At 37.1% G+C, this 52,725-nt stretch overlaps 7 protein-coding genes, 1 long non-coding RNA gene and 1 pseudogene across 11 annotated transcripts; 4 read left to right on the forward strand and 5 right to left on the reverse strand.

The window, feature by feature from the left end:
• Positions 1-1,527: 1,527 nt before the first annotated feature.
• LOC126702791 (tRNase Z TRZ1-like) lies at positions 1,528-11,861 on the reverse strand. 3 transcript variants are annotated; one of them, XM_050401647.1, is made up of 8 exons: positions 11,163-11,861; positions 10,117-10,279; positions 9,935-10,005; positions 9,723-9,818; positions 8,493-8,597; positions 7,747-7,815; positions 7,549-7,623; positions 1,528-2,063 (listed from the first exon to the last, which is right to left on the reverse strand). In XM_050401647.1, exons 1-8 carry the CDS (start codon positions 11,544-11,546, stop codon positions 1,989-1,991), a joined length of 1,038 nt encoding a protein of 345 aa, XP_050257604.1. In that variant the 5' UTR covers positions 11,547-11,861; the 3' UTR covers positions 1,528-1,988. The 3 variants fall into 3 exon arrangements, with proteins under 3 accessions (XP_050257604.1, XP_050257603.1, XP_050257605.1); XM_050401646.1 differs by having other exon boundaries at positions 8,484-8,597; XM_050401648.1 differs by lacking the exon at positions 9,723-9,818 and having other exon boundaries at positions 8,484-8,597.
• Positions 11,862-12,618: 757 nt separating this feature from the next.
• On the forward strand, positions 12,619-15,348 carry LOC126704317 (uncharacterized). Its single transcript, XM_050403314.1, has 3 exons — positions 12,619-12,826; positions 13,740-14,994; positions 15,094-15,348. The coding sequence occupies exons 2-3, from the start codon at positions 13,747-13,749 to the stop codon at positions 15,346-15,348; spliced, it is 1,503 nt and encodes a 500-aa protein (XP_050259271.1). The 5' UTR covers positions 12,619-12,826; positions 13,740-13,746.
• Positions 15,349-15,356: 8 nt separating this feature from the next.
• LOC126703374 (uncharacterized) lies at positions 15,357-17,081 on the forward strand. Its single transcript, XM_050402335.1, has 3 exons — positions 15,357-15,591; positions 15,631-16,536; positions 16,646-17,081. Exon 2 carries the CDS (start codon positions 15,721-15,723, stop codon positions 16,534-16,536), a length of 816 nt encoding a protein of 271 aa, XP_050258292.1. The 5' UTR covers positions 15,357-15,591; positions 15,631-15,720; the 3' UTR covers positions 16,646-17,081.
• A 1,064-nt stretch (positions 17,082-18,145) lies between these two features.
• On the reverse strand, positions 18,146-20,232 carry LOC126704318 (GPN-loop GTPase QQT2-like; annotated as a pseudogene).
• A 1,803-nt stretch (positions 20,233-22,035) lies between these two features.
• LOC126704319 (serine/threonine-protein phosphatase 7 long form homolog) lies at positions 22,036-24,323 on the reverse strand. The gene is made up of 4 exons (XM_050403315.1): positions 23,767-24,323; positions 23,580-23,670; positions 23,010-23,408; positions 22,036-22,761 (listed from the first exon to the last, which is right to left on the reverse strand). Exons 1-4 carry the CDS (start codon positions 24,321-24,323, stop codon positions 22,036-22,038), a joined length of 1,773 nt encoding a protein of 590 aa, XP_050259272.1.
• An 81-nt stretch (positions 24,324-24,404) lies between these two features.
• Positions 24,405-24,801, reverse strand: LOC126702759 (uncharacterized). Its single transcript, XR_007647838.1, has 2 exons — positions 24,654-24,801; positions 24,405-24,530 (listed from the first exon to the last, which is right to left on the reverse strand). It is a non-coding gene; the product is annotated as an uncharacterized LOC126702759 (long non-coding RNA).
• A 3,018-nt stretch (positions 24,802-27,819) lies between these two features.
• LOC126701756 (uncharacterized) lies at positions 27,820-36,670 on the forward strand. Of its 2 annotated transcripts, XM_050400104.1 has the most exons (13): positions 27,820-28,128; positions 28,658-28,686; positions 28,800-28,902; positions 29,618-29,789; positions 30,544-30,720; positions 30,954-31,114; positions 31,753-32,029; positions 33,043-33,257; positions 33,471-33,569; positions 33,659-34,185; positions 34,531-35,300; positions 35,571-35,769; positions 36,331-36,670. In XM_050400104.1, the coding sequence occupies exons 1-13, from the start codon at positions 27,963-27,965 to the stop codon at positions 36,487-36,489; spliced, it is 3,054 nt and encodes a 1,017-aa protein (XP_050256061.1). In that variant the 5' UTR covers positions 27,820-27,962; the 3' UTR covers positions 36,490-36,670. The 2 variants fall into 2 exon arrangements, with proteins under 2 accessions (XP_050256061.1, XP_050256062.1); XM_050400105.1 differs by lacking the exon at positions 27,820-28,128 and having other exon boundaries at positions 28,656-28,686; positions 29,601-29,789.
• A 343-nt stretch (positions 36,671-37,013) lies between these two features.
• On the forward strand, positions 37,014-39,850 carry LOC126703136 (30S ribosomal protein S21, chloroplastic-like). The gene is made up of 2 exons (XM_050402057.1): positions 37,014-37,701; positions 39,626-39,850. Exons 1-2 carry the CDS (start codon positions 37,280-37,282, stop codon positions 39,735-39,737), a joined length of 534 nt encoding a protein of 177 aa, XP_050258014.1. The 5' UTR covers positions 37,014-37,279; the 3' UTR covers positions 39,738-39,850.
• A 1,142-nt stretch (positions 39,851-40,992) lies between these two features.
• Positions 40,993-44,148, reverse strand: LOC126703094 (probable ubiquitin-like-specific protease 2A). The gene is made up of 7 exons (XM_050402007.1): positions 43,882-44,148; positions 42,249-42,438; positions 41,992-42,159; positions 41,728-41,859; positions 41,562-41,643; positions 41,342-41,452; positions 40,993-41,245 (listed from the first exon to the last, which is right to left on the reverse strand). Exons 1-7 carry the CDS (start codon positions 43,970-43,972, stop codon positions 41,150-41,152), a joined length of 870 nt encoding a protein of 289 aa, XP_050257964.1. The 5' UTR covers positions 43,973-44,148; the 3' UTR covers positions 40,993-41,149.
• Between the last annotated feature and the right edge of the window lie 8,577 nt (positions 44,149-52,725).

A 52,725-nucleotide genomic window follows, 5' to 3' on the forward strand; every position in this document is an offset into this window, starting at 1 on the left:
CTTTATTTTGGCATGAAAACGGAATGATTGTCAAAAGGGTGTTCCTCCTTAAACAGCTTGACAGCTTTCCAAATGCTGGCTGGAGTTTGGAGGTTGAATCTCTTCCAAAAATCTTTAATCCTATTGTCCCAAATCCCAATACATGATATGTTAACACCTGATGGGAAGATTTCGAAGTACAATAAATCTAGTGACATGCTCTTATTATACACTAATTGATGTAATGATTTACTATGACTGATATATAATAAAAGCAGTGTCAATGATTGTACCAAATGTTGTCCATTAGCAAATAATTGACCAATTTTCCAATGACACGCGTCCAAGATAAATTGAAATGCTAAAACAAGATCAAAGAATGAAGAAGAAAACCAAAGGGTTTTTTGAACTAGCCGAGTTAACTCATATATATAACTCATTGAGTTAAAGACGAGTTTGAACATTTGGTGAGACCCTCCAATGGCTTATATATGATCAATTTAGTTTTTTTTTTTTTTTTTTTTGGGGAGCAAAATATATGATCAATTTAGTTTGTTATACATATATAGCATTTTGCATGGATAAAAACTCTAGTAATACACCCAATACCACCAAATGCTTAAGCTGAAAGCTTAAACATTGACTTATGATTAGTGCATGATAATCCCAGTTTTCACCAACATCTAGCGGTGATCCCATGTGTAAATGATTTAATTCAATCACAACACCCAAGCATTTTGAAATTGGGTATGCATTGGGTTACGAAGGCATATAACCATTAACCTTTAGATACGAAAATGACATGAAACCACTAGTTATTAATTATTGGTTATTGGGAATAATGGATTATGGGTGAAAAATAATGCAAATAATGCCAACTATAAGTAGGAGCTAGGAACCACTACAATTACAATAACATATTACATGCACAAACATGAGTGCATAAGGCACCATATGCATGATTAATAGTTTTTGTTAAAACTCAACTTTGTCATTCTCCAATGAAAAAACAACACATGCCTATCTCCACCACTATAAAAAGATGATGAAGGACCTAAGAAAAGATACTAAATCCCTTACTACGATGGAATATAATGTTCTTCTCGCCTTCTTTCTCTTTTACTTCTCCATTGTAAACACACATCTCTAGTAGAAAATAATAAATTATTCAACTAACTTGAGCCCAAGTATTTCTCCCTCTCCAAATATAGAGTTTCCATACTATAAATCTATGTTTTCATTTTCCTTTACGTTTTTATTTTCATTAGCTTTACCTTCCTAATGGGAACTTCCCATTAAAAATCTATGTTTTCATTTTCATTAGCTTTACCTTTCCAATGGTATGTAAATGTCAAAGTAGTAATTTAATGCTTTACCGTCATGTACAATGATTAACCTAAGTGAAAGTGGTGTTATTTTAATTACAACAGACCATATAAACAATTATGAAAAATATTGCCTCCCCATCATTCCTCTTATCTGTATTATGAGTTACATCCCCAAGTCATTTTAATTGACAAAAAGCATTCAAATCGACCACTCAACTGATTCGTCAAAATGAGCTTTCTCAGCTTTATGAATCATTTTTTTTGAGATCTTAAGTCAGTTGTCACACACAAAATGTGCTCTTACTACATTGTATCAAAAGGTAATTGCGTTGAGCCAGAATGAAAACAATCAAAATCAGTATATTGAGACAAATGAGAGGACCAATGTTTAGCCAATTTAATCCCCCCTACCTCTACACACCCACGCAGCCACCCGGGGAAAAAGAAGAAATGGATATGGCATCTCAAGAAAACCAACAAGCTTTAAAGAACATTCCCGACTAAGCATCCTGCTGGAATTCTTCTTGAAAATTGGGGGGCCTACATAAACCCACAAGCTTCAAAATCACAATGTCACCAACTCAGTTTTCTGAGCTAGTAGTGGGGGTTGCATGAATCTACTAACTCCAAAGTGGCAACAGCATTCAGGTGCTCAAAACAGAAACACTACTCCAGTTCCCATCAGAAACCTTCTGTGAGCACAAAAACTCGACCTGCTAAAGGTGAAGGCAAAGCAGATACAACTTGTTGAATTTCCTGACAAATCAAAGTACCAAATTAACAATATAATCAATATCAATATTATATATAAAAACAAAGACCTCATGTTAGAAAGTATGAGGCTGTGCCATGTGAAGCATTCCTAGAAGTTCTCTTTATTTAGTTAGAATTCTAAATCAACAAAGTTTGTGTGGGGCCTAATAATTTGTGGCCCAAGCCCACTCCTCGTTTGGGCCCAAGGCCTAAGCCGAGGAGAGCTGTCTCCAAAGACGCCTAATGAAAGCCCAAGAAGGGCACGAGGACATGGCCGAGGACGATCTTATGCTCAGCACCTCCCAAAACACCTGGATAAAAGAAGCAAACTCGGTACAGGGGCAGGGCAAGGGAAAAAGCCGCCAACACAGTAATACAGAATCCTGCATCTGACAAGCCTATACTCAAACTCATGCCCTTGTGCTTTTCCAGCAACCCCCAACCACTCTAGGTATGGATTGACTGGACAGACCTGCACCCCAAAAAGTAAAACTAACACGTGGACACAAAAAGGGGAATGAAACACTAGTATAAAAGGAGAAGAAAACAAAGCTAAAAGGGGGGGGGGGGGGGGGCAGTGAAGCCTAAGTCTTACAACCCTTGCTAATGAAGGGTTTAGCTAGTTAAGCCAAGCCCGTCCATACAAAAATTCCCGTAGGAACTACGACTAAACCGCTCACCTGTGCCCAAGATCATGCCTTTCAGGTCCACTCTCTACAAATCATATTGTTGGAGTCTTTTACATGCGAGCCCAACGTCGTCTATGGGTCGTTAAAAATCGAGTCCCTACAATTGGCGCCGTCTGTGGGAAGGGCTTGTGTCTTGGCATAGGCGATAGTTCGAGACAGTTCCCTTGTCATTTCTGCCAGCCGGTTATGGTGTTCTAGCGTAAAGTTACGTTAGGGGCTACGATCCTTGACTAGGGGCTACGTTTTATAGCGTCAGCCGCGCAGATGGTTATAGGGGCACGGCCAAGGAGCTAACTCCCCTAAAGCCAAGGTCCCATAGAAGAAAAACCACAAGTTTTGGACAGAACCAAGGCCTTGTATGGTCCTCGGACTCAAGCCTCTGAGGAAACCAACTACTTAGAAGAAAAACCACAAGTTTTGGACAGAACCAAGGCCTTGTATGGTCATCAGACTCAAGCCTCTGGGAAAACCAACTACTTAGAAGAAAAATCACAAGTTTTGGACAGAACCAAGGCCTTGTATGGTCCTCGGACTCAAGCCTCTGGGGAAACCAACTACTTAGACGAAAAACCACAAGTTTTGGACAGAACCAAGGCCTTGTATGGTCCTCGGACTCAAGCCTCTGGGAAAACCAACTACTTAGAAGAAAAACGACAAGTTTTGGACAGAACTAAGGCCTTGTATGGTTCTCGGACTCAAGCCTCTGGGGAAACCAACTACTTAGACGAAAAACCACAAGTTTTGGACAGAACCAAGGCCTTGTATGGTCCTCGGACTCAAGCCTCTGGGGAAACCAACTACTTAGACGAAAAACCACAAGTTTTGGACAGAACCAAGGCCTTGTATGGTCCTCGGACTCAAGCCTCTAGAGAAACCAACTACTTAGAAGAAAAACCACAAGTTTTGGACAGAATCAAAGCCTTGTATGGTCCTCGGACTCAAGCCTCTGGGGAAGCCAACTACTTAGAAGAAAAACCACAAGTTTTGGACAGAACCAAGGCCTTGTATGGTCCTCGGACTCAAGCCTCTGGGGAAACCAACTACTTAGAAGAAAAACCACAAGTTTTTGACAGAACCAAGGCCTTGTATGGTCCTCGGACTCAAGCTTCTGGAGAAACCAACTACTTAGAAGAAAAACCACAAGTTTTGGACAGAACCAAGGCCTTGTATGGTCCTCGGACTCAAGCCTCTGGGGAAGCCAACTACTTAGAAGAAAAACCACAAGTTTTGGACAGAACCAAGGCCTTGTATGGTCCTCGGACTCAAGCCTCTGGGGAAGCCAACTACTTAGAAGAAAAACCACAAGTTTTGGACAGAACCAAGGCCTTGTATGGTCCTCGGACTTAAGCCTCTGGAGAAACCAACTACTTAGAAGAAAAACCACAAGTTTTGGACAGAACCAAGGCCTTGTATGGTCTTCGGACTCAAGCCTCTGGGGAAGCCAACTACTTAGAAGAAAAACCACAAGTTTTGGACAGAACCAAGGCCTTGTATGGTCCTCGGACTCAAGCCTCTGGGGAAACCAACTACTTAGAAGAAAAACCACAAGTTTTGGACAGAACCAAGGCCTTGTATGGTCCTCGGACTCAAGCCTCTGGGGAAACCAACTACTTAAGAGGAAAAGTGCAGGGTTTGGACACAGCCGGGACGTTATATGGCCCTAAGAGTCTACCCCAGATGAGAGTTACCCATTGATAGTTGGGTTAATTCCTAGACCGACTGAAATCCGCATCCTACCTTCAGATCCTCGATACCAAGGGAATGGGTGCAATTGTTATAGGGTTAGGTGTTATCAAAACACGGCCAAAGCCCCTCACTGCTCGGCAACCCCCTCGGAGGGAATATTTAGTATTTATCGTTCTCGGATGGTCGCCGCGCATGCATTACGGGGCATTAAGCCATTATCTCATTTGGTAAGGTTCTGTTTCAAGGTTTCCTGCTTTAAGCATCACTAAAGGAAGATACATACATAGCGCATCCGTTCACAAAGTAATTGCTGCCGAAAGGAAAAGTATTTACAAAGAAATAAATTCATCTTTTATTAAGACAAAGAAATAGTATAGCGTACAATGAAAAGCTGGAATAAGTTTATACTAAAGCTAACTACATAAGCGAAAAGAAAGATACAAGAGAATAAAGAGAAAGCCGAGGAAGAAGTGCAGAGAAGAGGTTGGCTGCTGTTCCAAGACGTTGTCCAAGAAAACCATTCCTCAACACTTTTACATGCCTATAACTCAGGCAGCCAAAGAGCCCAACTTGGGGCCTGCACCGTTGAAGAAAAGGTGCAGGGAACCTGACTTCAGGCTAGCACCGTTGAAGAAAAGGTGCCGGGAGCTGGAAGTTGAGGAGCCTCCGTATAACCGCGCCCGCGATAGAGCAGACGGCGCTGATGGCAGAAAACCTTACTTCTGACGTGTCAAGGATCTGACGCGACCAGTACCTGCTTCGGATTTTGGCTAAAAGAGGTAGAGATACCATCCCCACCTTACCAAGATGGAAGATCATCTTGAGTTTGTGTCTACCCTGTCCAGACCACCTCACCTTGAGTTTCGGAGGGACCCGGTGCCTCTGTGGCGGGTGTAGTTCCTTCACCCCTACACGTGCCTTAGGCATATTGCACTAAGGGTGGGAAGCACTAGATATGGAGACTCTAATTATGGTTGAAGGATTACGATTGTGAAGAAAACCGAAGGGTTTGTATGTAAGAGGAGTAACCTCCTATCCTGCTTATTTAAAGGGAAAGGAGGAGATATTTGATTTATGCAGAGTTCCAAGGAACGCTACGGACAAGGAGGACTTGGCTCAGTCTCCAACGCCATCTGCAACCATAAAATTAAAAGATCCTCGTGAAGGCACGTCTCGAGCATTGTAATATCAAAGAACGCCGCGTGACTAAAAGTTAAAGGGGCGCCTCTTATAATTTGGTGCATCTTCTATGCAAATGGAAAGGCACAGACATCGATGAAGTACAGAATCTGAGCGAGTCATGATGAGAACTCAACATAATCAAAACCCTCCTCCCCAACTAAAGTCGGGCAGCAGGATTTTGAGGGGCTATTGTGGGGCCTGATAATTTGTGGCCCAAGCCCACTCCTCGTTTGGGCCCAAGGCCTAAGCCAAGGAGAGCTGTCTCCGAGGACGCCTAATGAAAGCCCAAGAAGGGCACGAGGATATGGCCGAGGACGATCTTATGCTCAGCACCTCCCAAAACACCTGGATAAAAGAAGCAAACTCGGTACAGGGGCAGGGTAAGGGAAAAGGCCACCAACACAGTAATACAGAATCCTGCATCTGACAAGCCCATACTCAAACTCATGCCCTTGTGCTTTTCCAGCAACCCCCAACCACTCTAGGTATGGGTTGACTGGACAGACCTGCACCCCAAAAAGTAAAACTAACACGTGGACACAATAAGGGGAATGAAACACTAGTATAAAAGAAGAAGAAAACAAAGCTAGAGGGGGGGGGGGGGGGGGCGGTGAAGCCTAAGTCTTACAACCCTTGCTAATGAAGGGTTTAGCTAGTCAAGCCAAGCCTGTCCATACAAAAATTCCCGTAGAAACTACGACTAAACCGCTCACCTGTGCCCAAGATCATGCCTTTCAGGCCCACTCTCTACAAATCATATTGTTGGGGCCTTTTACATACGAGCCCAACGTCGTCTATGGGTCGTTAAAAATCGAGTCCCTACAGTTTGCATTTATATCAAAGTATTAGTTCATTAAATTAGCCAATAGAGTAAATGCTTATATTAATTATCTATAGTTGTGCATTAATTATTTATATCAAATAAATTTATATGATTATTTTTATAAATCTATATAAGAGATAGTTTTTAGTTGGAATAATAATAATAATAAATTTAGATTATAACATTCTTACTCATGATTAGTTGCTTTGACAACAATTGACACGAGCAATAAAAAAAATTTAAATGTTTGTGAATTCACTAAAATAAATCTTAGTTTTTTAAATTTCCTAACTCCTTTCAGTTACATGTAATATATATATATATATATATATGTGTGTGTGTGTGTGTGTGTGTGTGTTTAATATAATTTTTCTACATTTATATGAGAAACAATAATTGAAGGATATATGCATTTTTTTAGTAGGCATGAAACATGCTTATCTATATTAACCACCATATCATGCAATTTTCAATTTGTGAACACACACACATAGTATGATTTCTATTTTGTCTATAAAATAACTAAAGATTACAATTTTTTACAAGTAAAATTATTCAAAAAAAATTTTATACATCAATAGTTTGGGGATATGAATCATGAATATCTCTATTGGAAATTGAGGTGCCAACCAATTAACTTACAAGATTCTTGGCAAACTTATTGAAATATTGGAGAAAATTAATAATAAATTACACCGCACATTGTGCGGGAATTTAACTAGTTACCATTAAGGAGACAAAAGGAAGACCTTATAAGATACAACTGGACCATCCCATACAATACACCCACAATGATTTACTAAGTTTATCACACACACTATTGCTCTGTCAATTTTTTAAATGTATGAAGGCTTAATAGCAGATGACGACTCTTTTTAGTCAATATTACCACCCATGCCCATGCTTCTGTGCTATATGGCAACCAATGAGTTAGTTCACTTCTTGGTAGTGGGGGGTTGATCAAATAGAAGAGATAATATCTTGCTGATAGAACTGATTTGCTGCTAGAAGAGTATCAAGAACTCATTATGTGGGTTGTAACCCTGTGACTGATCCACTGAGGAGACTTTAAGAATAAATTAGGCAAAAGAATTGCTTTATATAGTACCTCAGCTGTATGACGAGCTGAAAAGTGTATTAGAAGAATTGCTTTGTTCTCAAATCTTTCTGCATGACCTATTATCTGGTAAAATCTCATAACAAAAACACAATAAGAAACCCAGGAAGGTGCATCAGACAAGACACAGGCCAATAAGGAAGTGCATGCAGCATGATAGTTTCCAAAAGAAGAGTTTAACAACTAAACCTCAGATATATGTGTGTGTCCGTAATCTCTTGCACCCTCCACTTGAACAGAGTTATCAACAAAGGTGCACTGCATGAAAAGATTATGTAAACAATTAATAAGGGCCTCACCCACAATGCAAACCATGACAGATGCTCCCAACAATTTTGAGCAGTACAACCTATGTAGATGGTAAATATGAGTGACTTTGTGCATGTGTCTGTTAATACATGCTTTTGTATTCTATTTACACACAGAAGTGTTAATGAGATACTCTTGTTGACCTGGTATCTGCATGAGCCAAATTGCATGAGTGATCAATATTTAATACCACAAAATGGGGAAAAAAGGGGAAATTTTCAGTTGACACTTCCTCTCATTTGGTCTACATGATCTAAAGCAAGTGTGTGTTATTGAGTTTTGAGAATAGCAATCTATCACAAATCCACCTCTCATTAATTACAGTGCAATATGTTCAATTGCAAGCCACCAGAAGACACCGACTAAAGATTATATTATAAAGAAAAGACGCCACATTTATATCACTCTAGACTACAAAAACAAACAGCAAGTTAGCGACCAGAGTTACTCCATTCTTTTCTTATCCTTATTTTCTGATAAGTTTGATCACAGTTACCTTTGACTGTAAAACTACAACTGGTGCAAGAAGTTAAAAATGGTCTGATAAAATTAAACCTTGATATACCAAAATGTCAAAGTATATGTAAAGTAACACAGCATAATCAAAGTAAATGCACCTCCATAACTAGAATTCTTGATCTCAAGGCATCAATGTTATTTTGGTCAACTATGAAGTCGGACATGGTATCTCCAGTGAAAGCAATTTCAGGTACTGTCACAGTGTATGTAATCTGCAAATAAACAGTCCCAGCCTTGTTTAATATATTATAATAAAGAAAAAATAAATAAATAAAATAAAGAGCAAGGTTGGTAGAGACAGGGACATAAATTTCAAAAACAATAAGGCCATATTAACAAAAAAAAAAAAATGTCAAAACCTTCTGAGCATTAAAAATAAAAGAGGAAAATAGAAGCCCAGCTAGATATTAGGTAAAATGGTAGAACTTTCCAAAGCAAACATCTATTAAAACATGTTCTGAGGTTTCAATATAATTGCTGAACCTTTTACATAAAACATGTTCTGAGGTTTCAATATAATTCCTTGATGTAGCAAAAGCCAAAAATGTATGTCTTGAAACTCAAACAACGCCCCATAAAACTCTAAGCTTATTTTCCATATTCCAAACATATTTCAACCAAAAAAAAAAATTGCATACAATGAAATAACACATGATAACAGAAAAGAAAACCCAATATTCAAAACAGTACAGCATATCTTCCAACTGCGGATGCTATACATGGATTTTTAAACTTTGGAATGAAAGCAGGCGAAAATGATAAATTTTGGGATACTGTCTACTGCTTTTACTCATGGTCATGGCTATTTTCTCACATCCCACTTCTAGTTCTCTCCATATCAAATTAACAGGGGAAAGGAAGAATATTGCAGTTTGTTAAATTACCGATTGTCCCAAAAGCTTAAGCTATTAAGAAATGATGAGTTTAATCACTTAACCATAATTCTAACACTTCCCCTCACTTGGGGCCTAAACTTCCCCTCACTTGGGGCCTAAACTTCCCCTTAGTAAGTGGGAGCCCAACAAGTGGGAATTTAACATTTTAAATGGGAGATAGAGTGAAGACAGGGATCAAACTCAGAATCTCCTGCTTTGATACCATGTTAAATTACCGATTGTCCCAAAAGCTTAAGCTATTAGAAAATGGTGAGTTTAATCACTTAAACATAATTCTAACACAGTCAATAAGTGGTAGCACAGTTGCATAAAAAAGTGCAATTTATTTATAAATAATCTATAAAAAATTGCAATATAAAGGTCCCCCAGAATGTAAAGGAAGCAAATTTCCAATCACATAGTATCAGTAAGAAGTTTATGAAGGCAACTATCAAGACAGACCTCCACACCTGATAACTTCAAATTCTTAATCTCGTTCCCAGGAAGGCCAATGTACTCCTGCTTAAGTTTCTGTTTTACAGAGTAAACTACATAACCCTGTCATGAATCATTCACAGTCAATAAATACTAAAAATGGCTCAAAGTATATACTAATTCATCAGCATCTGAATGGAAAGCCATAAGAGAAAAAAAATTACAACTAATAAAGATACCTGGCTTGGAATGACATGGTACGTCTTAAAAGCTCTTACTTTAAGGTCTTTTCTCAAATAAAACTCTTCTCCTGAAAATAAAAGTTCTATAAGCTTACTTAAAACTACATTATGCGAAAGGAGAGCAGAAGAGACCAACATTTTCAGTTGATGAAAGAATTCAATTCAAGATCAGCCATTACCAACATCCAAGCCAATTAGATTATGCTTCAGCTCTGATTGGTCCATTCTTCTGTGCACCTCAAAGAGTTGTTCTACATCTGCTTTTATACATGTTGGTACAATGATTGTTGGGGGCTTCATTCTGTATAAGCCACGAGTTGCAACATACATGGGGAGTCCTCCCTTTCAAGATATTAAGTTATAAGTAGAACTCAAGAAAAAGAGTCCATGTGTAATCTATACTAATTAATCTCTTTAGTGAGACTTAAAAGACATAATTTAGAAGTTTAAAATCAGCTAAAACTTGTGAAAGTATCAAAATCCAGATTAAATGAATTTCATGGAAATTTTGATAAATAATGCCATGAAAATAGGAGAAAACCCCTTTTTTCATGATTTTTCTTTCTGGAAGAATGGGAGCAGGGAGGTTGGAACTGTTTGATATGTTTAAATTCTATATTCAGACTATGTGAGAAATTCAAAAATTGTTTGCATTGATAGACATAGAAAAATATGCCATAACATTAGATAATAGTCAAAAGATCCATTACAATGCACACAATTAAAAAACAGAAACCTATCTTTTACATCTATCCAATGACGTGATGCATCAAATGAATCTATCTAGGCACTAAAGTAGAGTTCTTCAGCTCTTAGTCATCTTGTAGTACAACACTAAACAGTGAATATATCTTCAACTACTTTTAGTTCCAAACTCATTCAAAACCCAGTACCAAAACAACAATAAAAGCTCCACAATGTTCCACACAACACTACAAATCATCACACTACTAGCACATATATCCCAAACCCAATAAAAGAAAACAAAAAAACAAAAATTACACAAGCAGTTACCTAGTATTTACCATCTAACCACACTAAATTGTCAAAAACTCGAACTGGCCCAATACAGAACAGTGCATACAAAACTAAATTCAACAAAAACCCAGAACACAAAAGGCACAAAGAATGAAAAAAAAAAAGTCAAAATTTTGAAAAGTCAAAATTTTGCAATACAAAGAGAAAGAAAAAAAAAAATGGTAAGCAAAGCACAGAACACACTCACAATGTGGTCCATGTGGGCATGGGAGATACAGAGAAAGTCTTGTTGTATAGCTTGGTGGGGACAGCGACCAATATCAAAGGCTATATTGAGAGAAGGGAAAATTATGCAGGTTTCATGGCCTGCGATTGACAAACCCTTTACTGGGTACCCTTGTATATTCATAACACACTTGGTTTTGTTCGAGCTCTCTTTGTCTTCGGCCTGCCCAGAATCTTTGGTTCCAGTTTCCATGGCTTCAACAAACTTACTCACGGTCTTGGTCCACAAGGCGAGGAGCTGGTCTGGGTTGCAGAGTCGAGGAGGTGGTATTTCTCTCTCAACCAAACCCATCTTCCTTGACAAACCCACCATCCCATGGCAGACCCAGAGTGACCACAAACCCATCTTCCTTTTCTTTGATTTAACTCATTCTTTAGATTTTTTTTTTCTCGACAACACACAGAACACCACAAACCCACAATCACAACCCTCAAAAACACCAATTACAACCCACAAATACACAACTCACTCACGGATAGTTGCGGCAGAAATTTTGTTTTCAATTCTTCCTCTCCACCGCCCAAATGCTTCTTCCTGGATCGTTCTCACAGAAAATGGGTCTCGCGAAGAGGCAAATGAAGATTTAAAGAAAGAAAGAAACAGAAAAGAAATAAAGAAGAAGAAGAAGAAGAGGGAAGAACTGCGCCTGAAGGAAGAAAAAAAATGGAGGTTTTGAGCGAAATAACCTCCTTCAGCCTTTCTATTTTGTAAGTTAGACAACGTTTGAAACAATTTTGGAAAATAGCATCTCGAGTTTCAAAAAATCGAGATCCACTTAAAAAACTCGACCTTCAAATACTCGCTTTCCGTTATTTTATTCCGACTGACGTGGACAATGTTGCCACCTAGATCTCGAGTCTTTGAGACTCGAGATCCTTGAATTTTATTCCGACTTTTATTTAACCAAATTTTATTTAATTTATTTTGTGTACGAAATAAATTAAATAAAAATACAAGGATATCGAGTCTTAAAGACTCGAGATCCTTGAATTTTTAAACAAATTTTATTTAACCAAATTTTATTTAATTTATTTTGTGAACGTAAATTAAATAAAAATACAAGGATATCGAGTCTTAAAGACTCGAGATTCTTGAATTTTTAAACAAATTTTATTTAACCAAATTTTATTTAATTTATTTATTAAATAAAAATACAAGGATCTCGAGTCTTGAAGACTCGAGATCCTTGAGTTTTTAAACAAATTTTATTTAACCAAATTTATTTAATTTATTTTGTGTACTTAAATAAATTAAATAAAAATACAAGGATCTCGAGTCTTAAAGACTCGAGATCCTAAAAATTAAATTACCCACTACAGCTACAGCACTTTACGTTCGTGGGGGTAAAAATGCAAGTAACTCGAGTCTTATAGACTCGAGTTCTACTGGGGAAAATTATTAAAACAGAGCACTCTGAACACTCAGCCCGTATAACACACTTTCTAACATTCTACACAGCCTTCTCACCCAAAAACAGAGTATCCTCACTGAGTCTCTCAGCCTCACTAACTCTTACCCTCACTAACTCTCACTCACCCATAACTCCTACACCACATTGCCTCTCACTCTCACTCATCACACTGCCTCTCTCACTGCTCTTCCCTCTCAACAAATTGATATCTCAGGTAAGGGTTTGCATAATTTGATTGTCATTGTAGTTGGGTATTAGTTGTCTATGGGTGTGGGTTAAAGAGTTTGACTAATTATTTTGTACATAGTTGACATAACTTAGTTAATTTACTTATATTGTGTGTTATAGAAGTTTGTTTTGTTAGTGTTAATTTTTTGAGTATTTATTTGCCCATTTTGTGTGTTACAATTATTTTTGACTTTATTCATCATTATTTTGGGTATGAAATGTGTAGTGATTGAATGGAATGAATGGGTATCATAATATCTTAAAATGTGGTTACCTACAATACATGACTGTATAAGGAATTGGTCATTTTGGAAACGATTTGGTATTTGGAAATGACATTTGAGAATTATTTGATCTTTTTATGTTGATCAGGTTAGTGGAAAACTAAGGCTTGTTTGAAAGCTAAGAAATATAAGTTTTATTTAGAATTGTACGGACTATGGTAAAGGAATTAGGTGATATCATTAGTTTTCTGCCTTTGATGAAAATCTTAACATTGGAATTGTTATCATGACTGAGCCTTATGACTAATCATAAACAGTTTAGAGTAATGCTCATACCATGTTTTTAACTTGTATTATGGTATATTACTTGCCAAGCGATGGTCTAAGGTTTTGAGTGTGGTAACTTATATTTCTGTTCTAAAGTCTGGATCAGAACCATATGTTTACATAAGATCTACCTTAATTAGTTTGTTGAGTATCAATAGGCGACTCCAATGTTTTGCAACTAAGGTTGGGTGGTTATTGCTGTTGTCTGGACCTGTGGGCATGTACTGGTGAAATAACTGGATGGTTCGTTAGTTTTAATTGTCTGTGTGTGTTAGTTGATTAAATTGTGTTCTTGTTAAATTGTGTTCTTGTTATCAACTAACTAACATAGTAACTTGACTTGAACAGGTTCACAATGCCTGAAATTGATATAATCCTATACCACGGTGGTCCGCTTAAGAATGTCAATGCTAACAAGGGATTGCCATTTGAAGGGCCGGGTATAAAGACCTATTATACCCAAATTGATCGTAGGTTGAAGACCCTTGACGAATTGAAGAAGATTATCATGGAAGAGTTGTGTGAGAATCCTGCTATACACAACATACAAATTACTTATCGTATGCCAAACGAAATCTTGAAGCATCGGATTAATTACAAGTATATGGTGATAGAAACAGACAAACATGTAAAGATCATGTTTGACAAGTTGGAAAGAATAGGTGAAGTAACTAACATTGAGTTGTACATACAATTGGAGCCACGTGCAGTTTGGGAAGAGGATATCCAACAAACGACTACAAGCTTACAGGTTATGGTTCCAGATGCTCAATATGAGTATTCTACACATGTAGAGGATGATTATGTTCATGCCGATGGTGATGTTCATGTTGATGGTGATGATGATGATGATGATGATGATGATGATGATGATGACTATGTTGATGAGACTACTGCCATTAACAATGATGATGACGATGATGATGACGACTATGTTGATGAGAATATTGCCATTAATGGTGAAGATTTTGTAGATAGAGATGAGTATGAAGACACGATTGGCAGAGACCTTGGGGACTTTGAGAGGGACATTGATGACGATCAGACATTGGATGGTAGTGAACCTTATGTAGACAATGTCATTAGTGTCCAAAACATTACGAATACAATCCCTGCCTACGCACCTCCTGCATTGTCATTCTCTGCAAATACTTGGGAACATATGGTTGATCCTTCACATATTGATATGCCATTTGTGTCTACTTGGAAAGAGGGGATGAATTTGTGCAAAGGGTTGACTTTTGCCAATAAAGAGGAGGTGAAGCACGTATTAACAATTTGTGCCCTCAAGGAAAACAAACATTTTACGATCATTAGGTCGACGACGAAAAAACTTTGTGCAAAATGCGTGCATGAGTCATGCAAGTGGTATGTCTGCGCAGTTATGAAGCCCGATCTCCACAAACTATGGATGGTCACCGTGTATGTGGGTCCTCACACGTGTATAGTGACTGGGGTGCGAAATGATGGTAGAATGATGAGTTGTAATTTTATTGCATCAGACATCCATAAGAAGTTATGTGAGGATCACACTACCCCAGTTAAGCATCTCAGATCCATGATAGAGACGAAATATAGTGGGCAGAAGCCTTCTTACTACAAGGTATGGGATGCGAAACAAAAGGCGATTGCGATGATGTTTGGGAATTGGGAAGAGTCTTACCAAAGATTGCAAAAATTGCTAATGGCATATATTGATTAGGACCCGACTACCCAAGTGTTCTATCGTATCACATCCACCGATGAAGATGACGCCGTATTGTTGCATTATGTGTTTTGGTCTTTCGGTCCATGCATATCAGGATTCAAATACTGCAAGCCGGTTATCAGTATTGATGGGACCCATCTGTATGGTAAATATCAGGGAAAGTTGTTGGTCGCAATGGCAACTGACGCTAACAACAAGGTATTCCCTCTCGCGTTTGCTGTTGTGGATTGTGAGTCAGGGTCCAGTTAGAGGTGGTTTTTACAGTGCCTCCGAGATACGATTGGCCACGTGATACCTAAGGAAGGCATTTGCATAATTTCTGACCGACATCTCGGTATCAAAAACGCCATTGCAAACTGGCCTAGAAGGGAAGATGGAAGTACACCAGTATTTCATAGATATTGCCTTCGACATGTTGTTAGCAACTTCAACACCCATTTTCAGAACTCAACTCTAAAGTCAACGGCGTTGAAAGCGGGATATGCTACTCAGGTGGTGAAATTTGATGCCATAATGGAGTCCATTAAGCAGGTGGAAATTGAGGCCATTAGGAATAAGAAGAAGGTGACGGGGAAGGATGGCAAGGAAAAGAATCAAGATTATCTTCCATACACATACCTAATGGGCGAGTCTGTGGATATGTGGAGCCAGTCACATGATGGTGGGAGACGTTTTGGGGCAATGACAACCAATATATCAGAGTGTTTCAATGGTGTACTAAAAGGTGCACGAGGTCTTCCTATTGCCGCATTAGTTGAGTTCACTTGGAACAAACTTGTTCAATATTTCCATGACCGGCGTAAAGAATACCATTTTGAGTTCTCAGAGGGTAAGAAATGGAGTGAATATGCCAATCGTACGTGGGATGCAAATAAGTGTAAATCCGAGAAACATTATCTCAAGCCATTTAGCAATGAAGAGCTGATATTTCAAGTAGTTACCCAACTCAACACATGTAGCGCAGGAGGGGGAAACCACAGTTATGAAGTTCGGTTACAGGAAAAAAAATGCAGTTGTGGGAAATGGCAAAACATAGGGATCCCCTGTTCACATGCAATTAGAGTATGTGACTATTTACATATTGATTCGACCGCATATATTCACCCATGTTATGGCTTGAACAATGCCCTTAACACTTATGAGCATGCATTTGTGATTCCAAAGTCGCAGTCGTTGTGGCGGGATCCCATAGGGCCAAAGTGGTTGCCTAATCCAGCATTGTTGCGGGCTAAAGGTCGACCAGTGAAGTCGAGAATAAGGAATGAGATGGATGGGGTAAGGAATAAGAATCGAGAACCGGGATGGCGGAGGGAGGATGCAGATTTCATAGAGAGTCAACCCAAGCAGACATGTGGACTGTGTCATGTTTCCGGGCATAACCGCAGAAAATGTCCGCAGTCCCGTGGCGCTTCCACCAGCGGTCATGTTCCAGACTAGGTAGGTAGATGGCAAAAAGTTATGCATCGGTTAAATAATTGTTATTCATTCCATGTTTACTTATTGTTTAGTATATTGTCTCCTAACGTGATTACTCTATGTTTTTCAGGCATGCTTCCATGGATGACGTTTTTGTCATGTGGACCGACGATCTTAGGAAAAGTGACTACGTTGTATTGGCTATGTGAACTTTTTGGCTTTTGTTGAATGTACTTGTAATTCTTAATCCAATGTACCTTTATGAAGATTGTGATTTGAGTAGTATGGTTAGAACTGCAAATTAAGCGTGGTTGGGCATGTTTAGAATTCACAGAATTAAGAATGTCTTTCTGCTGCGATGTAGGTGCATTTCCATTGTAAAACCCTGTTTATGCAGAGACTGTAAAATTTTCTATAGTTTGGTCCCTATTGAGAGCACGTTTCGATGTAATTTAAGTGCATTTACATTCTCGGCTTCTCTGCCTCTCAATGACTGTTTATAGATCACATTCTCAGCAATTTTCCCGTTTCTGCTTTACCTATCAGCAGTATTGTATGTACAGAGGAGTGAAAAAAAAAATTTCCACAATGAAACTCGAGTCTCAAAAACTCAAGTTCCATTGGTGAAATTTTTTCCCCAAATACTCTGTTTAGGCCGAGAGCCTACAAAAACAGGGGATTTGGGGAAAAAAAAATTTCCCAGTGGAACTCGAGTCTTTGAGACTCGAGTTCCAGCTGGGGAATTTTTTTCCCCCCCATCCCCTGTTTAGGCCGAGAGCCTTCAAAAACAGGGGATTGGGGGAAAAAAAATTTCCCCAGTGGAACTCGAGTCTTTAAGACTCGAGTTCCAGCTGGGGAATTTTTTTCCCCCAAATCCCCTGTTTAGGCCGAGAGCCTTCAAAAACAGGGGATTTGGGGAAAAAAAAATTTCCTAGTGGAACTCGAGTCTTTGAGACTCGAGTTCCAGCTGGGGAATTTTTTTCCCCCCCATCCCCTGTTTAGGCCAAGAGCCTTCAAAGTTCCACTGGGGAAATTTTTTTTCCCCAAATCCCCTGTTTAGGCCGAGAGCCTACAAAAACAGGGGATTTGGGGGAAAAAATTTCCCCAGTGGAACTCGAGTCTTTAAGACTCGAGTCTTTAAGACTCGAGTTCCAGCTGGGGAATTTTTTCCCCCTAAATCCCCTGTTTAGGCCGAGAGCCTTCAAAAACAGGGGATTGGGGGAAAAAAAATTTCCCCAGTGGAACTCGAGTCTTTAAGACTCGAGTTCCAGCTGGGGAATTTTTTTTCCCCAAATCCCCTGTTTAGGCCGAGAGCCTACAAAAACAGGGGATTTGGGGGAAAAAATTTCCCCAGTGGAACTCGAGTCTTGAAGACTCGAGTTCTAGCTGGGGAAATTTTTTTTCCCCAAATCCCCTGTTTAGGCCGAGAGCCTACAAAAACAGGGGATTTGGGGAAAAAAATTTCCATTTATATACAAGAAAGATGATCCACAGAGCATGACACATTTTGGTGCAAAATTCCTAAAACAATCTTGCAATGCAAAGCACAATATTTTGTTAAGAAAACTAAAAAAAACCATCTATGAAGAAGGAAAAAAAATATATATATATAAAAATGTAAGAGAACATATGACTATCAACATTGACATAATTTTGATTAGCAACAATGAAATGTTCACTCTCTCAACCACCATTTTTGCAAATGTCTAAAATCTTAGCCTTTGGATTACATTTGGAAATTACTAGAGGCAAAGTCTCTACACATTATTAAAACACTAATTTAAGTCTAAAATCACACGTTATGCAAAACTATATGCCGTTAAATCAGTGGTTTAGTACATTAGTCACTAGTGAAAATTCTATACAAAGTTTTGCTTCAAGAAAATTTTGTTAGCATTGTAGCTGTACTAAAAGGAGAATTTGGAAACTTCTTCATCTTCATCCTCATCCTCATCTATAGCATCTTCATCATCATAGGGATCTCATAATCATCATCATCATCATCTTCTATTTCTTCATCTTCCTCATCCATCATGGTTTTACTCCTATCTCCTTTGTCCTTCAGACCAGTGCTCAAGACAACAGTTTCTCCCCTAGATTTCTCCATATCCTTCCTCAATTTATCGAAGTTCTCCTTCCTGCGATCTTCCTCCAAACGTTGCTTCTCTGCCCATCTCTTGTCAAGATCAGCCTCGGCACTTGCTTCAATGGCCTTGACCGTAAATTCCAGCACCAGAAACAGCAGACACACCAACTGACCGTAAATTCTTGTAGAACTCATCCAGCACAAGGGCAAGGCTCTGAGTTAGAGTTGATGTGTATGAGCTGTCTGAACTTACTGCTGCGTGAAAGGCCTCAAAGTCATCCATCCACTGCATGCACATCAGCATTCAAGACAAGGATATAAATACAAAACAAAATCTGCTTGTATATATATGCAAGTTAACTAGACGATAAAGGGAATGGAGAAAAAATTAGTGTCCCAAGCAAAGGGTGAGAAAACAGCTGCAGAATCAGATTTAGACCATCATACCAAATACTTGGTTTAAAAGAGGCAAAATGAAGAGTCAAATTTAAATTTTCAGAAAATATGAGAAGTGGAGAGAATTAAGGATATTTACTTTTTCTTTCTTTTTTCATCATTTGGCTTTGAAAAGAAAGGAGCAAAAATATTTAGAATAATTTTTAAAAATAAATAAAAAAGACTAACCAGCTGAGGTAGAATTCCAAAATAACCTTGGCAATCAAACATGATAGAAATGAACATTATATTTTTCTGTTAGAACCACTAACAAAATTTGGCATGATAGAAAACGCACAGCTTTGTGTAATACAAATTCAACTAGGCTAAAAAGATCCCAAACACTAATGAGTTTACCCTAATTTAGCTTCTCAATGCACCAAACAGACTGGGTACCTGAATAAGTCTTTTTTTTTTTTAATATACGGTAATCAAAGTTTTATTGAATAAAAAATATATACAATGAACACTCTACTTAAAACAATTACAAGTAAAAGAAAACTGACACATTGTAGAAAATCAGAAATGGAAATATGTTGTGTGAAACCCCAAATTCTAGACCACTGAAACGAAGTCCCAATTAGTATATAGACTTCAAAAGATCTAAACATATTGATATTAATATTACTTGCTTGACTAATGAAATTGTTAGTTTTCACTTTGGGGTTTAGTTCCAAAGGTTCACCAACATAAGAAATATTCAAAATTTATCAGCAAACAGAAGCATCAGTACTTTTTTTTTTTTGGGGTAACTAGAAAGCTAGAAGCACAGGGGTTTAAATAATGTAACTTCAACGTAAATTATGTACTTGAAGGGTCAAGTAAAAACAAACCTCCAAGGCAAATTGATGTTGAGCCACATCAGTCTTGTTGAATGCCAGCACAAGAGGCAACATCCAACATAAGAAAATCCGTATAACATCTTTCAGTCTTTATCTCCAAACAGTAAACATACCACAAAGTTCCCAAAAATCCAAACCCATATAAATCAACGAAAAGACAACCAATAATACTTTTAAACAAAACCGATTAGGGTTAATTTAATCACCTGCCATCCCTACAACAATGATGATAACTGGTTTTCTCTTGAAGTTGGTTGACGAAGTCCCAGCCTGGCCAGATGATGATCCCTCAATATTTAGCTTATCCATTGTCTCAGCAAGCTCCTCTTTTTCTTTACCCTTTGCCTTTGACATAGATTCAATCAATGAAAAATCAGTACTGTGCATCATCCAACTAACAAAATTAAGCTAAATCTATTCATCCAAAAATAAATTAAGCTAAATCTTACATTAATCAGGGACTACAAGTGTTACAGAAAACCAAAAAACAAAAATTCAGATACTGAATCTGCGAATCATGGGTTTATATATATTTATAAAAATTGGGACCTAGCTAGCAAAACCTAGATTCATATATACCTAGGGTGCAACTACTGGCATTCTTTCAAAGATCTTTTCCACAGTAAAACTAAAATATCAAAGCAGTCAAAAAGCACGCTTCCCTTTATTTTCTAAACAACTAACAGAGAAAAACACAAAAAAAATGAACTAATTTAAAGTAAAGAAATAAAACACTCAAAATGTAAAATTCTACACTTTTCTTTGTCTGTATGTTCCTATTACTTTCCTTTGTTTTCTCAACCACCAAACATAGATAAAACACATGAAAGATGAACTAATATATATATATATATATATATAAACGCGCTCAAAATGTAAAATCATACACTTTCCTTCATTTCCTAAGTTTACTCAACTAACCTCCAAGAAATCAAGATTTTCAAGAACGTGCCGAATATATTTAATGATCCGAGTTCTTGTCTCAAAAATTTGTCGAACCTCCATATTCAACATCAAATCTAAATAGCGTTGTTGATACAATAAGGAGCAGCTATATATATATATATATATATATATATATATATATAAAATTCAAAAGGTGTTAGTAACTACCCAATTGTAGTAACATCACAAACGTGGAAACCCTTTGACACCAACAATATCACCATGCTTCACAGTTGAATGGAACCTAGAAAATTCTTCCTCATTCAAATCTGACTTGCTGCATCATGGAAATGAAGAATCTCTCAATCATTAAATTTGGTATCCGTGCAGCAAAACTTAAAGGTGGTGCAATTTAGGGGGGACACCCAGCCTGGGGGTGGGGTGGGGGGGGTGATTGTCCATGAAACTAATTCATATCTGAACCGAAATTTCCCAAACAGTACCAAGTGGAAAGTCTCATTCATACATATGCATCATCTTGTTTATATAGGTCCTTTATAATATTTTTTTTTAAGCACAGTTGAGAAAACCAGGCAATGGTACAAAAAGATGCGATAAGTAAAATGACCTACATCATTCTTTTTTCCAATCTGCCTAAGCCTTCAACATACAACTAATCATGCCTCACAAACACGAAATTAGCAATAATTTCAATAAAAAAAACAAAGTTTCTATTACAAGGATCTTTGGCAAAACATTGACATTTAACTAATTGATGAATCACTACATTAGAAATATTAACTTTTTAAGATAAGAAATTTGACATGAATCACTCTTTCAAATTCTGCTCCAACACAACACAACCCAAGCTCTCTACTCTCTAGTGATAAATTGATAATAAACAATTCTGAGGCAAAAAATTAAGAAACTATGAGAAGAATAATAGAAGAAGAAGAAGAAAAATGCTAAAATATTATGACTTTAGCACTTACTCAAGGCTCACCAATTTTGCGTTTTTTAACCCTTGTGTAATGTTTGGGCGGGGGAGGAGGCTGCGGGGCATCATCCTTAGGCTCATCATCATGCTGCAAATTCCATTAGAAGTTCCGCAATCAAGATTCTAATTAATGTTATCATTAGAAGAAAGTGAACTACAAAATATATGCATTTGAATTCTAATTAATGTTATCATACCATAGAGCTACCTCGGCGTCCTATTTTGTGTCCACCTGTCCCACAAGTGGGTGCTCTTCTAGTGCGATGTGGTCTACCTCATGGAGGTGAGGGCTGATGAGGGGGATGCTCGTTTGGTACATCAGTATGTGGCTGTACAGTGTCAATCCCAACCGGAGGTCCTAGAGGGTCAGATGAGGATGCGGTAGGTGGGTAATGATGCTCTAAGTAGAGGCCAGGAGTGGGTGCAGTAGAGCTGGTAGGTGGGTAAGAGGGTGTCTCGGGGAGTATAGGAGGGGTCACATTGTAATCAATACCGAGATCAAAATTGGGCTGCGAAGGTGGGCTGTGTGAACGGACCTCGGGCTGAAGAGATGCATCTGGGATGTGTGGAGGGACCTCAGGCTGAGGAGATGAGTGCGGGATGGGTGCAGGCATCTCAGGACTAGTTACAACCCGAGGGGTTGTTGCACGCCGACCACGGCCCCTAGCTGCACTTGTGCTTGGGCTTGCTGTAGCAGGCATACCACGGCCCCTGGTTGCACTTGTACTTGGGCTTGCTGTAACAGGCCGACCACGGCCCCTAGCTGCGCTTGTGCTTGGGCTTGCAATAGCACGCTGAGCACGGGTCCGTGTACTTATGGGTGCTGCGCTTGTGCTTGGGATTTCAGTAGCTGTTGGTTCAGTCTCATGGCCATTGTCTGCCTCCTCATTTGCTACAGGATCACGACCAAGGCCAACCACATTATTTAGGACACGCCGAACATGGTTGTGAGCTTCGCTGCCTTCAGGAAGCATCGCCAACAGCGCTAAATGGCTTTGAATCTGAAACGGAGAAAGAACCAGTACAATCATATTTGAGACAGTTATGTATAAATTAATGAATGGATAATATAGTACTTACTAATCTACTCAAATACTCAACTAGAAACTAACAGTTTTATTAGAGTACTATATGTAACAGAAACTCTTTAATCAGATATGTTTTTATAATTCATAGAAACTGATTCTACGTTCATACATGTACTCAAGTAAAACGAAATAGGCAATAAAATCTAATTAGAACACATTACCATTATATCTAATTTAGCACTGTTGCGGTCGACATACTTTCGAGTGGCCGGACGGTACCAGACGTAATAGGCATGATCGCGGGGCATCTCACCAATCTGAGGAGGTGCATGACAAAGTTGTTGTCGTCTCATTTCCCATGAAATGATATACGGTCCATGCTCCTCCCTCCAATTCTTTTCCACCTTCCCACGTAAGTCAATTTTATGCAGTCTATCTTCGTAGAAAACATCGTCAGGCTGCTGCTGCGCCAACCCAAACTGTCGAAGGACACGGTCCGGGTAGTGTCTCTCTACTATGCAAAAACACAGAAGCGGCACCCTGGCTGTCCACGTATCCCTCCCTGCAACGCAGAACTCAGGAAGGTGGCCGAAGTCTGCCTCATATGGCTGCCACACAATCTACAATAGAAACAAAAAACAATTATCATAGCATCTTAAAAGGTGAAACAAGGGAGAATACATAGATAAAAGGAAAAACCACAATTTTAACAAAAGATATGTTAAAGGATGAAGCAATCATATTCTTAAGGGAAATTATTATAACCAAACCGAATTTTTGAATGTTATTACCTGGTCTGGCTGCATTGTCACTAATTGCTCGCGATAGCGGATCAAGGCCGTGCCACCTGGCCTACTCTTCGAGCTTCGCACCCGCACCCACCTACAATTATGAGCAAATAACATAAGAACGATAATACAATTTAGTTATTAAGAAGAGTACATTGCATAACAAACTAAATATTAGGAAAACACTTACTTAAATGCAAGTGGAGCATATGGCCATGGGCCATAATCACATCCAGGTGGGGGCTCTATCCTCGGGCACAAGAATGGCAACCTTGCCCATGCCCAATACTGGACCAAGGTGCACGCCCCACCAATCTGCGATGCGCCTTTCTCACTTGCTCGACACAACTCCCTGTACAACCAGGCCAAGCAACCACTACCCCAACTATACTGTCGCGGATCACGAAGGTTGCGCATAAACTCCAAGAACATCAGATGCACCCTATCTCCTGACTTGTCCATGAAAAGTTTATCCCCTACTAGCGCTAAAATATAGCACCGGGCATACCGATGTATCTGAATCTCTGTTGCGTCCTCAGGCAGTGGTGCTGCAATGGCCTCAACAAGTCGGCTGATGAGAATTCTTTGGCCCACCAAAGTTTTATTGTCATTCGGCGGAGTAAATCCAAGCAACTCCCCGCACACATCCCTCCAAGTCCCATCCTCCACAGCAGTCGGTCCAACTAAGACCTCACCGTCTATAGGAAGTCCGAAAATTACCTCCACATCTTGTAAGGTGATTGTCATCTCACCATGTGGAAAATGAAACGTATGAGTCTCCGGCCGCCATCGCTCAACTAGGGCCGATATTAGGCAATTATCGATCTCTTTGGAAGGGGCTCTAAACAATCCTTCCAACCTTAGCAATTTGATAATGTCAATCACCCGATTATCTTCCATCTGAACGTTTGCCATCTCCTTAGTGCGACCACGGCACACAAGTGGGCCCGGGTCCTACAAATTCAATAAAAATTTTTGCGGTTGTTAGAACTAGAAATACAACTTTGAAAGAACTTGCTAACTAAAAGTCAAAGTCAACGTAAAAATTAAAGCGGTTGTTAGAACTAGAAATTTCACCTCGCCATTCCAAATGGCCTCTGATCGGTGATATGGTTGTCGCGTCAACACTGAATCCTGTAGCGGACCGGGGTGCAAGCACTGTAGCTCCTCATCGATCTGAGGCTCCATACTGCAAAGACAATTAAAAAGGTTATGAAAACCCCAATTTCTCTGTGCCAATGTTTGATAAGAGTTCATATATTTTCATTCCATCACCTTCAAAATTATATATATATATATATATAGAAGATTCAAATGACAGTTAAACATTACAAGTGCATACAAACTAGATAAGAACAGAATTTTTTTTCTAAATAACAATAAATATTAAAAAATTTAGTTAGTTGTCACGTTTCAAAACAATGTTGAAAACTAGCATCTCGAGTGTTCCTCCACTCGAGTTCCAATATAAAAGTCGAGTTTTTAAGTCTCGATTTATAAGAGGATGGGTTTAAAGTGAGAAAAAATTGACGTAAAAATCGAGTTTTAAAGACTCGATTTCCATAAATTACAGAAAAACGCTGCTATAGGGCTTTAAAACGTCACTATAGGACTTAAAAACGCCACTATAGGGCTCCCTAAACCTGATACTTATAAAAAAAAAATTGCAGGAAAACACCACTATAGGGCTTTAAAATGTCACTGTAAGGCTTAAACAGAGGGTATGTGAACCACTTACAATTCGCCCCAACAGAGGGTAACCTCATGTAATTTCCCGAGAATTTGAGTTTGTGAACTTACTTTTACTTTTGGTTAGTTTATTATGTTCTAATATGTTCAACAGTTTGGCCGAGAGAAAAGAACCCAGAAACCCAAAACCTAAACTTAGACAATAGCTATAGCAAATCATGCAAAACCACTAAATCATCAACTTGTAGAACAAACCAACAAATTCAAACATGATGCAAAACCAATTACATCAAATTCAATCATTTTTTAAAAAACACAATTAATAAAAAAAAAATCAAAAAATCAAAAAAACCCAAAAAGATCCAAACCCTAGGTCAAATCATGAAATTCATAAATCTAAAATTGGAGAGAGAGAGAGAGAGAGGAGTCTAAGAAGCAAAAACGAGAAAGCACTCAGAAGAAAGAGAGAGTACCTTTGGACAAGACTATACAAGTACACAACGCAAAGCCATCACACAACTTATAATCTAAGCAAACCAACAACACAACAGTAATAATCAAAGCTAACAAGAACCCACTTTGCACTATGTAAATCTCATGGTCAATGAGCACATTAAGTGATTTGATCGTTATATCCTAAAATGGTGTGTTGGAACTTTCATATGATCAGATACCATCTAATAATGACTTTTTCTCATTCATTTAAACCGACCAACAAATACCAACTATGACCGATACAAGCAGGAGCAAAAATGGTCCCTAATTCACATATATCCTGCTCAACGAATTACCAAATGCACAGAGTCAGTAAAAAACTATAGGAATTCCAGACAACCCATTGGTCAAAATGGAAAACATTTTTCTTATTAGTAAGCAACTCTTTTTGATGTATGGGCCTGCTCCATCTAAGGGTGATGATTTCAGCTAAGCTAAACATCAAAATTTTTCATTCCAATTCCCAAAATTTTAACCCTTCTTATTCTCTCAACAAGCTATGAGCAACTAAAAGGTGAAAAAACCTATACAACATTAGTCCTACAATAACTCACCCATAATGTTCCAAAACTTTTTAGCATTTCCAATTAAACATTTTTCAATTACCCCATATTTAATAACATAAACAAACACACAAAAAACTTTATAAACTATCACAATAGACGAACCAAAATTGGAAATAGCATACCCAATAAAGTAAAAAGAAACAAGCATAAAAAAATGCATATATGAATCACTGCATAACCAGGTTTCTATTTCTTTAAAAGATGTTGCTATCATTAGAAAATGGGAAGATATGCTTTAATGAGTCATTAGATATACCACTACGGAAAGAGTTAATAAGCACCAAATTTTGAAGAATCTCAGAACAAACTACTTAAATAATTTAGAATTTCTTCAATAACCTGTTCCCATAAACAGAACGGACAAGCCTTCTAACACAATTACAACAAATGGACCCAGCAAAAAGACATCAACAATTAGTTCAGAATAAGCCCTCAATAACAAATATGATTCAAGGTATCACCTGTATATTTCACCAAAAAAGAAAAATAAATTTCTCTAAATATACATGCCAAGCCTTGGCTTTTTAAATCATCTGCCTAACACCGGACAGTTACTTAAGGGGGAAACACTGAATGTCCATGGAAATCAAATAGCTTTATTGGTATTTTATATAACCCAATCCAGATTTTTTAGGGACAAAAAATCCTGAAATGCCAAGACATTAAAGTAAAAGAAACAGAAGAAGAAATTAGAGGAGAAAGTGAGAAAAGATTATTAGGTGCAGTGAATCTCTATTTCTTTCATGAGATGTGCTACCACTAACACTGAGCTACAAAAACCCAAAATTTCAAGAACCCAAAACAGAAAACAACTCAAATTTACAATACCCATCACACAGATCAAAAAATCGCATAAAGAAAAATGAGAAGAAGAGAACCCAGAACCTGAAAAGAGAGAGCACGAACGGCAGACGAACGGCGGGCTACGAGCGGCAGGCTACGAGCGGCGGGCTACGAACGGCGCTACGAACGGCTTCAGAGTGAGTTTGAGAGTGAGAGAGGGCGGAGTTTTAGAGTGAGTTTGAGAGTGAGAGAGGGCGGAGTCTTAGAGTGAGTGAGGTTGAAAGGGTTCTGCCACTTTCAAATGTGCCGTTTGAAAGTGCTTCTGGTTTTTGTGTTGCTGGTTGCAAGAAATCGAGTCTTATAGACTCGATTTCCCGTGGCTCCATGTGGAAATTTTGTCCACGTAAGGTAGAATGAAAACAACGAACTCGAGTTTCTAAAACTCGAGTTCTAATTAGATCTCGAGTTTCAGAAACTCGAGATGCTATTATTACAAATTGTTCCGAATCCGGCCAACTAACAAAATTGTTGCCGTACTGAGTTTATTTAGCAAGGGTGTTCAAAAAAATGAAAGAAGAAGTTTCAAAGCGACGACGTTTTCACTGCTTCATAGTCTTTTTTTTAAACCTTCTTGGCGGAATTGGGTCGGGTCGGGTGGGGAATAGTACTGGGCTATATAAGAATGGGGCTAAATAGTGCTTGGTTTGTTTCGAAAAAAAAAAAGTTTCAAAGCGACGACGTTTTCACTGGTTCATCGTCTTCGTTCTCGTGCACTAAGATCAACAGCGAAACCAAAAAAAAAAAAAAAAAAAAAAAAGATTAGCAAGCATTGGCAGCGAGTTTTAGTTTAGTAATGGAGGACAGTACGAAGAGAAAGAGAGAAATGGAAACCAAGCTTATCGGAAAGGTCAGCGAAGTAATCTCAGCTATAAAGAGCGCCAAGCACGTAGACGAAGTCGTTTGCGCACTTCACTCTCTCGCTCTCCTTCTCTTCCCTCTCGATTCCTCGCTCCTTTCAGGTCAGTCACCTTCTTCGTTTCCGTTACTCGTAAACTGTGCGAAGCGAACAGAAAATATCGAAATTCATGAAGTTTGCAACAAATTTGGATTAGTAGGACTGGTTATGTTCAAAGAATTTTGTTTTAAATGTCGATTTGGATTTAGTTTGTATGGATTTTGGAATAGTAATACACTAATATCGAAATTTTGATTTAGAAATATCGAAATTGATGTATTTTCAACATTTTAAAATAGTAATAGAGTAATTTAGGCAGGTTAGTGTTTTAGGTTATCTTCACTTCTTCTTCTTTTTTAAATTTTTTTAAGCGTTAATGTTTTTGGAATAGTAATACAGTAGTAATGGATTTTGGAATTGTAATACAGAAATATCGAAATTCATGATTTTTCAATGTTTTAAAATAGTAATTCTATTTAAGGATTGATAAAAACATTGGAACTATTCCTTTGCACTGTTTGAGGATTTAATTTAATTTATTGTTTGAATTCATGCGAAATTGACTGATTTGCATGTGTATTATGGAATTGTAGGTAGTGTTGATCAGCGGTATAAAGAGCAGGTTTGTGCAAATTTGTACATGGAAATTTTGAAGAGGTTGTGGATTGTGTTGGTTTTCTTGAAAGGTCCATTTTTCATTTCTTTGGTTGCATTCTGCTTGTGGTGTGTGCACAGGTCCTAAGTGCTAAGGTACCTTCAGAAGAAAAGAGGAGGGAGTGGTGGCAAGCGTTCTATCAAGGAGCTGCATTTCCAACATTGGCTCAGTTTCTGTTACTTGGTAATGTGCTTGCTTTGTATTTGCATTGTGTTGTCCTTATATCATGATTAGGAAGTAATTAGGCGCTGTGTCTGTTTATCTTTGTCTACACAAACTCTTCTGTTTTTATATTACTGATTCCAATAAAATAAAGCCTGGTGGAAAACAGATATATAGGGAAAATGGAATATTTAGCTAACACTTTTTCTTTTCTTTTCAATGTGGCAAAACTTTGGCTTGGAATAGAATATCTATTAATTTTTTTGGGAAAACTGAAATTTGGGTTTTAAGACCCATTGGTTGTATGTGTAACTTACCAATTAAACAAGTTCCTCATTGAGAAATAATTATTTCTAGTTTCACTAATTGCAAAGAATGTATGCTCTCAAGTCCTTAGATGACATCATGAGTTAGAAGGTTTGTATAACCTAAAGATTCTAACTGATGGTTGATTTCTACAATTTGTTAGCTGTTAGATTTAGAACTTGAGCTTTTTGTAATTTCGTCACGTCCAGAGTGTTTGTCATCATGAACATGATGTTCATTTTTTCAAAAAAAGTTCTATTACCTATAAAAAAAAATAAAAAATAAAAAATAAAAAACTGATGGTTGATTTTCCAGAATTTAGAAGTATGTGGTGTTTTCTTTTTGCCATATTTGTCTGTATTTTCCTTCTCTTTTGGCAGTCTTGTGATGCATGTCCCTGATTTCTTATACAGATTGCTGTTGCACGCAGATCTTGCTTCCAATTGGCTAGCTTGTTTCCCCCTTTCAGCGCGGATACATGTCTATGATGTTTTCTTTGTTGATGGACTTGCCACTGAGGTTGTTCAGACCTTGGTTCCTTGTCTACGGCAGAATGCAACTGATGACCATGATGTTAATTCTGTCCACTCCAATACTGAAAGGTATGGGTTAAACATGCTTATATCCATAGTTGTTAAAACTGCAGTCACTATCATTTCCCAGTTGTAATTTCATTGTTTTAATGGACAGCTTTGTTTAGCTCTGGTTGCACATACTTGATTAGAAAATTAGTCAATACAGAAGACCATTATCTTACCAAGCTTTTAGTGGTGGTTGCAAAGCAATGTGAACATGACGAATGAATCCTCAATTCATATTGGCTGTTGACACCTATTATCACGATGGTTCATGACTAGATCATTGCTATTCATTTTTACAAAACTACAGTTCAAAATTGTTTTGCATGCTGTTTCAGCTCTGAATCTACTTGCGTTGCCAGTTTTAACCTATTTGCAAATAGAAAATCATGGTCATTTTAAGAACCTGATATTAATTAGTATGTTGATAATGCCATTGTAAATTTCAAAGGACCTATGACTAATAGATTGTTATCTGGTGCAAGAACCTTCCTTTATGTTTTACATATAGTTCTCTATGTCTCTTGAGGACATGCTTTTGTTTTATCTGATACATGCCCTTACCCCTAAAATAGTTGATGTGGTACATTTGAATTCCATGTGTCCTCTTCATCAAACTCATAGGACTGAAAGTTTTAGAATTTTTAATGATTACTTATATAAAAAAAAAAAAAAAAAGTCTAATGATTAAATTGTATGTTCAGGTATATGTAATAATATGTAAGACATCATAATAAATTATTAGTCAATCTGTTTACATCGTAGTCAACTATTACAGATTACTTGTACTCTGCTTGCTGGAAAATGATGGGGTGCTTCATATGGCTAGAGAATTTTGGCAGTCCAAAAATTCTTTGAGTGAACGTTTAATGCCAGTTGTATCTAGGGTGGCGCAGATAATTGCATCTATTCCTGACAAAGCAAGATTGGGAGCCCCAACTTCACTCTCATCACAGTATCCTTTTTTCTCTTTGCTCGATATAGTGGGTTGTCCAAGAATGCAATTGTGCTTTCACAAGTTTTTGTCAAAATGATCAACGTATTTGAATGTTGTTTTATCTACCTATCAAAAAAAAAAATGTTGTATTATCCACTTTCTAGTTTTCACTATATGATATCCATACTTAATACACATCAAATATGTGTTACTGCCTTTAGTTATTGTTATTCTTAACAAGAGTACCATAGTTCGTTCTTCAAGCAAATTACCATTCAACTTCTTTCATTAGCAGAAGAAAAGGATGAGAAACTATTTGATAATGGGACTCTCTGCAACAGAAGCGACATGGGTGATGCCTTGTTATTTGTTGGGGAAACATTTTCTCGTATTTGTCGACGTGGATCTTCTGGTAACTGAAATTTTCTTTAATTATAAAAATGGTGATGTGTGCATGTGTGTGCATATGCATGACTGTGCTCATTCTCAATAAGTTATTTTTCTTTGAAAAGGTAACTATTTTACAATCATGGGTTACACAGTTTCTTAGTTTCATTTATCAAAACTTAAATCTCATGAAATCATAAAATCTCAATTCTGGATAAGTCGCTGATTAAAACATATGCGCAGGTTGTTACTGGAAGAAATTGGGATTATGGGTTTGTGTAAGGAAAATGTATTGAAATGTTCATGCCTGTCTATATGCACTTGGTTATTTTGATGGAAGTAATTACCCTAATTGGTTGTAAGTAATAAAATGCTGCAGAATAAGACCTGCACCCTATTAAGTCTGTGGTAGTTGTTGCGGGCTCATAGTCCTGACAAGTATTACCATCAACATCCTTAGGTGTTAATTGTCTCTCAAACACAGTGGCTGGTACAACTAGCTTATCTGAGCCATTAAAACCATCTCTGTTTTGGTTGATTTTGCTTTGGGTTTGATATAATGGATTAATTATTCTTCTATCATGTCCTACCAAATGGATTACAATTGCAACCAAAGCATTAAACTGCTTTTTTCCTTTTTTTTTTTTTTTTTTTTTTTGACAGACGTGATTTCAAGTGAAATAACTCCACGGGTTCTCAGGCATGTTCGGAGCCTTCTGTCATCAAATATTGATTCATCTGTAGCTGATGTATTTGAGTCAGACCTTGGTTCCCGGTTTTGGTTGAAGATGATTGAAGCAATCAAAGATCCTTATGCTGTGGAAAGATTGTCTGAGCAGCTTTTGCATTATTTAGCTATTGAACATGCAAGTGATGTTGAAGCTTACTGGTTTTTTTGGCTATTATTTCATCAGACTTTTAAAAATCAGACATCAGTGAGGTCAGTGAACATGCTTTGTAGTTAATTTATGGCCAAGTGGAGCTGGCAGCACTAGAGCTCTATGCGTGTTGAGTGTGTTGTGTAGATAATCTACAATTTGAAAATAGTGAATTGATTTTTCATTGTTGCATATGAAATAGAAATTGCATTTCTGTATGAAGAACTTGCAATTATCAATTTGCTAGTTCTTATAAGCTGAAATCCAGGCCAGAGATAGATGTCCCACTATAGAATGTTTCTTCCTTGTTTTGATTTTTCTATGTAAAATAAATGTTTTTTAAATTAAGAGTGGTTCTTCAAAATTCTCAAATTTTGTATATTAGGAAAAATCTCTTATCTTCCCTCCAAGTTTTGGTCCTTTCACTACCAGGCAGTTCAAATCTTACCATTATTTGACAACAACATGAGTAGCCTTATGTTATGGATTCAGTCCCTCCCCCCCCCCCCCCCCCCCCCTCCCCCAAAAACACACACACATGTAATTGATCTAGGGTGTTGGAAGATGGTACCTCTCAAAAATTGGCTACTGCTAGATGCATATATATTTGTCTTTAAGGTTAAATTGTATTCAAAACTTGAAAATATACTGCCTTTTTTTAGGTTCTGTATGAAAGAACCACTAAATGCAAGTTAATGATTGAAGTAACTTGTATATTATTTGTTCCACAACAATGAAGTCCAAAAAATATTGTGCACATTTTGGAGTTAAATTAGGCAGACTCATATAAGTGGTTCAAATGGTGTCAGCCATAGGTGGATGCTAGTAAACTCAAAGCATATCTGCAATACCTGCCAATTGGGAGATACAAAACTCTCCAGTCTGTTCTATCCATGATTAACTCATCATACACACAGAGGTTTAAGGCTTTCTGGCAGAATGAAGTTAAATCAAATATTGTTCAAATTCATTTTACTTAGTTTAGTTTATTTTATTTTTTACCATCTTCTGAGAACACATTGCTGTTGTGTTCCTGTTACTCACAGATTTTAAATTCGTAGCTCTTCTTTCTCAGGTCCATGTTTGTTGACAAATTTTTACACTGGAAAATATTTCCTATCTGTTGCCTGCGATGGATCCTTCAATTTTCTGTTCTTGAATGCCCACCTGATGCTACTTCACTCACAAAAGGTCATAATATCCGTGGTCTCTTAGACACTGTGCAGCGTCTGCTAGCAGTGTGGTCTAAAAAGGAATATGTGCAATCAGCCCCAATGGAGCAGCAAACTTGTATCCTTTGTCATTCCTTTAAGCCTGTTGCTGAAAAATTCACTTTTATTTAGGGAAAATTCCTGTAACAGTACAAGTTGTAGAAGCCTCAACATTAATAAGAAAACACTGGATATCATATGTTAATAAACTGTTTTGTTCTCTAACAAGCCCTGTGCATTACAGAAATCTTCTTCTTTTTTTCAAATTCTGTTGCCCCTTAATTTATTTTAGATTTATCTGCAGCTGTAGGCCTTTGCCTGGAGAAGATGTCTAAAAAGGACCTAGATGAGACTAAAGATGTGATGCATTTGATTCTTCAAGGAGTCAGCTGTAGATGCTTTTCCTCATTCTATTGGTATAGCGTCATGTGTAATGTGACTGGTTGGTATTCCTCTTATATCTTGTTTTATTGCTGGCAGGTAGGTTGGAGAGCCCTAATAATTTAGTTCGGAAAATGGCTAGCAGTGTTGCTTTAGCATTCTCTAAAGTAATTGACCCAGAAAATCCACTATACCTTGATGATAGCTGTACTGGTGACATTATTGACTGGGAGTTTGGGATGCCTACCCTTGAAAAAAGGAATCTGGATACCTCAAATTGCAAGCAAAAGGATGGTCATGAAAGTAAAACATCTAGCTCTGCACAGGAAAAAGACTTCAAATATACCACCAAGAATGTGATAAGCAACAATCTAAAGAGAAAAAACAAGAAATTATCTGAATTCAAGTTTGTCGATCCAGACGAGATCATTGATCCAGCAACACTAAATAATGAATCAGTCTCTGATAAAGATGATGATGATAATGCAAGTGAGAATTCTGATTCCTCGGGTGACTCATCTTTACAGCCTTATGACTTATCAGATGATGACACAGATTTGAAAAAAAAAATTTCACAGTTGGTTGATGTAGTTGGGGCACTACGGAAATCTGATGATGCTGATGGGGTAAGTAATTTAAATTCATCAGTTATGTTCTCTAAAGTTTTTTTTTAATTAATAAAAAAATTCTTTGAAAGACTCTGCTGATAGTAAACCTTAAAATATCAGTTGTGGTACTGAAAAGAGCCACATTTCTGTGCAATTTGTGAGATCTCTTTTGGTAAAATTTCACACAAGCCAATTATATTTCATCCACCACCCTATACTTTTAACGGAGTTAGTTTTACTAAGTGGTTGCAATTAACTAGTGAGTAAGTTTTGGTGCAATCTCCTTGGTTCAACCTATTTCATCAAAAGTTGGTGAACAAAGTTGTCTTCTTGTTCATTAATTGCTCCTATGCTATATTGTAGGTGGAGAGGGCACTTGATGTTGCTGAAAAACTTGTGCGAGCATCACCTGATGAGCTTAGCCATTTAGCTGGTGATCTTGCTAGAACTCTGGTGCAGGTTCGTTGCTCTGACTTAGCTGTAGAAGGTGAGGAGGACTCAGCCGAAGACAAGAGGCAAAGAGCATTGGTTGCCTTGCTTGTCACATGTCCTCTAGAATCTCTGGATACTCTAAACAAACTACTATATTCGTCAAATGTTGATGTCAGCCAACGCATTATGATACTTGACGTCATGACAGATGCAGCTCAGGAGCTTGCTAATTCTAAAACTATAAAACCTAAATATCAAACAGGGCCCCTCATATCAAGCATTTCAGAGAGTCAACCGTGGTTCTTACCTAATAGCAGAGGGCCTGCTGGAGCTAGTTCTTGGAAGGAGATCTCAGAAACTGAAACTTTGCTGAACTGGTCTACTCGTTATGAGAGGGAACTTCCCTCAAAACCTGGTCAGATCAGGAGAGGGAAGACACGCCGGTGGAGCCTAAGATCATCAAACAAACAAGAAAGCCAGATAGAATGGTCTCATAATAAGTTTCCCGTGTATGCAGCTGCCTTTATGCTTCCTGCCATGCAGGGTTTTGATAAGAAAAGACATGGTGTTGACTTGCTAGGTAGAGATTTTATTGTCCTGGGGAAACTCATCCATATGCTTGGTGTTTGTATGAAATGTGCAAGCATGCACCCAGAAGCATCTTCATTGGCTCCCCTTCTTCTCGATTTGTTAAGATCTAGGTACTAATTAAAATTCAGTATGTTGATATTTTGATATGATGTGATACCCTGGAGATGGTCAATATCTAATGGCTGGGTAGAAATGACTATTTGACCTGTGTGTGTGTCTGTATAGAAGTGGCGTAAAAGTGAAAATTGGGTGAATGGTGGCTTATGGTGATTATTTCATTGCAGTTTCACCTTTGTATCTGTGCATCGTTTTGCATGTTAAAACTTAGGTGGAAAGTATTTGTTTATCTGTCCCTGAATCCTGTTGCTAATTTTGTGCAGGGAGGTATGCCATCACAAGGAAGCATATGTCAGAAGAGCTGTTCTTTTTGCTGCCTCATGCATATTGGTGGCACTTCATCCTTCTAATGTAGCATCTTCCTTGGTTGAAGGAAATCTTGAACTTTCTATTGGGCTTGAATGGGTGCGTACGTTTGCCCTTCAAGTGATTGAGTCAGACACAGATAGAGAGTGCTATACGGTAAGCAATAAAAGGTCCATAGAGGCTCAAAATTCGTGCTTGCATTTTTCATCTTCACCATCTCTTTCATGCGTATAATATTGCCTGTGTGTTGAACTTGCAGATTTTGCTGAAGCTAACAGTCAAGTAGTAAAGAATATGCTATAATTAACATTGTGAAATATACTTGCAAAAATCATTTCTTTGTTGTTACCATCCATAACAACTACTACTAATTCGTCGGCTAACACATTTCTGAAAAGTTAGCTTTCATCATTATAATGCTTCGTGAATCAGTCATTCATGAAGTATATTCTTCTGAATGCTAGCTACTATCCTTTTTTGGTTACACGGTGATGTTTGGATTACCCATAAGAAATTTGAAGAACTCTACTTCTGCTGAATTGAGAACATATTCTGGAACCATGCATATGTGACTCCTGAGATATAATAGAAGTTTGGCACTTTAAGAAAACCTTCTTTTTTTTTTCTTGTTTCGTTTATTTCATCTACTGTGGAATTGTTTAAAATTTTATCCATGCTCACATGACTGATTGGGTTCTTTTATTTTATTTTTTTTAGATGGCTATGACATGTCTCCAACTCCATTCTGAGATGGCCCTACAAGCTACCCGAGCACTAGAATCAGCGGAAACTACATTCAAGGCAAAGGGTGTTGGTCTCCCTTCCAATCTCTCCAAGGGGACAATTAAAATCCCTCATTCAATTGTGGAATTTTAATTTTGTTAATCTTTTCTTACATTGTAAGGTTTTTTGTACGGTCCCAAGCTGTTAATTCTAGGCTCGTGATATGTAGGCTTTGTTTGAACATATATTTTTCTTAAATTTGTATGATTGTTAAATATATTGACATTAAAGTTATGTGAATTATTTATCGCAAAAATTAAATTTTCTTAATTAATTTTCTTGTGGCAGTTTTTCTAATTTTTTTTTTAATAATGAATAATAATATTGGATGTTATAAATTGTTAGCGACGAATATCATTTACTACATTTGTCTTTCAAAACGATGTAGAAGAAATCAGTAATATCTTTTATTTTAATAATTATTACTTCAAATAATTTCTTTAAATGTGAGCAAACTACTCTCTCTTTTTCAATTGTCTCAATGATAAGATAATTGGGGAAGGAGAAAATTGAACTATTATTATCCTTATAAAGAAAATTAAGTAAGATCACTTGACTACAAGGATCTTTTACCATAAACAAGCTCTATTTGTGGCTGCTGTGAATATTATTGTATCAACAACTTGCCAGAATGCTGTATAGAATAATGTTGTGTTCCATAAACTGTACATGCAATTGAAAGTTGAAACATATCAAGTCTTTGCTGAAGTGAGGAAATCCAAACCGATCATTAAAACAAACGAAGTACAGACAACCATTGCTGAAGTGAGAACTGGGAAATCTTTTCAAGCTTCTTTCTCTTGTTTTCGGCTCTGGGCCCACTGGCTCACAATCTTCTTCTTCAATTTCAATCTTCAAAGCCATCAACCCATAGGCCATAGCCATGGCTACCTCACTATCTCTCTCTCAATTTCTCTCCTCTCTTCTCCCTTCAAAACAACCCATCCCACCACCACCACCACCACCACCACCCTCAAGTCTCCACTTTCCCAACAAACCACCATCTGGGTGGGTCTCACTAGTGTCCACCACCTTGGACCCCACAACTCCGAGTTGTTCTTCTTACATCAACCCAATAGTGTGTCCTGCACTGGCATACTCAAACACCCTTTACTTCAAATCTTGCTATAACGTTCAGGTGATAGTGGGTGAAAATGAACCGGAAGATAAACTGGTGGGCCGGTTCAGGAGAGAGGTGTTGAGGGCTGGTGTGATCCAAGAGTGTAAAAGGAGGAGGTATTTTGAGAATACTCACGACAAGAAGAAGAGGAAGGCACGTGACGCTGCTAGAAGGAACCGAAAATGGTTTGGATTTTTGTCCTCTTTCTGTCTATTTCTTTTTTTCTTTTTCTTTTTTCTTTTTTCATAAGCAAATTTATTTACTTTCTGTGGGACTGGTTGGTAGCAGAGAAAATGGGAAGAAAAGAAATGGAAAGAAATATTCTAGCTTTGGGTTTTATGTTAGTTCTACAAAATAGTGATCGTTAGAATAATGCTTAAACGTAGCTTTTTGGATAAGAGGTAATTTAATCAACAATACTATGGATTTACTCAATTTCACATGTTAATGTGGTTGATTGTGACTTTGTGAGTGATCGGCCAAAAGTGGTGAATCTATGTAAGAATGAGTAGAAATGTGACCCTATCAATATGTTGTGAAATTGGGTGTAATCTTAGAATTATTGTAATTTTATAAGCGACTTCAAACTATTAGAAATAAAAAGGTTTGAACTTACTTACTAGGAGAAGTCTAGACCCACACATAAAAAGGAAACCTTAAAATAATTGTTTTTTGATAGATAGACGGTGGGGGAGGGTAGAGAGGGAGATGGGGTTCGAATTACAGACATGGAACATCACAAAGGATGTCATTATAGTTGGCCCTGGCCTTAGAATAATTGTAAAATGGAATTTAAGCTTTTGGGATATGTTGTAATATATGGTAACTATTCATTTTCAGCATGACTGAAAGATCACAATGTAACCTTTGTTCACCCCACTGAAGGATGAAGGTGTGTTAAATAGTGAAGAGGCCGGTGATGTTTGATGTAAATTTTATACATGAACGGCTCTATTGTAATTATAAAGCAATTATTTGAGGGAGAGTCAGTTAGCACTGGGCTAAGAGTGGTCTCTACTCTCTAGGCTTTGGGGTTATAAACTTCGTTGCTGCTTTGATGGACTTGAAGTTTGTGTTCCGTATTAGTGGAAGCAACATGTAGTTCAATAGAATTACAGGCCAAATACTCCTGGTGGTGTTTCTTTTGGGGGGGTTGAGGAGGGAAGGTTTTACCTGCTGCTTTGGATGTGAATATGCAGTCTTTAAGGCAATAAAACAAATGTAGCTTTTGTTAAAATATATTCTTTGTGCTGCTAACCCTGGCTGGAGATTGAAATTTTTTACTGTGAGAGTGATTTCAAGAAAGTAGCATCACCCACATGTTTGCAATTCCCATGATTGTGTTTGTAACTGAACTTAAAAGAGTCATGCACAGAGAAGTTAGTAATTATGTAGTACTAGGTGAGAAGATGAATTTCATAATTTTCCTTAGGTTGATTAATTAACTAGCTGCTTCTTTTAAATTGGTTATAATTAATCCTCTGTGTTATACTTATCAAAAATTAATCCCATGAGTTATACACTATTTAATATCAGTTTACTAAGCTTTAGCGTATGATGCATGACTTTGCAAGTCAGTTAAAGAAGAGGAAGTAACATATTAGCATGGTTTGCATTATGAAGTACAAAGACTGGCAGAGAGGGTGTGTTTTGTTTTCTTCCCTGGCACAAGTTGAGAATGATGATCAAAATAAAAATGTACCTTCTTTTCTTTCTACAACAAAAGGGAGCAATTTTGTTTAGCTTTGCCCAGTAGTTTATTTTCTTCTCTCGTTTCATTGCTCTTACTTTTTTGCAAATTTGGCGAAGATATGTTTTGGTGTTTTTGTTTATTCTAGGAAAATTTCATCTTAATGGCCTTAGACTGTTAGTAATTGCAAAAATTTGAGGTTCATTTTAGAATCTTGAATTATTTCTCCCTTTCATATTTATGCGTCTCTTTTGATGAGTATGTCTAGTTATATCTGGGCCTTGTTAGCACTACATCATGAATTGCTAAAATATTCATTTTGTTTCATACCCACCTTTGTTTTTTAAGGTATTCTTCTTTTTGAAATATCTTTACAATGAGTTAACGAGTCTTTTCTGATATGAAATACTCATTTTCAGGCGCCCACTACCAAAAGTCCAGGCTAAACAGGAAGCTCCTAAGAAAAGGAATGGTGAAAAAGATGATAACTGGGATGACTATGAAGTAGATCTTCCATACTGTAAACACTAGAAGAAGAAGAAGAAGAAGGAAAAAGGAGGGGGGGGGGGGGGGGGGGGTGGTGCGCAGGGAGAAGCTGTATCAACCACATTTTGGAATGCCACATCTGTGAGGTTTCTGAAGAAGTGGGGTTTTCACTGTATTGTTTTACAGGAAAGTGTTTTTTCACATGCTGTATATACTAACTTCAACCTACTGATATTAAGCCTTTTTTTTTTCTTTCTTTTTAATGCTTACAACATGCAAGGAATGGAGATTAGAACCCAAATTTTCTTCTATGGATGGATAGGACAATGTCACTGAACCATAAACCTCTTATTGATATTTAGTCATTACTAGTAAGCTTGACAAAACTGAACTCATCTTACTCAATCAAGCTTGGTCCATTGAGAAAAATCCAATGAATCACTGGATCATCAGAAGATAACCAAAAAAAGTCAAGGACGACCCACTCAATTGAGCCATGTCAATGAGCATGCTGTTGGGACCATAAAGATTCTCCATGAGGACATCCTAATCTTTGCTACTAACCTTTGATGTAGAGATTCTATTATATGGTTAAGATTTTATTTCTTGTATCTAACAATATACATGATGTTACATCATTCAACGTGAATGATATAATTTCAAATTTATAATATATCATTTAAAGTGAATAAATATAGCTTAAAATTTATAATATTTAATGAAAACTAGGAAATAAAAAGGATCATAATCCTCATAGGAATATGTATAATCTTAAATGGAGCCTTTTCTTTTATTCCCCCTTTTGACTGGTAAAATGGAGCATAAATTTGCTGCCCAACCCACCCACCCCCCCCCCCCCCCCCACCCCCCCACACACACACACAACATTGTAAAGTCTTTAGTAGTGACTCTGAGAAGGAATAAAAATACAATATAAAAAGTATCCAAACATTGAGAAATGCAGAATAGGTTTGAGAGGGATCACTTCCCACCTTTCTCCTTATCTGTTTTCATCATAATCATCAAACAAAGTGTTTTACCCTTTAAAACGCCCTGGTTGATCAAAAGTTCTCAACGGTTTTAAAGTAGGTTATGTAGCAATTAGAGACTGCTGTGCTGGTACTGCAATTGGTTATGGCCTTTATTGCCATCACTGTACTTTGAGACCGCTTAGAATCACTCATATCCAGATGCATGAACATTATAGGTATGGAGTGTCATCATACTGTATATCAATTTAATTCCCAGGAGAGAGAGAGAGGAAACAAACACAGAAGAGGAAGGAAAGAAGAAATCTAAATAGCCAAATGGTAAATTAATCATTAATTAGCACCTTTATTTACCTATATACATGCCTCATTGACATAAACACATCCTAAAAATTAAATATATGGAAAAATTGTCATTTCCTAATACCCTAACAACAACCTTAAACCTATCAAGCTGTCAGAAATCAACTACAGAAGCTCATCAACATCACTTTTCTCTTTCAAGGACTCAATTTTCTCGCAGAAGCTTTTCAAGCCTTCAGGGGTAAACCAATTATCTTTCATCTGCAGGAAATTACAGAAAGGTTAACTCCAGCACAACATCTACATATTCGTTTTGGTACTTCATATAATAAACGAGACACCAAGGAGAAAACTCACGAAGTAAGGAAAATGCTGAGTGCTAAAATCCTCTGGAGCACTCTCCATGAACAAGTTAATGAAGTAGAGAACAAAACTGCCACATTCCTCACCATTTCTCTGTTGTGGCACCTAAAATTATATAAAATAATTCCACTTTCTTATTGTTCTGGATGAAAATACAAGTGAAAAACAGGAGGATTGAGGTGGAAATTAATCAAGAGCATGTATTAATGATCACCTTAGGCACCAAGAGAGGAATTTGATATATAAAGTCTTTAGTCTCAAGCCTACCCTCTGCTTTATAGATGTCCAATACAAATCTGAAGGAATAAAAAAAAAAAAAAAAAAAAAACATTGAATAAACAATTATACCTACAGATGGAGGCAGGTTTTGCTATACATACTTTCTTATATCTGGTTCAAGCCGCCTTGGGTTTGCCTTCTCAAGTGAGTCCAGCAACAACATGCATGGTGTTCTTGTTTCTGATTTTGTGCTCTCACCAAAGTGGCAGAAGATCAAGAGGCTCCAGTGACGCCTAAAGAAATGGTATTTGAAACAATAAAATCTGATTGTATCTCTAGGACAAAGAAACAAGGCAGCATCATAAAATCCCATCCATTGACAATAAACAAAATGTTTATAGTCAAGTTAATGGAAAGAAACCTACCAGCAAACAATAGGAACCAAAACATATTTCTTCGAAAAAATGTCCTTTTTCCGTATCCATGTTAGCACCTTGGCTTTATAGGCCGATTTCCTATGTAACTCAAACCATAAGCAATCGAGGTATGTAAAGGACGTTTTCTTATCTTCTGAAAAGCTCCTCCATAGATTCCTATACATGTCAGGCACTTTAATTCAGATCATGGGCATGAAAATTGAGACAACTATTCCAATGGCAGAATAATTGAGATCAAGACTCACTGGAAATAACATTCAAAAGCTCCACTATCAAGCTTATTTTGCATACACGTTGCATTCTTAGACCTAATTTTCCTCTTTGATCGCCGACGGCGAGGAAAGTCAACTAGAATCATTGGAGAATCTGCTAAAAAGCCCCTCTTTATCATGTCAGCTTCTTGCTCAATCAAATTACTGCGAGCCTTCATGGAAACTGCAACATGCTTTGAAATTTGAGTACCAAGAAACTTTATCAAGGCAAAACAAGCTCATTCAACCCCATCATTCACCGCAGAATAAAAATCCTTTCTAACAGGTATGACCAAAGCACAAAAGCATAGGGTAGGTTTCATTGATCCATTTGGTTGCTAAGAATATAGAGCAAAAGAAAACTTCAAATTCTGCTAAAAATTTTACGAAACTGACATAATTAAGTTCAGCAACCCCAATTTCCTAGAGACTAAATACGCATATGTTGTTATAAGTAAAAAATTTATAGCAATGATTAAAAGGACCAAGGCCTAGAATTTCAGGGTATACAAAAGCCTCAATGGCTCAGCACAAAGAACAACATTTTAAAAAGATGGAGTCCAAATCAATAGAAACAAAAGGGTTTTGGCAAAAGATAACAACAATAATAAAAAAATTAATACCTTGTTCAGTCTTTTTCCCTTTACTCACCAGGGACTCAAAAATACATCTCCCTAAAATATTTACAAAATCAAAAAACCTAGACATGAGTAAGCAAGGCATGCCACTTCATTACGCCGCATTTCATACATAGGTACAGAATGCACACTAGTTATTGACACTATGCTGAAATTATTTTAAGCTTCTACAAATCAATGTAATAAAGCATAATTTTTTTATAACAAAACAACTCCCTCAAGCCAATTATACTAAAAATTCCATAAATAACAGTCCTCTATTTTGGTCCCGTCATTCCAAATTAAAAATACAACCGATCACCAATGAGCTATAGCCCAACTGGCACTTCCTCCTCCCATAATAATAGGAAGGAGAGTGAGGCCCTGCATTCAAGACTTATTGGGTGCGTGTATACCTTACCAATAATAATAATAATAATAATAACTTCCTCTCTCTCTATCTGTCCTTTGTCAAATTTCTGATGTGAGCAATGCAGACTTGACTAATCTATACCATTGCAAAGTGAGTAAGATTTGGTGGTTTCTTTCATTGTTTAATTTGCCCAAACAAGAAAAAATAAATAAATAAAAAACATTTAAACTCCAAATCAAACTGACATTCCAAAAAAATAAAATAAAATAAACCCCACAAATAGGTTATATTAAATTTCCATCAAACACCAAAACACACTGATTCTTTGTCAGCAAATTCAATTTAAACAATGTGAAACCCTTGTTCATACATTCAACAATAAAACAAACAGTTTGCAATTACACTGCTTTTTTCTTCAGCATTAAGAGAATTCAACATTAAAAATTAGTACCAAGTTAAGAACCCGAAAAAACTAAGAGTCTTGCACCATAAAGTTCAAATCTTTGTGTGTTTTGAACTATCAAGTTTAGTTTTTTTTATGTTTTTTTTTTCCTCTCAGAAACAAAGTAATGAATAAATTATAAAAATAACAATAAAACTAAAAAGGAAAGTGATCAAACGGTGGAGAAAAACATACCAGAAGTTGGAGAAGGAGAGTCCTCGTCGATTATTGATATGGTTTCTACCAGCTTTCTCTCTTTCCTTCCCATTCTTTGAGATTTTCTCATTGAAATTTCGTCCTTGTGATTGAGAGAGAGAGAGACTGAGAGAGAAGTTTTTAAATGCAAGTGGGACTTGGTAGTTGTTTGTTTTAGAAGAAAGTGTGAATTCTGTGAACGTTTGTGTCATGTGTGAGTGTACCTGCGAATCATCTGGACTGAAGGTGCATTTGGATGGGATAAAATAACAGTATCATCCTTTGAACACTTTTATTATTATTATTACTGTGTTATCATTATTATTATTATTAGTAAGAATATCTTAGGGTAATAACCCTCTGAACTATTTGAATGCAAAATTGATTCTCAAAAAAAATATAATCGGGTGATAGCTTAGGGTAAAATTGTGTAAATTATCTTTCTTTTTCTTTTTTATTTTAAGAGCGAACATTGATATGATGTGGCAAAAGAAAAAAATATCCTTCCTTTTACCCATGTATGTATTTATCTATTAAATGAAATTCAAGTGGGTAAAGTCAAAAAAATAGTGATATACGTGAGTGTAAAGTGCCCTAATTAGTTTATGAAATATTTTTTTTAAATTTTTATATGAAATAAAAAACAATTGACTTTTTGACAACTTTTTATATTTTTCATCATAAAAATATTAAAATAATTTTAAAATTTTTTTAAAATTGTTTATTAACAAATGCCACAAAGGGAAAGGGTTCATTACATTTTATTAACAAATGTCTTGTAGCTAAATTGACACCTCTCCATGCACAAAATGCTTGAGGGTTTAGGGGAAAAAGGATTTGAATTGCAAGGTTAACATTGTAATTATCTCTTAAAAAAAAAAAAAAAAACAAATGCCACAAGGGCTTTTGTTAACAATGACCATTCCAAAAAATCTTTTTCTCTCTACCGTTGTGTGTTATTGCTTTTATCTATATAAACAAAAAAAAGCAAAAGACATTTTGTGTTAAGACAATAGCAAGTAATTCATTACATTTTATTAGAATTTCTAACATTTAAAATCTAACAATTATAAATGGGCCCAGACCACCTCTTTCCTCCGAAACATAAACCCAAGCAACCAAAAAAGATGGGCATCGGCCCAATCTCAATTACATGAAAATACCAATTTTCCTTGGACTCATTTTACTCGGCAGTTACAAACCTTTGAAACCTTAAATCAAAAGGACACGCAGGCACTTTCACTCTCATTCATCAACAACAGACACCTATTCTCAACGTTCCCAACCGCCACAAACTTCCTCACTAAACAAGTGTAATTCAGTGTTTCCAAAAGCCCTTCACTGTTTGTGTTTGTTGCCCAAAACTAGAGCGCATAAGAAGGCAGGAAATGGAGAAGAGAGCATAGCTCAGAGTACATGACAGAAACCCCATAAAAGGTTTCAAGAAAAAAAGTTGACAAATTATCTCAAATCTGCCACTTTTTTGTTTTTCTGCTTCATCGTCATCATCTATTTGCTTTCATACATGTACAGAAGTTGCTTGTGAGTTCTTACTCTGATATTAAACAGACTCAATCTTATTCACTGTTGAATTTATGCATTGTATTAAATGCTCTTCTGGGTTGATGATTTGTATTGGTGAAATTGGGTGTATGTGAGAATTTTTAATTCTTGAGTCTGAATTAACTCCATTTTCTAGATTTTATATGGGTTTTGTTCAAGTTTTGTTTTTGTTGCTGTTTTTCGAATTAGTGTGATCTAGATTTTTATGTGTGATTTATTTTGTTTTTTTATATTTATTTATTATAATTTTATTCTCTTGTTTATTTTGCTAATATATCTGTAAATGCAATTAATGGCATGGTTCATGCGTGTGTATGTTTTACCAAAAACTTGTTTTCTTAAATGGCCCTTTTTTTTGTGCAAACATTACCTTCAGAATGATGATTTTGGAGTAGTGGTCATGTTTGAGACCATTGGGATGAAACTATGTCCCATGTAGATGACATCCACTGTTTCATATGATATCCAGTTTACTTTATTTTGATTCTTTTAGCCACCTATATAGAGGTTGGAATTGGATTGTTTTACCCAACAATCAATTATTTGTGGCTAAACTTGATTTCAATTAACTTTACAGATTTCTTAATGAGAAAAGATGGAACTTGAGGAAGTACAATCTGATCTCCTTGCCTTGAGACAATTATATGGGCTCCTTCAAAATATTGATGAAGGCCTACAAAGCAAAAGTTCAGAAAATGTAAGCTCTCTTATCTCGAAACAATCTATTTCCTCTGACCTACCATGTCATGGAGTCTTGACTTTCAAATGTATTACTTCACTACCACACTCATTATTTTGGCTATGAAAAAAATTAACAACGGGAATGAAAATTTTTTTGAATTTGTTTCTTAATTTTAATTTTTCTCCTCAAGCATTGTGGCAATATACTCTATTCTTTTGTACGCCTTTGTGCATTGTATGATTTGATTATAGATACTTGTGAAGAATCTTGAGAATGTACAAAGAAATCAGTATAGTTGTTTTTCCTTTTCTGGTGTATATCTTTTTTGAGTGATGCTAGGAATATTACAAATTTTACTCCATAAGCTCTACAAATTAATGTGTCAATTTTTAAATAAGAAAAAGGTAACCAAGAAATTTGTTTATTATGTTATTTTGCTAACACCAATCACATTCATTGTCACTTTAGTTTGTAAGTTTTTAAACACTAGGAATGAGCATCTTTATGGTATTTAGCAACATAGTAAACATTCAATGCTCTTTTGGTATGATTTAATATTAACATGGCCTTCTTGTTCTTAAACAGTTGGATGAGAAAGCACGACTCTTTTTGAAAACTTTGCTTGACAATGCAAGAGAAAGAGTTTTTGAGAGCCATTCAAAGGTACATTTTTGTCATTCAGTACTGTGAATGAAGTTTATTATTATTTTTTTCTAGAGCAGACTACACATTAAAGAAAACAAAGCATGCTCTTGGATCCTATTAGGAAAAGGAAATCATTCCTATATGATGATTGTTGCCTAATTTATCTTCTCATGCTGGTGTAACAGATTATAGCAGCACAATCTGGTTTCTCTAACACACCAAAGGCTATGCCAGTTTCAACATCTTTTCCCCTCATTACTCAGGCCTCAAGCAAAGGGTCAAAATTCCAAACAATTACTTCACAAAAAGATGAGTTGCCACCCAGGAAACCAACACCAGAGAAAGCAATTCCCATGCTATCTTCAAGCAAACCCAAGTACAAAAGGCGACAACATTGGATTTGTGAGCAAAGCAGCATGAAGAGGCAGAACTCAGTTGAGGACACAAACAACATAACTAACAATAAAGCCACAAGTTTAAGCATGAAAAGTACTCATCAACATCAGCTGCACAATCAGTTAGGCCCTTTTAATGTGTTCAATGTGCAAGCAAAAGGAATACCACAAGTGAAAGAGAACTCAATTCAGAAAAGAATGCATGAACTCCAACATAGTCTAAGCATTGCTAGTTCCTCAAGCTATTTAGCAACTGGGCTTATTGAACCAGGACTTGGATATAGTCCCACTCATCTTATAGATAAGAAACCAGACCAGGCTAGTGATTTTTCAAAGGATGTTGCTAGTACAATCAAACAAATTGATTCCCACATTTCAGCTTTGAAACTTTGTTCTGGGATTGTGGATTCTAACATGACTAGTACAAGTTTGGGTTTGGTGTCTAAGCCAGTTACACCTTTGACACAAATTAAAGATGGGTTTGGTAAAAAAAGCAAGCTGGGCAATCTTGATGAGCCTGTACTTTTGGGTTTGGATCGAAGTGAATTACCGAGTCAGCAGGCGAGTCAACTCAGTATGAAACTTGATAGCTATTTGAGCCCAGCAAGCAAGCCCATTTATTCGCTTAGTCAGCTGGCGAGTCAGATTGGAGGTGGGGACAGTGAATCATTTGCAAGAGCACGTGGCTGGCCGAGTGTCAGAAGTAGAATTGGGTTACTGAGTAGAGCAGCAAGTCGGAATGACAATTTTGTGAGCCAGAGTGGTGATTATGTTCACGGGTTTAGGTTCCCTATGAGTCAGCCTTTGAAAGAGAGTCAAAAACTAAAAGATCCAACGGCTCAGATTGAGACAACTAGGAAGGTAGTCAGATCTAGACCATCCATCCCACCTCAGTCAGTGAGGTCCACTAATTCTCTTGGGCAACATCAAAAGGTAATCAAGCCAACTCTACTAGGACTAGACCAAAGAAAAGGGACCTACAAGATTAGTCATGAGGACCCACACAACAAGATCTTGCCACGTCAGTTTCATGATGAATCAGATGGTCCCAGCTCTTCTTTAGATTCTTACTTCTCTATTAGTAATGGACAAGGTAGCAGTAGTAGAAGTGAGAGCAATAGTGAAAACTATGAGTACTCATTGCCAAGTCAGACTCGGGCCCACAATCACATTGGTCCCACAAGTGAAAGTAGTTGGGCTAGTAATGAACAAGGTAGTGGGCCTAGCAGTATTGAAAGTAATGGTTATTCATTGCCAAGCCAAACCCGAGCCCATCATAAGAGGATTGTAATTACAAGTGAAAGTAGTGAGAGCTATGGTTATTCATTACCAAGGGCCCAACATCACATTGGTCCCACATTGAGAATTGCTAGTGAAAGTAGCTTAGAAGATACTATTGGTTCATATGTGGGTCCCACTAGAAGATTCAAATCAAGCCGTAGGAGGAGCCCAAAAAAATCAATCGGACGGTTGAGGAAATTCAAGAACAAACTAGGACTTATCTTTCATCATCATCATCATCACCATCACCATCATCACCATGATGATGATGATGATGATGAGATTGGTCATGCCCTAGTGGGCCACAAGAAGAAGAATTCCATGTGGAAGCCCTTGAAGAAAATGCTACACCATGATAATAGAGGGATTCAAAAGGTAAAGAAATCAACGGTCAGTGGCGTGCCACGTAAGCACCAGGTAAAACATTTTCATGGCTTGATGGAAGGGCTATTGAGGCATGTTCGGCATTCAAAGAAATCAAAAAAGGGTTCAAAAGGTACGATCGGACGGCTGGGGAATGGGCCACGTGTTGGTAATAAGAGGGTGGCAAAGAAGTTGCAATGGTGGAAAATGTTAAGGCGCCAAGGTGGAGTGAAGCTGCCCAAAAAGGGGCGTGTTAGAGTAGGCTTAACGAGGAAAAACAAAAAACCACTACTTAAAATGAGTTGATAATGAGTTTGTTTGTAAATGTGTACAATAGTAACAATACTATACTCGATTATTTAGTTTACAATGTAAATATAACGTGAACGGTAAAATGTAAACTAATAATTTTTCTTATTGTTATTGTATTCTTGATTCTTAAATCTTAAGGCCTACACTCTTTTGTATTAGACAAAATCATAAACCATCTTCAGGTTGGTAATGATTTTTTATGGCAGCAATCTAACTTTTCAGGTGTTTTATTTAATTATCCCAGCCATTTTTCCTGCGTCTAACTGTTGGTTATAGGATTATAGCTTCTTGAGCTGCTTGGTTACAAGATTTTGAGGATAATTACTCTGGAAAAGGGGCTTTGAAATTGAAGTTTGATTGATTGGAATGGTCTGAATATGTAACAAATAAATTATCTCACAACCTTGATTTGCATTTTTTGATGGAAAGTAAATGGCTCGGTTGGATTGGGTCTGATCATCATTCACTATAATATGCTTGGGTGTTTGTGGTTTTTTTTAAGGTGAAATTTGAACCCATAGCCTTTATTTGATAAACTTGATTAATTGAGCTAACTAAACCCATTACCCGTTTGTTTTGTTTACCAGTTTATTTAGTTATGTTGTTATTGTTGTAGTAATGCCTATTGACTAAACACATTAGAGTCTTTTCCTTGTTAGTAAATGACACATTATAATTAATTTTGCCATTTGACATGAAGGTGCAGGACCAAAAATTGCAATTTAATATTCAAACAAATTAGATTACCTGTAGCATTTGCTTTGCTATTTTGTTTAACTACTCGAATAGGATACAAGAAAATTAGGTAGTTCCATAGTCTAGTATAGTGTCCAAATACTCTCTCTCAGATTCAAGAAAATTTTATTTAAATCTTTGATTCTCAAAAAAATTCAAGAAACGTATTGATGAGTATTCATGCCTTTTTCGAAAAATGCAAGTAGCATAAGTGAATATATAGCTTACAGAAAATTGGGTTAATCCAACCAATCTTACTTGCATAATGAAAATAATCGCTGCTCTATCTCTCCATAGAATCAAACTAACTAAAAGGTGTGCGTTTATGAGTTGATGCTGAAGTTTTAATCAATTATTGCCAATATTTTAGAACCTAAAAAGATATCCTTAACAATTTCAATAACCGGATTCATTGTTATTCTTATTATAGTAGATGCCATCACACATACAATCACACTCAATTCAATGGAATTATTTGATTTTAAAGGGATACATGTGGCATGATAGTTAAGGATGACAATAGGGAGAGATATGAACTCGTGTGCCTCATTTCCTTTTAGGCACAAGTAGAGTTGGATAGGACATGGTGCGATGTAGAGATATCCTGGCATCACAAATTAAGTGATGTTATCATTGATATGAGATACATATGAGCAACAACAAAAAAATAAAAAAATAAAAGAGTCATTAGTGATGGTGTAAAAAACAAGTTTTTTAGGAGACAATAATAGAATATGTATATAAAAAGAAAGAAGAAAAAACTACATATATGATCTATATAAAAATATATATATATATATATATATATATACACACGTTTGCAATGGGGTAGGGAAAGTCAGGTTAGAGCATCCACATCAGTGGGTGGAAACTCTTCTATAATACAAAAACTTCCTCGTTTTACACATTTTGGCCAAAAAACCTCCCCCATTAGCTCATGTAAACCTGTGTAAAATCATCTAAAAATTTCCATGAGCTACAGTAACCGTGCATATATACACGGTTACTGTAGCTCGTCTATACATTATTATAATAATTTCTAATTTCGCTCGTTTTTTTCTCTCTCTTCTCCATCTGCACTACCAACAGCACCATCATCATCAACTGCTTCTTCCTCTTATACACACTCCCACAATCAAAATAAAAAATCAACCACAAAAATCAAAAATCAACCATAAAATCAACAACAAAATCACCCAGAAACACCACAAAACCAGATGCACCCACACATCGACACACCAACGGAGACAGAGAGAGTGGATCGGAACTTGTGGCAGATCGGCGTGCTTGGATCGGTGTTCTTCTCGCCGCGCTTGGATCGGAGTTCTTCTCGCCGTGCTTGGATCGGAGACAGAGAGAGTGGATTGGCGCTTGTGGCGGATCGGCGTGCTTGGATTGGCGTTCTTCTCGCCGTGCTTGGATCAGAGTTCTTCTCGCCATGCTTGGATCGGAGACAGAGAGAGTGGATCGAAAGTTCTTCTCGGCGCTGTGCTCCCTGCTCGGATCGGAGACAGAGAGCGTGGATCGGAGTTCTTCTCGGCGCCTTGCTCGGATCGGAGACAGAGAGCGTGGATCGGAGTTCTTCTCGGCGCCGTGCTCCTTGCTTGGATCGAAAGTTCGGAATTTTTGGAATAGAGAGGAGTGACCGGGTATGGAGAGATAGACCGTGAGGGAGAGATCGGGTATGGAGAGATAGAAGAGAGAGAGAGAAATCAGAAAATATGATGGAGAAGGAGAGAGAGCGCGTATTAAAACCGGTGAGATGAGAGAAATAATAAAATAATTAAGTAAATTGATTATTTAAATAAGAGGGGTGATAGAATAGATGAACTAATGTGGGTGTTTTGTAAAAGTGATAGTGTAAAATAGAAAAAGTAGGTTTTTCGTGTAAAATAGACGAAATCTTTTAAACGAGTTGATGTGAATGCTCTAAGGACAATAAATACTTGTCTTGTCTCATCCTCCCTTAGGGGTAAAGGCAAGGAAAACTCATGCAATGTAAAGCAAGATAGGAATGGCCGAACGCAACAAGAAATTTTTGCCATCCATCATTTTTTTTCCCTTATTAAAAGAGTAATACTAGAAGCATAATATTTTTCACAGCTACTAACTTGATAAATTTGTAATTGGAACTGTGGGAACCAGGTATGAGGTTGTTGGGCCTTAACTTACTTGGGTTCACAATTTATTTATAGTGAGCTTGAGGATTTTCTACTTTGGGTCGTTCTCGGCAAAGAGACTCAAAGCAACACTCAATTTCTACTTTCTCACTTGACTGTTTTCTCTCTATTTTTCTGAACCCCCTCTTCCTTCCAAACTTCTGCTATTTATAGCCAAAGTTAGTGGTGAGATTACGATTTTAGCCTCTGTTAGTGCTATTGAAGGTCCAGTATTATCTGATTTAAGTGGATTTTTAGGTGAGAGTGGGGTGCAACAAATATGGCCTTGGAACTTGGTTCCAGATTAGTTGATAGTGCTCGGTAATGCAGTTTACCGAGCATATCATGATTTACCCGAACACGGTTAATACACTTGTTCGGGAAAGCTTATGCCGAGCACACATCATAATTTAAGGCCCAAAATTGGTTTTTGCGCTAAGGCAGATCCAAGAAGGACTTAGGGCAATGGGGCTGTTCCCGTTGGGCCTGGGCCCAAGGGCCTATATGGGTCTTGGGATCTCGGTGCCGTACAGGAACAATATTACTTGAACTAGGATACATTATTCCATTATTAATATGTATCAATCACAAATAGAATAATTAAATCTTAAATAAATTAATTAAATAAATTTATTTATTTATTTAATTTAAATTTACATGGATTCTAACTTCTAAATGATTGGTTGATATATATATTTTTTGAAAATTT

The sequence above is a fragment of the Quercus robur genome, chromosome 10 (assembly GCF_932294415.1).
Source record: "Quercus robur chromosome 10, dhQueRobu3.1, whole genome shotgun sequence".
Lineage (NCBI taxonomy): Eukaryota > Viridiplantae > Streptophyta > Magnoliopsida > Fagales > Fagaceae > Quercus > Quercus robur.

Coding starts and splice junctions, on each gene's coding strand:
- LOC126703136 (XM_050402057.1), top strand. CDS start 37,280: ATGGCTACCTCACTATCTCTCTCTCAATTTCTCTCCTCTCTTCTCCCT. Junction 37,702..39,625: donor GCTAGAAGGAACCGAAAATG/GTTTGGATTTTT, acceptor ACTCATTTTCAG/GCGCCCACTACCAAAAGTCC.
- LOC126703094 (XM_050402007.1), bottom strand. CDS start 43,972: ATGAGAAAATCTCAAAGAATGGGAAGGAAAGAGAGAAAGCTGGTAGAA. Junction 42,439..43,881: donor CTCTCCTTCTCCAACTTCTG/GTATGTTTTTCT, acceptor AGCATGTTGCAG/TTTCCATGAAGGCTCGCAGT. Junction 42,160..42,248: donor GCTTTTGAATGTTATTTCCA/GTGAGTCTTGAT, acceptor TGACATGTATAG/GAATCTATGGAGGAGCTTTT.
- LOC126701756 (XM_050400104.1), top strand. CDS start 27,963: ATGGAGGACAGTACGAAGAGAAAGAGAGAAATGGAAACCAAGCTTATC. Junction 31,115..31,752: donor TTGTCGACGTGGATCTTCTG/GTAACTGAAATT, acceptor TTTTTTTGACAG/ACGTGATTTCAAGTGAAATA. Junction 33,570..33,658: donor GATTCTTCAAGGAGTCAGCT/GTAGATGCTTTT, acceptor TATTGCTGGCAG/GTAGGTTGGAGAGCCCTAAT.
- LOC126704317 (XM_050403314.1), top strand. CDS start 13,747: ATGCCTGAAATTGATATAATCCTATACCACGGTGGTCCGCTTAAGAAT. Junction 14,995..15,093: donor AGAAGCCTTCTTACTACAAG/GTATGGGATGCG, acceptor TATATTGATTAG/GACCCGACTACCCAAGTGTT.
- LOC126702791 (XM_050401646.1), bottom strand. CDS start 11,546: ATGGGTTTGTGGTCACTCTGGGTCTGCCATGGGATGGTGGGTTTGTCA. Junction 7,624..7,746: donor GACACACACATATATCTGAG/GTTTAGTTGTTA, acceptor AGATTTTACCAG/ATAATAGGTCATGCAGAAAG. Junction 2,064..7,548: donor CAGCTCGTCATACAGCTGAG/GTACTATATAAA, acceptor TTGATTTGTCAG/GAAATTCAACAAGTTGTATC.
- LOC126704319 (XM_050403315.1), bottom strand. CDS start 24,323: ATGACAATCACCTTACAAGATGTGGAGGTAATTTTCGGACTTCCTATA. Junction 23,671..23,766: donor TATGCTCCACTTGCATTTAA/GTAAGTGTTTTC, acceptor TCATAATTGTAG/GTGGGTGCGGGTGCGAAGCT. Junction 23,409..23,579: donor TGACAATGCAGCCAGACCAG/GTAATAACATTC, acceptor TTTCTATTGTAG/ATTGTGTGGCAGCCATATGA.
- LOC126703374 (XM_050402335.1), top strand. CDS start 15,721: ATGGGCGAGTCTGTGGATATGTGGAGCCAGTCACATGATGGTGGGAGA.